General features: G+C 39.5%; 1 long non-coding RNA gene and 5 other non-coding genes across 11 annotated transcripts; 1 reads left to right on the top strand and 5 right to left on the bottom strand.

Annotated features, from left to right (window-relative positions):
• Positions 1 to 1,345: 1,345 nt before the first annotated feature.
• Positions 1,346 to 1,454, bottom strand: trnal-caa. Its single transcript has 2 exons — positions 1,417 to 1,454; positions 1,346 to 1,391 (listed from the first exon to the last, which is right to left on the bottom strand). It is a non-coding gene; the product is annotated as a tRNA-Leu (tRNA).
• Positions 1,455 to 1,783: 329 nt separating this feature from the next.
• trnal-caa lies at positions 1,784 to 1,892 on the bottom strand. Its single transcript has 2 exons — positions 1,855 to 1,892; positions 1,784 to 1,829 (listed from the first exon to the last, which is right to left on the bottom strand). It is a non-coding gene; the product is annotated as a tRNA-Leu (tRNA).
• A 368-nt stretch (positions 1,893 to 2,260) lies between these two features.
• trnal-caa lies at positions 2,261 to 2,369 on the bottom strand. The gene is made up of 2 exons: positions 2,332 to 2,369; positions 2,261 to 2,306 (listed from the first exon to the last, which is right to left on the bottom strand). It is a non-coding gene; the product is annotated as a tRNA-Leu (tRNA).
• A 209-nt stretch (positions 2,370 to 2,578) lies between these two features.
• On the bottom strand, positions 2,579 to 2,687 carry trnal-caa. The gene is made up of 2 exons: positions 2,650 to 2,687; positions 2,579 to 2,624 (listed from the first exon to the last, which is right to left on the bottom strand). It is a non-coding gene; the product is annotated as a tRNA-Leu (tRNA).
• A 444-nt stretch (positions 2,688 to 3,131) lies between these two features.
• trnal-caa lies at positions 3,132 to 3,240 on the bottom strand. The gene is made up of 2 exons: positions 3,203 to 3,240; positions 3,132 to 3,177 (listed from the first exon to the last, which is right to left on the bottom strand). It is a non-coding gene; the product is annotated as a tRNA-Leu (tRNA).
• A 36,161-nt stretch (positions 3,241 to 39,401) lies between these two features.
• Positions 39,402 to 67,608, top strand: LOC122990799. Of its 6 annotated transcripts, none has more exons than XR_006405485.1 (7): positions 39,402 to 39,775; positions 41,782 to 41,904; positions 42,081 to 43,805; positions 45,342 to 45,397; positions 50,171 to 50,768; positions 65,849 to 65,943; positions 66,199 to 67,608. It is a non-coding gene; the product is annotated as an uncharacterized LOC122990799 (long non-coding RNA). The 6 variants fall into 6 exon arrangements; XR_006405484.1 differs by lacking the exon at positions 39,402 to 39,775 and adding an exon at positions 40,762 to 41,218; XR_006405486.1 differs by lacking the exon at positions 39,402 to 39,775 and having other exon boundaries at positions 40,762 to 41,904; positions 42,081 to 42,162; positions 42,247 to 43,805.
• Positions 67,609 to 72,089: the final 4,481 nt, after the last annotated feature.

The raw sequence follows: 72,089 nt of genomic DNA, 5'->3' as shown, positions 1-72,089 counted from the left end.
ATAATGACTGGTTGAATCAGTATTGCTAGAGAGAATTTGACACTTTTTGAATGGGAGTCAACTGGAGCCAGCATCTGGCATACGTTGATGGCATTGCACTTTAAGGTACTTCCGCACTACCTTCAGCTTTAGGCCATGGTAGTTGCCGTTTGGTTTGAAATGATGATGAGGGTTATGATTGAACTGGGAGGAAAAATATTATGTTTGTAATAGAATATTCAATAAACACCAAATTTGCAGTGACTTTGTCTCTAAAATGAATCAATAATCATGAATCCTAAGCTATTTTACCCACAGGACATTAATATTTCATGCACTAAATTTCATCCATCACATCATGAGTGACCTATGTAACATCGCAAACATCATTTTTGTGATGAAGCAAAATACCCTATAACCATACAGTGTTGAGCCTCTGCACTGAGTTGTGAGTGTGCTGGTGTCACAAATGTGATTCAGTTGAGTGTCCTTCAATTCAAGTACAAAACATTAAAAATGACCATAACTGGGAGTTAGGTTGTCATGCACCGTCAACTATGAAACACCCCACTGGCTCTATTTATTCTGGCATACTCTCTATCCTTCGGCCAGCATTTTTCAAGTCTCCATGAGTAGAATTGCAGACCTTGGATCAGCAGGCACGCCTCCCTGACTGTCTTATTCTCAGCAACCTGGGAAATAAAAGCTGTCTGCAGAACAACTCTCCTCGTGTAGGGTGCTGCTGTAAAAGTCAGCCTAAAAACTACATGATTCTCACAACCTTGTTGCTTGATTTCCATTGAGAGTAACCAAAAGTGTTTTCTGTGAAAACTAGGACACATGAGTGCATTCCTCCTCCTCTAGATCTAAACAGGAGAGAGAGAGAGTTGTCTGTCAGCAAGATCAGTCTGCATGATAATACTATACTATATCTTATGCAGAAAGAATAAAAATGCATGCAAAAATAACATTATATTTATCTGGGGAAGACTTTCATTCAAAACATTTTATAGTTCTCTAATTAATCTTGTTCTCTAATTAATATTCTAATATTGCTAAATTTTCCCTTTTCTTGTGTTTGCTCATTAAGCCTGAAATCTTCTGCCTGACTGTAAAAACACTTGACATCACCTATTCATCAGCTAACTTTTAATTTTTCTTGACTGTGATACACTATCTCTTCTTGCCACTAAAAACAGGAAGTATGATAGGATGTGTCAGGGAAGTGATTTGAACTAATCACCTTTAATGTGACCAACTATTAAAGAAGGATTTACCTTGAGTCTGGTGCCTTAGAGCAATCAACCATACTGATAGATCTAGCTCTTGCACTGAAATACCAACTGTATAATAAGTTCATCTTAACTGACAGGAGTGGGATTTGAACACACGCCTCCATTAGGAGACCAGAATTCTCTTTATTCAGGAAGGACAAACCTTGAGTCTGGCGCCTTAGACCACTCGGCCATCCTGACAGCTTTGCTTTCAGAGTCCAGTCTACCAGCCTTCTTTCTCTTTCAAAGACTGTGGACACATTATCACATCTCCCCTCTCTTTAAAATGGTGGGCTTTTCACTCCTCCTTCAAGTTGGGCCATTCAGAACAACTATAAACACATTTGTTTTCTGACGAGGTCGGACAAGAGGTCATGCAAACTTCTTTTTGGGCTTAACCTGAGCATTAGACCACTTGGCCATTCTTACTTCTCCAGTTGACATCGCCCAGACTACATAGTATTTGTATTTAGTAAACGATGAAAATTGCGTTAAATGGTACCTCTTCTTTTCACTAAAAGACATTGAACTGTCAGGAGTGGGATTTGAACCCACGCCTCCATCCGGAGACCAGAATTCCCGTTGTTCAGGAAGGATGAACCTTGAGTCTGGCGCCTTAGACCACTCGGCCATCCTGACAGCTTTGCTTTTAGAGCTTAGTCTACCAACCTTCTTTCTCTTTCTGATGTGGACAAGAGATAGTATGCAGCGTTTTCTCTTTGGTAAAATTACTAATTATTTCTGATGTGTGAGCAGCAGAAGTTGAACCTACACTTCTGTTTGGAAACAAGAAGTACCATTCGTCAGGAAAGACTAACCTTGAGTCTGACTGACCTATATAGCCGTTCAGAACAACTATAAACACATTTGATTCCTGAATGGATGAGGTCGGAGAGGAGTACGGAATACGTATTACTTAATATTGAGCATAACCTAGTATTTGTATTTAGTAAACAATGAAAATTGGGTTAAATGGTACCTCTTCTTTTCACTAAAAGACTTTGAACTGTCAGGAGTGGGATTTGAACCCACGCCTCCATTAGGAGACCAGAAGTCCCATCGTTTAGGAAGGATTAACCTTGAGTCTGGCGCCTTAGACCGCTCGGCCATCCTGACTATTTACTTTTTTCTGTTTAGTCTATCAAAAATGTTTCTCTTTAAAGAACAGAGTATACATCAAAAATATAATCAGGCATTCATGACATAAGAGTGGGATTTGAACCATTGCCTTCACCAGGAGACTAGTGTATATTGTAATTGTATTCAGTACATGGTGAAGACAGCATTGAAGGGTACATCTTCCTTTCAAGGAAAAGCATTTGACATGTCAGGAGTGGGATTTGAACCCACGCCTCCATTAGGAGACCAGAAGTCCCATTGTTTAGGAAGGATTAACCTTGAGTCTGGCGCCTTAGACCACTCGGCCATCCTGACCAGTCATGCTTGGTTGGTCTTGTCTACCAAATTTGTATTTGTATTAAGTACAGTATGAGCAAAGAAATCTCCCAAATATGTATCTTTATTTATTCACTACACTGTAAGGATTGTATTCACTAAAACCTCTCTGAAGGGGATATGAACACTCAACACCATTGGGAGACCAAAAAGTCTGATTGTTTGGGAAAGACTAATCCTAAAACTGGTAACTTAAACCCTTAGGCCATCCTGACCGCTTATCTTTTCTCTGTTTAGTCTACCCAAAATGTTTCTCTTTCAAGAACAGAGTGTACATCAGCAATATAATCAGGCATTTCTGACATAAGAGTGGGATTTGAACAATTGCCTTCACCAGGAGACAAGTGTATATTGTAATTGTATTCAGCACCTGGTGAAGACGGCATTGAAGAGTACATCTACTTTTCAATAAGACATTTAATGTGTCAGGAGTGGGATTTGAACCCACGCCTCCATTAGGAGACCAGAAGCCCCATTGTTTAGGAAGGATTAACCTTGAGTCTGGCGCCTTAGACCACTCGGCCATCCTGACAAGTCATGCTTAGCTGGTCTTGTCTACCAAAGAAATCTACCAAACATGTATCTTTATTCAGTACACTGTAAGGATTGTCTTCACTAAAAGACTAAAAATATGAACACTCAACTCCATTGGGAGAACAAAAATTCAATTATTTGGAAAAGACTAATCCTAAACTGGTAACTTAGACCATTAGGCCATCAGGGACTGCTTGTTCTTTTCCTGCGTAGTCTATCAGCATGTTTCTCACATCAGCAACATAATCAGGCATTTCTGACATGGGAGTGGGATTTGAGCCCATGTCTTCATCAGGTTCATCATTCAAGTTGTGTGATCTATATTGTATTTGTATTCAGTACATGGTGAAGATAGTATCACTGACGATTACATCTTCATTTTCACACCAAAAAAATTGACATCAGGACTTCTGGAAGGTCTGAGTCTGGCGCCTTAGGCCATCCTGACTGTCAGACAACCTTGCATCTGTGCCAGGTTTCACAATATTGTTTAATAGTGAGCATAAAATACTTCCACTGACTGTGTTAAATGTGTGGTAGAAGCCAGATGATAGACTAAACCCAAACACGTCACAAACATCCTCAGAGACAAAGAATTTTTCCAGTGTAGCAGCACTGACATAGCAGCCATTGGCGGAGACACAGATGTCCAGGGTATGTCTAGGTTGATAAATAGCAAATGATGCATAAATAACAGATGTGCAAAATACAGCTAAATGTAAAAATATCCTGAAGACTGTATATTAGGCTCCCTGCACAGATTAACAAAAGTGATTCTTTTAAGTCTTTTAAGTCTGGACACATAGAGAGCTGGTTGCAAATTATTTCTTGTTGACCATAATTGCTTCATGTGTCCAAAACTTAAAGTCCCTCTCCAGTCATTAAAATTTATTTTCCTTCTTGCTCCTTCTTTTGGATGTTTGACCTTCATGCGTAGATTGATGTATGTGTCTGACACTAGAATGCTGCTTTCACAGTCATATGCTGAAGGGTGGAAGTTTCCCTGAGTTCACCTTAAATCTGAGTTTAAGGTATGTACCTATGAGCATGATTAGTGAGATCACATGTAGTTTGGAGCCAATTGTGGACCAGTATGCAGTTTACATAAGTGTGATGTGGAAACTTGAAACCTTCAGTACCAATACACTGAGAATGGACTAGATTAGATGGTCTATCTTTCAATGAGGGACAAGGAGGGGAATTTTTAACCTGTTAATCAAACTTTTTTGTATAAAGACTATCCGAAACCAAGGCCATACTCAAGTCACTTGGTGGTAGAGGTGGCTCCTTATGTGCCAAATTTGGGGAAATGGTGTGTCCATTATGATCTGTTTATGATATACAGAAATTCACTGTAGGTAAATTAGTTTAGGGATCAGAAAAGCTCCTCAAAGTTAAGCAAGGGGACCCAAGGTTGTCATAAAAGCAGCCACTGCAGTCAAATTTGTAACTGGGTCAAGAGAAGCAGCTGTCAGGAATGGTCTTTGAACCCACGCCTCTATTTGGAGACCAGATTCCTCAGCATCAGTTAAAGGAAGGATATCCCTTGAGTGAAAAAACACAGACCCATTATTTTATCATGTGCAGAAACCTTCATGCATTTTGTACTGTATCACTTGTCGCTGTTTTATTTCATTGTTTACATTTTTTAAAGTCTTGTGATTTCACACAGTAACCTTGGTGAACATTGGCTTATTCGCTAGTTGGATACAATGGAAGATCCAACTCCAGGTAGGAGTGTTGATTAATCAGTTTATGATTTGATTATTCTGTTACATGTACATACAATATGTTCCCCGGTATCTTTGCTTTCTCTGTATATTTATATCTACCTGTTTACTTCAGGAGAAACATGTGAGATTTATGACTGAGAAATATGAAGATATAAATAAATAAGCGAATAAATAAACATGTCAGCGGCAAGATTCTAACCCACAGCTCCATTTGAAGACCAGAAGCCCTGTTTAATGCAAATGGATTAACACTGAGCCTGGCGCTGTAAATCAGCAGCTTTCTACACTGATGTCAACATGGCATCTTCGCTGCTACACTTTTCAGACCCTGCAGTTGGTGCTGATCATTCTCTACATTCGCACCTTCTCCTCCTCCTCCTTTATTTTTGAGGTTTGATTAATGGTAGAAGTTGTTCAGATGAAGGCAGAGATGATGAATAGCTGTTATCTAATTCTAAGGTTTTATTTTTTTGCTCCAGTTACAAATCTGTCCTAAAATATGGTTTTGACTATTTGATGCCTTCATTTCGGCCAGATCTCTCTTTCTCAAGAGATTTCCTTGTTGAATAAAGAATACAAACAAATACAAAATTAAAAAAAGTATTCATTATACTACAAGTGTTTCTGGGGGTTCAATCTTTACTTAAAATGTGCATGACAGCTGGACATTTGGTATGTGGCCAGTGGGCTAAAAAACACAGCACGCGCTTAACTCATCATCTCTGTTGAAGATTATGGCGTTTCCCTCTGCCAGGCCGCGTAATGTTTACATTCAACATAATGATTAGACTGCACGGTCACATCTGTCAACCGACTAACACTCAAACACACACATATACACACACACACACACACATTACCACTCCATTCACAGCTTTCCTCTTCCTGCTCTCCACATGTTATGTCATGTTCGCTCATCATGTAGTAAATCAATCGTATGTGTGCATCGATCAACCCAGATTGGTCAACAATGGCCGAAACAATCCAGACATACACATTTGCACACACACAAATATTAATACGTGTAGACATACATGTTCACACGGACATTTTCAGGTGTATGTATGGATGAAACACACACACACAAACTCAGAGGAACAAATGCACTAAAGAATACAGATGTAAACATGGACACACAATGCATATTTTCATTCAAACACAGACTTTTATGTGCTCAGACAAAATTAAGGCCTCTCAGATCATCCGTGAAAAATACCTGCATTTGTTTCGCTATGTCTCTCGCCCGCTCTCTCTCTCCTTCCATCTGCCACACACCGAGGCAGAGGCTTAGCATCCATTGTATTTAACCCAGTCATCCTGGTGTGTACGAGTGTGTGTGAGCTTTTCATCCACTACAAAACACACGCCAGGAGAAGAGACAGATGGAAACGGAGAGAGAGAGAAATATCAGTCCAGATTTAGAGAGAGTCAGTTATAATGAAAAGAGAGATGGAAAATGAAAGGAAGTGAATGAAGACAACAATTCCTTGGCAACAACCCTACAGTGCAATATACACAAGGTGCAATAGATGTATATAATATCCATTTATTGTCAAACCTGAGTTTAAAGGGGCTGTATCATGCACATTTCCAGGACTATATCTTTATTCTGGGCCTCTACTGGAATATCTTTTCATCATTTACATTTCAAAACCTCCTTGTCTTATACTGGTCCTTCATGCAGCCCCTCAGTTCAGCCTCTGTCTGAAACAGGCCATTTCAGCTCCTGTCTCTTTAAGGCTAATGAGCCCACTGTGTTCTGATTGGCCAACTTTCAGAAACTGCCTAAGTAGACTCCTAGCAGCTGCCTACGCTACGTGAACAAACGGTTGTAGTCGGCTTTCACTTCTTTTTCTCGTCCTTTACTCAAAATGGAAACCTCTCAAATACATCCACACACGTTTGATCTGAAATGAACAACGTGAGCAACCTATGGAACAACCTTAGAAACTAAGGCTTTTTGTGGGCATACACGAACGATTGATTTGATGGGGGAGGAGAAGTAATTTCAGAGCAGCCTGAAACCTACACGGGTGATTTCAATGATTTTGTCTGATTAGGCCTCTTCTCATGACTGTGTGGGCGTGTGCAGACCGTGTTTGATTCATTTCCCTGATTCTCGTGTTACTGTAGCTTTATTGCACCTGTTAGAGCAGGACAAATTACACCTTTCTCATTATTATTAGCACATAGCAACTCATGCAGTTCACAACACAGCCTGAGCACTAGTCTAATTAACAATAACTGAAAAACACCTGTGTGGATTTGCAGAGTCTTTAACCTGCCCAGAACAGTGGGATTTACAAACTCATGCTGTGCAATCAAACATCATTCCAACTCAAGTGGAGATCTCAAAGTTAAGAAAATATATCTGGCTGATGTTTAAGGAAATGTGCATAAAACGATGCATCAAGAATATCATATAGCCCTGGAACGAGCTGATACACTCTATATATACATATGTGTATGTATATATATATATATATATATATATATATATATATATGTGTGTGTGTGTGTGTGTGTGTGTGTGTGTAGATATGTCAGTCAGAATAAGATTATTTTTCAAACCTTAAAGCTGCTTAAAGGGGAAATGAGAAGGAAAGTGGACGTTCAACGGTTAAACATTTTGACACTCGGCCAATAAACTTGATTCAGATTCTGATTGTGACATTCAGAAGGAGAGAGATGGATGAGAGAGAGAGAGAGAGAGAGAGAGAGTGTTGGCAGGTCATACAGTCAGCTGAGAGAGCGACAGAGTCACACAGAGAAGGAGAGAGAGAGCGAGGTAGAGACAGATAGGCAGTGTGGTGTAGCGACGCTGCGTTCTGATTGGCTGAGAGGACCTCTTGTATCTGAGTGGAAGGAATGAGAGCAAGAGAGAGCGAGAGAGAGAGAGAGAGAGAGAGAGAGAGTTGACACTGCCAGCCAACACGTGCTGCTCCGTCACATGACTCGACACTCTCTCTCTTTTCTCCAGCCCTTTCTCTCTGTCTTTCGATATTCACTCGCTCGCTCTGCTTTTTCTCTCCCTCTGCTGAAGCTCTGGTCTTTCCCCTCTCTCTCTCTCTCTCTCTCTCTCTCTCTCTCACTCTCCTCTCTGCTCTCTTTCTGCTCTTTGCTGTCTCTTTTTCCTCCTCATTTTGCTCTCTTCCTTCTTTCTTCCCTCTCTCTTGCATGCTCCCCCCTACTCAATCCCTTTCTCTCCCCTCCTCTTTTCACCCTTCTCTCTCTCTCACTTCCTCTGTCCTCTCTTCTCAAGTGTCTGCTGCTCTCCCTGCTTTCATTCTCTGTTTTTTTATGCATTGTGTGTAATCTAATTAACTTCATTTGCATTGTTTTTTAAAGCCCGAGCGACAAAGTGCACGAAACAGCCAGTATAAATCACAGAAACACATTTTCTATGTAACCATGTTGCAAATTTCTTATGTAAATACATCCTTGCATTTCCTATCTGTCTCTCTCTTTTTCTCAAATTAAAATATGAGCTTTACTGGCATGATCATAATCAAGTACAGGGTTGCCAAAAGTAGCTTGTACAACATTTACAATCTCTGTCTTTGCTCTTCATTTCTCTCAGTGTCATCCCTTGCTTCCTCTCTTCCCTGTCCTCACTCTCCACCTCTTTTTTTTCTTTCCATTCATCTCTCTCTCTGTTCCTCACTCAGTCCTTTAAGTGTCACTCATTTAAATTCAGCTCCTCAATACGGTTGATAGTGTAGTCAGATGGTTTGTGTCTCTTCATGCTCCATGTTCCCCTTCAGTCGCAACAAACACGCTCTACTCCCACCTAATACAAACACAGATCTACAGCATACACAGGCGAGCATGTGTGCACGGGCACACACAAATCATATTGCAGAGGAAGAAAGAGGACAGGATACTTTTTTTTTTCCTTTAATGCAATTCTTATTATTATAGAAAGATTTTCCAGCCGTGGCAGTATAAGAACAAACCTCCTACAGTGCATAAAACATAAAAAAAAAAACATACACAGGGACATTTCTTGAGCTCTCTTTTATATTCATACTAACCAGTATTTTGCATTTATTAAAGCCCTGACTGTGGGAAAACCAACTGGCAATTAACACAGCTTGAGATGGAAGCCAGTGCAGGAGTACCTTACAGTACAATACCACCAGCGGCTGCTGGATACTGGTTACAACTGACTCCCATTCAAAAAGCATCAAATTCTCTAAATACTAAAGGACTCGCACTGAGTTGGACTATTGTTGCAATATTTCAGTAAGTTTAATGTTACTTGATTAGGATACCTGCCCTATAAGCATTATTTAGCTAAAGTAGCTGATGTTAGCCCAAGTGTGCACCACTCGGTGCTTCCAGTAAGCTAGTGTTAGCTTTGTCTGAGGTAGCGAGGTGTATTTGCAGAGCGTGAAAGGTCCTGGCTCTGGGCTTCAAACCGGCTCCAACACAGCAAACCAATGGGTGATGTCACACCTTGCTACATTCATCTTTAAATACAGTCTATGGGGAAAACTCATTTTGGTGAAAGGATGCAGACCCAGTACCAAGAAAGAAAAATTCTTAGAAAATATTTCCTTAATCAAGATTCCTTATCAAGATACAAATCCAGTTCTTCAAAGTCAAAACCCTTTAACCACCTCATTATCCTCACTTTTCTTTGCACAGTATGAACATGACACTACTTCCTGCATTGAAAGTGAATGCTATTAAACATAAAACATGTCCTGCAGAATCATCTAATGGTATGAATATAGTTAAATGGGAAAGTATGAGCTGAATCAACTTAAATCTTGGATACCCAAAAATAAGTGCTTCTATATAAGGTATAGAGTATGACAGGGGTATGCAGGGTGGAGGTCTTGGTTAGAGGTCAGAATTCTATTTATAACATGACCAAAAGTCCCACTGCTACACATTGACCTAATGTCCCAGGGCAGTGTTCCTTCCTAACCTCCTGGAAAAAAAAAAAGACGGCAACATTATGCCGTCGGGAGGATCATAAAAAAGGAAGTTCAAGGTGGGAACTGCAGAGGAGGGAGAAAAAGAAGGAGCGGTGGGATGATGAGACACTGGGAGGGAGTGAAAAATAGAAGCAATGAGCTAAAAAACAAACATTCAGAAAGGCAGAAAATGGATTCAAACTCCAGCAGAGACAGAGAAGTCTGGTAATTTAGATTTTTACTTAACTGTAGTTGAAGAAGAGAGTCCAGATAGTCCAGATCCAAGACCATCATACCAAGCATCCAGACCATCATGGATCTCATTTCAATCACTCAGCGGCGCTTAAATTTGTTATGGGAAGGATGTTGACAGAACAAACTTTTAAGATTGGGAAAAAATGATGTGTAAAATAGTTAAACGCTAAATGTTTAATTCATCCTCTATCAGATTCAGTGCAAACCATGTAAAATCAAAGATGGTGCAGGATTTCTTCCTCACTCACTGATTAGAATACTTTTCAGCAGCAGTGTGCTCAGTGCTGCCACCAGTGGCCAGAAGGTGTATAAATGTTTTAATCATTGGTACTGCTGGAATATAGCGATATTATCTCTTGTTAGTGACACTCAAACTGGTGCAGACCAGTTAATAGACTGATATTCTTCCCTGAACCATCATACATTACATGTCTGTCCTGAATCACATCCAACAATACAAACACAGATTTATTTTTAAGTACTCACACATCTACATAAGTCTCGGTAAGTAAGAGTGCTTCTACGTGTGTATAGGTGACTGTAATGCTCTTCAAATCAGTTATTTTTAGGAATTGCCGTGTAGCTTACATAACCTGAAAAAGTATGTCTCTAAAATCCAAATGTCTTATTTACTTAGTTTATGAACCTTGTGATGACTGTGTTTTCTCTCTGCGATAATGGATATTTTCAACCTCTATGATTTTTCCACTCTTTAATCAAGTGAAAAAGCCTGTTAGCGTGTTTATGACTGCAACAGGGGGTCAGAAGCTTAATTTTTTGGGTCACAAGCTAGAAAAGCTGTAAATCAGAGGATTAATAGTTGCTGTGCCAGCTCATATAATAAACAGGGAGCTAGGTAGCCTTGTGTCTTGCAGTCCCTTTGGGTTTATATTTATGCATGAGGAAAATCTCCAAGACGACCCACACCTTCGGTAAAATCAATCCACGACTCCGCGAGGGCATCCTTTGCATGGATTATAGGGCCTTTGTTGCTGTTGTGTGTGTCACACTCAAAATAAGAGTAAAGAAGAGTTTCTCAGATATTAGCTTTTTAGTCAACAGAGCACGCCCTGCAGCAGGTGGACAGCAGCGGTACTGATCCATATGCTGCTGTTTGCTTTGTCACGGCTGTCAGAGGGGAGGAACGTGAGACGAATTGCGCTGCTTGTGCTGAGCCTACAAGGAATATTGATCGGAGCATAAACACATGCATACTTGCACAAACACACACACACACACACACACATATGCATTCACATACACACTGGCACAAAAGGCAGATTTGCACACACATGTGCAAGTGTTGACAGATCTATAAGTGATAGATGGACAGAAAAAAGGCCATGTGGGAACAAGTTTATATTTACAATGAATTATTCTTGGCTCTAATGCAGGGCTACTCTAACACAAGCCATACAGATCCACTTACCAAATTATCCACCACATCACAGGTCCAGTAATGCTGCTGTTGTCACAGTAAGTTACAGAAACTTCAGAAATTTGTACATGAACAGCATTTCTGTATTAACGGGAGATTTGACACCTTCGTTGCGCAACCAAGTCCGAGAACGTGGGCACAAAAAGTGTGATGGCCAGGCGACACTAGTGTAAATGTTCATTAATGAGCCTGCTGCCGTGTGAGTTCTTCACTGTATTAATTGTTGAAAATGTCATTGATTTCACAATTATTCAGCTGAAGGCTTCAACTGCTGCAGTTTTGTGGTTCTTCCCTCCGTGTTTTGTGGATACACTGTTTCATTACAAAGGCAGCACAAAGATATCACATTTCTCATTTCTTGCCACTCATCTTTAAATACAGTTTTCACTAACCTTTCTTTTTGATATTGGCAAAAAAAGCCATTTTACCTTTTCAACTGGAGCTCCAACATCCAACAACAACTTTGCTAAGTCATGATGACATGTGACGTGATGTGATAGGGAAATTTTATTTGCCTACTGAGTGTGTACAGTGTGCTCTAAAAGCTTCAGAATAGTAAATCCTGTACATCAAGGTGACCTTTAGGCAGGAAAAAAAATAATACAGAGTCCAACTGTGTTTCACCTCACTGATTCAGTGACTCACTGCCACTAATCACCTGCAACTCACAAGACGGTAGCGTCTGCAGGAGATTCAAAATCATTTTGAGGTGAATCTCCTGCATGAATCTCCTCCTCTATCAATATTCTTCATCTCTTGCGGTGCAGACAGTTCTTTATTGAGTGTAATTAAAGTGAAGTAGTGAAGTGAAGTATGTTTTTTTTTTTAAGTCGGACCTCTAGTTTTGATAAAAGAACATTGTGTTATCTGTGGAGTTTTTAAAGAGGCTACAGCTGACTTCTTTTTAAATTACTTATAACACTTTTTACTTAAAAAAACATTTTATTACTCGTCCAGGGGTTGGACTAAGAATCCAAAGTGCTGTCCTGTAAAAAGACTCAGTTGTCTGTTTAAACCAACTGTCATTAGCTGTTACCAAGAGTTTTCCAAACCTATTAAGTTCAAGACCCAATTTTTAGTAAATCTAGTGCTGCCCTGAGAATTAAAACTGGGGCTATGCTCATTAAACCAGCCTCATTAAACATCTTATTACTCTTATTACTTTCATTATGTAAAGATGTAGTAGCAATCCTCCGGTGAGGCGAGACGGTGATCCTGTGAGGCTCGACGAGCAAAGCATCAACGCTGGCGGAACTGAAGATTCAATTCCACATGGAGCTGAAAAGTTTTGACCGTTGTGATCACACACTCAAGCTAAATATTTTGTGCTACGTACTGTAAGTGTTACAGTTTACTTAATCTTCATGCAAACTACCTCATTTACCTATAAGACTGATTCCTGATGAAACTGGTGACTTCTTGCTGCTCTATTTGCACTGTTGAGTCTGTGGTAAATACTGTACTGCCAAACAGGTCATTTTACTCATTATCATTTGGAGCTAAAGCTTCAATGTAAATCTGTGTGATTTGTTTGAATTGTTCTGATTTCTTTATGTATATAACTCTACAAAAGTGTCCACAGCTCTGAAAGCAAAAGTCAAAGAGATATCAAATGTGTCTGACAGGATTCAAGGACTAAATTGTGCAATGCTAACTTACATGTATGCACATAGGTATTTAGGATTTACTGGAAAATACTGGAAAAATAACCACAATTATTAATTTAAAAGAAACAAAAAACTCCTGTATTGTGACATGAGACTAGTTGCAGATGTGCAGTTTTGCTTTTTCCAATGCAATCACGATTTAGCTTTTTGAATTGTTTCCAAATTAACACATTTTGAACGTAGATACAGAAAAGTTTCATACATACGGTTTATGTATTAAACAACATGAACCAGAAAAAAAACAAAGTGTATGGCTAAATCCAAAACTATCAGCCAGTTTCACAATCAAAACCCAGTTTGACACACGTTGCTGTTGCTGGACAAACATGTTATGAAGCCAGAATATCAGCATTAACGAGCCTGCATGCATTCAGTTTAACTTACCACTTTTGAAATGGTTTCTTACTGAACCCATAACTGAGCAAGAGACACTTCACACTTCAAGTGAAAATGTGAAAACTGTGACACGCTTTTTATGTGAAAGTGAAGTCATGTTGAAATCACATCAGTTCAGGGAAATCTGTAAAACATGATTCACAATTTCAGATAAAAAGGAAGAACACATTCAACATGTGACTGTAATTCATGAAAAATTTTAACCAGTAAACCTGTCACTTTGAAACTTTTAAATGACATTTCAAGACCTACTTGAACACTTAAAAGTTTTCTATCTATAATAATTGCAATAATAGTAATAATACATTTTATTCATACCGTGCTATTAAAGTCACTCAAAGACAAAAAGTCGCACAGCAACAACAACAACAGAGCAGTAGGAAAGACACAGTGTTAAAAGTAGAAATATACAGTAAAAAGTCATTTAAAATTACCAAACTAAAAGCTGAACATCGGTTATCTACGTTGAAAAGGTGAGTTTTGAGCGTTTTTATAAAATTGCTGAGTGTCACGGGGCGTTTAACTTTTGCTAAAATAAATCAAATTATTCAATTGAGGCGTTTGCTTGTTTCTGGTTGACCTCTGTGTGGGAGTGTGCAGCCGGCAGACTGAGTGTGTGTGTGTGTGGGGGAGTGCATGGGTGTGACCCGGGTGTTACTGTGTTGACTAAGAGTTCATGTGAAGAAAGTGTAATGAGAACTGTAAGTCGTGTGTGTGTGTGTATGTGTGTGTGTGTGTGTGTGTGTGTGTCTACAGTATGAAAGTACTTTGTTTTCTGTGAGATTTTATGTCTTTGTTTGTATGTGAGAGAAAAAGAGAGCAAACATTGACTCATCTGAGGAACAGAGGAATCAGCCACAATGTGGGCTGTTTATATGTGTGTGTGTGTGTGTGTGTGTGTGCAGGTATATGTGTGTCCATGTGTGTGTGTGTGTGTGTGTGTGTGTGTGTGTCCAGTCGGCTGTGAGTGTGTGAGGCTGACTCAAAGCAGCGTGTGTGTACTCTGCGTTGGATGTGTCGCATTCTTGTCATTGATGTTTCAATGGGCCGGTGTCTGTTCACGGTAACTTCTGCTCTTCAGCCTCTAAAGAGGATAACAGGCTTCAAACGCCTCAGAAAACTTATTTAAGAGAGGCAAGTTTTTCCAGTGATAACATTAGTTTTTCCTCAAGTAAACATTCAGATATTCTTTTATTTACTATCTGTCACCGTTAAATTGTAGCATAAAGAAATATTTTAACAGGCTATTAAATATGCTCATATGATGTTTTTTTTACAGGACCTCTGTGCTGCTGTAGGGAACGCTTTAAAAATGGATGAAATATAAAATATTTGGTGTACATAAAATATGAAATATGCAGTATATCAGCAGGTCAAATCAGAGGTTTGGTGTATTTTCTGACCTTGTGTTGAACTTTGGTTAATCCCAACCAGCGCAAATGTAGTTTTGAAACCAGACAATCTGTCATACATCTCACTGTTGTGTCTGGTTTAGCAGTTTCTTTTTCAGAGAACAGATGTGAAATTTCAGATCTCGTATGTAGTTTTGAGAACCTCTTGCTTAAAAGTCACAGATTCATTTCCACTTTGGATACAGTTTGTAGAGTAAAAGAGACGGACACAGAAGTGCTGGTATAAAAACAAACAGGATATTTAGGATCACAGAAGTATTAAGTTGCAGTAATTTGTGGGTGCAACAGTGTGATCCTCTGTTGCAATAAATATTGTGGATGTGCATTTTTCTTGTTAAAAAATATGGATGGAGATTTTACTATAGTTTTGTTATTGTCAAAGAATCTCATGTGCAGAACCAAACCAACAATGAACTCATCCTACTTACAAGTATTGTGTGTGTATCTAAACTCTGATATATCTTATTCCTCTGTGCCGTAGACCTCTGCTGTTGTCCAAAAACTATTAAAAACATGTCAGTGAGTCACACCGCTGCACTGAGTGACATGTTCTTTCTTCCCTGAAGGCGGTTTTTACTGTAGCTTGTTTGGAAACGAGTAAAAAAGAGAATAAAAATAGCAGTAAGATAGTAACCGGCCACTCCTAAGAGCCGTTTCTAACCATCATTTTCATGGATGAAGGAACGTGTCACCCAGTGCAGCGATGTGGCTCATTGACATGTTTTTAATATTTTTTGGACAACAACAGAGGTCTACGGCACAGAGGAGTAAGATATATCAGAGTTTAGATAAACACAGAATACATGTAAGCAGGATCAGTTCAACGTTAGTTTGGTTCTGCACATGAGATTTGAAAAATATAGAAAATCGCCACATCCTTTCATTCATAATTTTTTTATTAGTTCCAGAAATATTACACCGTTTTAAATCTTATATGGAAACAAATAAATATCTTATACATGTATTCTAAAATGAAATTGTTGAATTCATTATAAATACAGCTCTCACAAACCATCAACCACAATCCCAAACGCTGTATTTGCATAATTTGGCAAATATTATTACTGTATATTTGTCTTTCAAGATGTTTCGTGTGAGTTTGAAGACAGATCACTTTCACTATTTCTGACATAAATTCTTGATTAATGTTGTAAACACGACTTCCTCTCAAGGAAATCTGGAAACAGGCTCATCAGCTTTGTGACAAAACTGATGTATGTCTGAAGGTTATAACCATCCATTAGCTGAATATTCTGTATGTTTTGCAAAAGGGGAAAGTTAAACATAGATCCCATGAAAGTAGCGCTTGACTGCAAGAAAGTTTTATTTCCTTAAAGACGGAGGCCTCAACATTTCTCAAAAAACTATATAGACTCAGTGAGAGTTCTTGTAAGGCACTCCTGAGTCAGGAACAAAGCAAAGAACAGAACAGATGATTCAACAAAGACTGAACTGAACAACAGGACTTAAATACAGAATGAACTAACGAGGGAAAAGGGAACATGTGACTAGACGGGAGGACAGGCAAGGTGAGCCGATTGGCTGGGGGCTGGGGGGGGGGACACTGGGAGCAAGGCAGGGCTGACCTGGCTGATGCAGGGCAGCTGTGGAGGGAAAAGCAGACTGGAGAGGAGCACAGGAGGCTTAGAGACTACAAGGAAATAACACAATAAAGACAGGAATGACAGGACAGTGACAGTGTCAAGATGTCTAGACCACCTTTATATCCAAAATGTGAAAGAACAGCCTTTCTGAGTTTGTGTAAAATGAGTAAAATCAGCTTTTTGAAAAGACTTTTTGATGTCTTTAAGTTTGGAGCCAAGTTCACTTCCTTTCTGGCTGCTGAGTCTATTTTTTTTTATCTGATGTGGTGCGTTTCCTTACAGACATTCGGAGGTGTTCAAACTGAATTCTTTTCATCTCAACTGTTGTTAGTTCACACCTACTTTCACACCGCCTAACAGCCCGCGGACTAGACTGTTGTTTCAACCTGACGGAGTTGGCTGGTTGTCAGCTGCCTTTCTCAATCGCTGTATATAATCACTGCATGTGTTTTTTTTTCTTCTACAAAGTCGTCTGCATGTATAAGGAGCAGCCAGTCAGGATTATTGTAGTCATTGTAGTCAATGCAAATAAACTGTAACCAGGAAGAAGATTACAGACAACTGACAGGAGCCTGGCAAAAACATTCAAGGCTTAACCAGTCAAACCAATTGATTTCCTTAAAGTAACTGAATTTAAATGATAACAATAAAAATCCTTCAAACTGCAAGACTTGAGTGTTCGCCCAGTGAATCTTCTTCTTGTCAGACTGGAGAGTCTAAAGACTAAAACTGCACTGAAACCATTCTGGGACACTAAAAAACTCCAGACTAAGAATAATCTTTATTGATCCGCAGCTTTACAAGAAGAAATGCGTCTGGTTTCACTGCAGGTTTAAATGACTGAAACTGAGGCTGATGCAACACATAATAGATCATTGTTACTTAATATAACATATGAGAGGACTTGTGGCTGCTTGTTGGATATTAGTGTTTGTCATAAATTGTTTTGACAGTTGAACTTTTTGTGGCCTTTTTTTAATTTCTACAAATGTGTCACTTATACAACCTGGCAACAGAATAAAATAAATGTGACTTACGGTTAGAATAAAGATCATTTTCCATGTAATCCAAACTGTAAATCATTACATGGACTCTAATTCCTTGGAAGTGATCCCGACTGATTTGAGAACACACCTTCAGATACCTGCCTGAATCAACAGCGCTGTCCTCACTTAAACCCACCTTCAGCACACACACGGATGGAGCAGAGACAGAGGAGCTAATGGAGGAACAGCAGAAGAAGAAGAGACGTACAGTAGAGTGAGGGGTAGGTAGATGTTGGCATGATGAAGGGAACATAAAAGCTTAAATTAACTAAAATCAACGACCTTGTTGCTCGATGAATAAATAAATCACATTGTGGACTGCTAAAAGAAGGAATGTAAGAATGCATGTATGAATGAATGATTAATGAACATGTCTTATTAGATCAATGAAAAGAAAGTGTGAGCAATATGAGGGAAAATTTTAAGAAAGCGAGACAAGAAAACTACGGAAGCTTATTGCTGCCACACGTTATAACGTGAAAAGTTTATTGTTATAACAAGATATTTTCACGTTATTGTGACATGCAAACTTGTTATAACAAAACTTTTCTTGTTATAACAATATACTATTTATCTTGTTATAATGTGAAATGTTTTGTTATTACATGATAACTTATATTATTATAAATGCTAACGAGACAAGAAAACTACGGAAGCTTATTGATGCCACGCTAGAAAACGAAAAAACAGATCAGTATCATGTTATAACATGAAAAGTTTATTGTCCTAACAAGATGTTTTCATGTTATAACAAGATATTTTCTCATTATTACAACATGCAAACTTATCATGTTACATCAAAAAACCTTTCTTGTTATAACAATATACTATTTATCTTGTTATAATGTGAAATATTTTATATTATTACATGATAAGTTGTGCATATTATTATAAATGCTGTGTATATATGGCTCATTTACATGAATGGTTCTACTTCATGCTTGTGTTATTCAGCACGGTGGATGATATTGTGATAAGTATGCGTTCACTCAGAAGGATTTTTAAATGCAAGGCGCCGTACAGAAGGTTGAAAGGAAGTAGTCATTTCTCATTGATCAGCCGGAGGAGCATTACTATTCAGCTGACGTCGGAGGAGTCCACCAGAGTCCACAAGCATTAACACACACACACCAAGGAGAGCGTGACAGGTCGCCGTCCTCTGACTCATTTTAAAGAAGCGCTTAACCAGGTGGAAGCGTGAAGATAGATCTCTCTCCACAGCCTTCATGGCAGGATGAAATGGCCGCAGCATGTTTTAAACGTAGATAGAGCCACACTTTTATCTACTAACAGCTGGAGGAAAATTAACACATGAGATAGAGGGCACGATAGATATACTCCTCTTCACACACCAGCATTGGGAAGTGGACCATTTCATGCGTAGTAGATGGAGAAAGTGGAGGATTGAGTGTCTTGCAGTTGTAGTTGTCTTGGAGTTTCATTGCAAAAGGCCAAGTGCCAGTTCAACCTCGTTATAACAAGTTTATATGTTGTAATAACGTGAAACTATCTTGTTATAATGTGAAAAACGTCTTGTTAAAACAATAAACTTTTCACTTTATACCATGATACTGATCCTCTTTTCTTTTGTCTGGTCTGGCAGCAATAAGCTTCCATAGAAAACCAGAGAAGACCTGATACTGGAATTAAAGTCATCTTCATTAAAGGGACCAGTGCGTAAGATTTAATGGCATGAACATGAACATGGGACATGAACATCAAATTCATGGTATTATATGCTGTATAATCTAGTTGTAACAGTTTTATGCAACACATTTTACAAGAGTGAATATGGATTTTATCTCACATTTACAGGCTGCAATAAATGTGTTATGTAAAGGTTTCATAATCAGCCAATCAATCAAACTTTATTTATTATATGGCACATTTCAAATCAAATCAATTCAAAGTGCTTTACAAGTGATTGATAAAATGAATAAGACAACAATAAAAGTTAGGGAGTTAAGATAAAAGATACACAAGTAATAAAAATAACAATAAAACACAAAATAAATAGATTATAATAAAACAGTAAAATGTTAATAAAATGAAACAGAATAAAATAAATAATAATTGTGTTAATAAATAAAAGAAGTATATCAAAATAAAGCCATACAATTATAAAACCACTACATAAAAGCCAGACTAAATAGATGGTTTTTAGTTTATATTTAACATTACTATTATTTTCAGCTCCTCTCAGATCCTCTGAAGGTTGTTCCAGCAGCTCGGAGCGTAACGGCTGAAAGCAGCATCGCTAAATGTTTTTGTTCTGCTTTGTGGATCAGTTAAAAGAGAAGAACCAGAGGAACTGAGGGAGCCTTCCTGGTTCATGGTTCATTCATTCAATAAAAGCATTTCTGAGAAGTGCAAGGCCGCGTAGCGCCTTATAAACTAATAAAAAATAATCTAAAATCAATACGAAAACTAACAGTTAACAAGTGTAAAGACTTTAAAATAGGATTGTTCTGGATTATTTGCAGCTGATTAATTGTATTCTTTGGTAAACCAGAAAGGAGCATTACAACAGTCCAACCTGCTGCTGATAAAAGCATCAGTGTCTCTGTGTTGCTCAGAGACAGAAATGTCCTCACATGAGATGTTCTTCAAATGATGAAATGCTGTTTTTTTGTGACAACCTGCACATGAGCCTTGAAATTGGACTTGAAAGAGGTTGTTTAAGGCTATAATATGTAAATATTCTGCATTAAAATATCTAAAAACAACTACACCTATGTTATATATTTTGTTGAGTTGTATACTTACATTATTTCAAACCGAGAGGAATCAGTAATTTGAATCAAGGTAACTGTTTCATTTGGTCGCCTGTCAATGGCGTCATACCCCCACTACCAAAGAGTAAACACACATACAAGATAATACATCAGTTTTAAGCCACATTTTTATGATAAACTTTTTAGATCTTGGTTGTCTTTTAATCAGATGAAGGATTTTAGTCGTCTGGATCTTAAGTTATCAGAGAAACAAGCTGAGCAAACGTTCGGCTAACAGCTCCTCCCGGACGTCCTCTTTCTGCCCAACAGCGTGGGAGAAACACCGATTTTTAACATAAATCTTCTTTACTCACTGTTTTTACAATTTTATTCCCTGTGTATGTTTGTTTTGGAGAGGAGGAGAGCTCTGCGGATAATTTGGCTGCCGGTAAAAAAAACCTGCCGAGCGTCTGGATCTTAAGTTATCAGAGAAACAAGCTGAGCAAACGTTGGCAGCAGCTCGGCTCGCAGTCCCTACCGGACGTCCTGTGACTGCAGAACAGCGTCAGAGAAACACTGTTTTTACCGGTTTTCATCACCAGGTCTGTTTGTTTTGGAGAGGAGGAGACCTCTGCGGATAATTCAGCTCCCGGTAAAAACATCCTGAACGATGAACATTGATGTAATCCTAACCTGGGGAAGCTGGTTGTTTAACAACGAAGACAACAACTCCCATGATCCCACGCTGCTTTACAACATCATCACACTCCGTCTTTTGTTATTGTTTTGATTGAGAGACGCTTAGCAGCAGAAATTACATATTGTGCGTTTAAATATGTTTCAGTTACTGAAACCAGGTTGACTCAATTTAGATGACGATGCTGAAATCTGCAATAGATACCAAAAAAACATGTTTTAATTCAGAAAATTCTCTATTAAAAGAGGTCACACCAAGCAACTGACACATTTAAATGAAATATAAAGCTGGAAAGTTACACTTTAATATAAGTTTTATTATTTTTTTATATAAATAGTCTGATATACATTGTTTTCATTTTAAAAAAGAGTTTAGTGCGAGCTGCATTCAGTAAAGAATTAAACAAGAATGACTCATAGTATGAATGTGTGTTTGTGTGTGTGTGTTTGTTTGTGTGTGTGTGTGTGTTTGTGTGTGTGTGTGTGTGTGTGTGTGTGTGTGTGTGTGTGTGTGTGTGTGTTTGTGTGTGTGTTTGTGCATGATCAACATTTTGGCAGGTTGCCTGTCATCCAACCTCTGCTACTCTGAAAATACGCACGCACACGCACACAGCCACCAGATGTAGCCTAGGCCAGATTAAAGAAACAGATTTCCAAAATGAGATGATGCACATGGAAACGACCTTCCTTGTGTGTGTGTGTGTCTGCGTGTGTGTATGTGTATGTGTGTGTGTGTGTGTTTGTGCTACATCTACACTGCATTGTGAGGACACACCTAGCAACAAACGTTTGTGTCTCACAAAGTTAATCTTTTACTTTCGGGTTAAGACTTGGTTTGGGGATTAGGTTTATCATCAGGGTTAGAGATGAGGGTTACGCGTGTCATGCTTTGGTTTACCCACATTATATTCAGGGAATTAATTTAAGTCAATTTGTCCTCACAAGTATAGTTTACGTGTTTGTATGTGTGAGATAGATTTCCCTCGACGTGTCCTGATGCTACCTCTATCCTCTGACTTCTTTTTTTTTTTTAATCTCACATCTGCCTTTTCACTCCAACCTCTTTCTCTCTCAGCCTCGACCTCACACTGCCGTCTCTCCATCTCTGTCTGCTGCTCTCTGTCTGTGGAAGAAACAGCACTTTAAATTCAGTTAGCTATTTTATAACCAGATAATAAAAAATAAGCTACTAAACTTTTGTTACATATTATTCATCCATCCAGTAAATCTACCTTTACCATGTAATCCAGTCAGTAACAGATATAGAGTCTGTGTCTGACGCTTGTTTATTTTGTTTATCGGATCTATTTATTTCTGAAAAATGATCCACGTCTTTCAGTAGTTAACCTTTTGTAATCAGATTTACACTCATTGTCTTTAACCCGTAAGAACCCACAGTGACACAGGTGAAATCTTTATCCTTGATTTTTAACTCATGAAGTCCCTAAAGTGACATCTACTGAACATCCTGATGCAGTCATGTGACAGTGTGCGAATCGGTGTACCCATGACATCAATTCCAAAATGGCGGTGTGCCCGGTCAGCAAATGTGACAGAACTAGCTAATTTTAAAAAGCTTGTTTTTTGTTACTAAAGGTAAGTTTCAACCCATTTAACAATTCTGATGCTTTAATAAGACGTCCTCTATTACATTTAACCTGTTCTGACCACATTTCTTGAACAAATTGATATAAAACAAGTTAAATATCGTTAGGACATATATATTACATTACAGATCTTTGACACTGAAGGTTCATTGTGGTCCATATGGTCTGTTTTATATTCCCCATAATGTTCCTTTAAGGAGAAATGGGTTCTTATAGGTTAATATAACTATGTTTACTGCAGTAGAAGAAAACAGTTAAATTACTTTTTTTGCAGCCGAGTTAAAATCTAAGTATTTATGATACACTTAAGATTAAACCACTTCAACTACACATATAATTCATCAATGACCCGATGTTGTTGACATCTGATATATAAAACATGTAACTCATTCATCCCCTATATTAAAGTTGTGTTTAATACAACCCAACACTTCCAGCACAGGAAATACGTAAAATCACAGCAGCTGTCGACCAATCAGATTCCTTGTCGGAAGCTGCAGGTTGTGTAAGGACTATAGTGTGTTTTCTACATGAAAGTAAGTGTTCAACACACCAACGCACGGCCATGAGATACAGGAATAGAACATGACTCATGTAAGAGAGTCTTGTCCTGCACATAGACACACATGCACGCACAAGATGCTAAAATATTCACTCGCACACAAACAAACACATACGTACAGTACACAAGGAAACACAAAACGCATGTTTGTGTGTGAGAGAATAACAGACCTATTGCTCAAGAGAAAGCAGAGACTCACAGAGAAAGAAACACACACTTAATGACTTATCAGCAAAATTACATATCCTTGTAGTCTTTAAGACTTTTGCTCCATTCATGTCCAAATTCATAATCACTACACAACTTGTGTTCTTCTCCCTCCCCTGAAAAAACACACACATCAGCTGATTTAGACCAAACATCCTCTTATAGTTTTGGGCTTTAAGCCCCGTTTGAGCCATTATGTTGCACGCAGCTTCAGCTTCTGGTTATTTCTGGTGATAAACTGAACATTTTTTGGCGTTATGACTTTATTAGAACGACTTAAACACACCATTACTTTTCGTGTCAGTGAGGTTAGACTTTGTCATCTGGAGAGCTAAGCTAAGGTATTCAAAGGGCACACACCCGTTGAATGAACCGAGCCCTGAAGTGGGACGCAGCTTTTGTATAAAATTCTAAAGAACTTCATTAATCCCTGCGGAGAACATTAGTCACTGTTGTACCAAAGTATTGTAAGTAAAAAAGAGGCGGCCCAAAAAAAAAAGATGTCCATGCATATTGAGTGAAGGTGAAAAAATCTTACCATAAAACATAAATAATATATACAAGAATATATTGTGAACATATGGAATAAATTGAAAAATACAATAATAAAAATGCTTCATCGTTACCATTCAGTCACAAGTCTTTCTAAAAATTATCTCCAAAAGTTTTAATTGATTAAACACATCAGTAAACACAGTTGTTGGTTTGGGGAATTTAATCTGTGATGAAATTATTTGCAAGAATTGATTTTCTGTCAGATTTTATTCAATGAAGTCTTAAAAATTAAACCAGGGACACAAAATGAGAGAACATCACTACACACACACACACACACGCAGTCGTGTTTCCATCACTTCAGAGGACATTACATTGACTTACATTCATTTCCTGGAGACTAACACTATGATTTACAATATGGGGAGTTACTTTTTGTCCCCAAAAGGGCAGCAAGTCCTGTATAACTGTATGAACATATTAACTCCCCCTAAACATGAGTAATACTGGTACACACACACACACACACACACACACACACACACACACACACACACAGGTTCACAGCCATGAAAACCATGAGCATCTACATGTGTGCATTTACACTGTACACATAAAAAAAACCCACATATACTATGCACGGACACACACACTTCCTCCTGAGTGTGTGTGTGAGACTGATGTGCTGCAGTGTGACTGACTGCAGGGATCTTGCTGTACAGCGTAACGCCGTGTGTTGCATGTCGTGATGCTGCTGCTGTACCAAAAAAAAAAAAATGTATCACACAAGCTGCTGTTTCTGAAAGCTTAAAACCTGCAGAGCTTCGTTTCACTGCGCTGTGATGTCATACAGCTTTTACATTTGATCACAAGCAGCCTGCACTGAAATTAAATGACAAAGGTTTTCAGTATAAAATCACTGAATGAGTCACCAGAATATTGTCAGCGGTCTTGTTTTTGATCAAACAGCTGATTTAATGACTTCCTGTATGTTTATATTAAGAAGTAGTATGATGCTCTTATACTGCTTCTCATGGATAAGACTGAAGTTGATGGATGGTCGCAAAAAGTGTCCGACTTTATCACCAGAGACCAGACTGAAACCTTCAATACTCTCATTAAAACAGACTTTAACCACAAAGGCGGCAGAAGAGAAAATGTTTATATGGATCGATTGTTTATCTTTTTTCAGCAGGAGGACTTAGTGACGTGCAGGAATTTGTCGAGGAGGTCGAGGATAAGCAGTGAGCAGTGAGTGAGGGCTGTTTTTGATATTCTACCTGTGGCTAAAAATAGTTTGAGTTTGGTTCCTGGTGTACAGTACGTACAGATTTATGAAAAAAAAAAAGAAAATATCTGCAAGTGCACAGACAGAAACAGTCATCAGTCACAGCTAACGTGATCACTAAGATGCTTCAAAATGTGTTTTAATGAAATGAAAGTCAAAACATAGCGAGGCTGAAGTGTTCAGATAACATCATGTGTGACCAGTTTCTTATCACTGCATCGATTAATTTGATTGGCCAAAAGTGTTTCCCAATGCTGCAGCTTAACCGTGAGGCTTACGAATACTTCTAAGATTTCAAGATTTTAAAAAAATTTCATTTTCGCCTTCCTCGGTTTATTTTTTATGCCTCTCTTCTATTCTATCTCGTACTCTCTCTCGCCCTCTCTCTTCCAGCACTTTCTCCCCGAGGTTTCCTTCTCTGGAACATCAGCTCTCTCTCTCTCTCTGTTCATCTGCCTCTCTCGCCCTCTTTCTCCTGTTTCCTTACCTCTCTCTCTTTTTTTCTGATGCTCTCTCTCTCTCTCTCTCACTCTCTCTCGCAGCTTTATTTTGGTTGAGAGAGATAATCCCTGAGTCACGTGGAGAGAGAGGGAGCAAGAGTATTTCTGAAATGTATCGCTGGATGCATGAGTTGTACACGCACATGCACGCACGCACACACACACACATGCACAAAATGCATAGAGAAAACAGGAAGAGATATTGTGTGTGTGTGTGTGTTTTGCAGAGGTTATAAAGAAATAATGAAGCCCATTTGAACTGAAGTGAGAGGTAAAAAAAAAACAAGTGTGTGAGAGAGAGTTGGATGGTAAATAACAACACACACACACACACACACACACACACAAATGCACCAAATCTCTGCCAGCCAATAGAAACAGCTGTTGTTGGATGGTCACCAAAACATCAGATTAATCTACAAGAAGGGGGAGGAAAGAGGGATGCAGAGAGAGAAGGAGGGGAAGAAAGGAAGAGGGAGAGGGAGGAAGGATGAGAGGGGGCTCGTAGAGATAAAGGGGGGGGGGGAGCGAGGATGGGGACAGGGGAGAGGAGGAAGAGTGGGAGTGATGGGAACGAGAGAGAGAGAGAGAAGGATGAGTCATGTTTCAGGAGGAACGTGGAGATAAGAAGGAGAGAGAGTGTGATGGGAAAAGAGAGAGGAAAGACAATGCATCATAAATTTAACATCCGGTTTTAGCTTGAACACACATTTCACATATTTTTTTTTTTTTTTAAATGATTAAAACTCAGCAGTCCTCCTGCACCCCTGTGCAGTTAATATCATCGCTTTACACTGGACACACTTCAGCAGCGTTTTTCAGTCTTTCGCAGTCCAAATACAAATTGTGCAGCTCTGCACGATAAAATAAGCTGACTGGTTGATCCAATGCCCTGTCAGGAGGTGGGCTGGAAATGGAAAAGAAAAAAAAAAAAAATCCATTCACTTTCAAACAGCTATAAATGTGTGTTCAGACAGGAAGTGAATTTTTTGACGCAATGCAATTACATACAAAGTCAAAAAATGCAAATATCTGAGGATTCGGCAGCGCGAATGGACATGAAAACATGTCTGCACAAGTTGAAAATGTTTTAACTTGAGTGAGAATTTTACATGTATCCCAGGGCTTTATGAACCTGCTCTATAAACGTGTACAAAGGAAGAGAGGAGGAGGAGAGTCTGGAGGGAAATAACAGAAAGTTAGAAGCTGTACTGAACAAAAAAAAAACACATTCTGCATCTGTTGCATTACAGTCGGTACATTCGGTGTTTGGGGCAAACGGTCCAGCAGTCAAATTTCACACAAATTTGCTTCTCGTTTTGTCTGAAAACACTGTGACAGAAACGTCTCCAAGCAACAAACATGTACATTCACTTTCAAGCAGCCTGGAGAAGAACGACAGCATAACTCTTCTTCTTTTTTTACCCAACACGAGAGGCAGTATAATGCTGCAAGTGACCAGATATAGTCAACCAAAAAGCCAAGACATTGATCCAGAGCCTGTTTCAATCACTTTTGTTGCAAAAGACGTGGAAATGGGATGTGTTAGGATTTACCCGAAACATTTAAAAATTAAAACTCCAAACTTTCCACACCACCAAGAGTAGAATTCTGTTTTTTTTGTTAGTTTTGTTTTCCTTGGTAGCGGGGCATTGCCTCGATCAGGGCAAAATAACATTGATTTGTACTTTGGGGTCATTGAGTACAAGGCGACTTTTCATATTTCTCATATTTTACTTTCTCTGTCTACACAGCAGCACTACTCAATTGATTAAAGTGTGTTTACAAACTCAAATAAGTAGATTTAGTGTTCTGTTGTTCAGCTGGAGGTTTGTTTTTTTTGTGAATGCTGATGCACTCTCTGAGCATTTAGATCATATGCATGTGTGCACAAATATGTGTGTGTGTGTGTGTGTGTGTGTGTGTGTGTGGCATTTGCAGGCAACCCAAATGAAGTGACATGATCTAATGACCTGAACACTGCCATAATGAGGGGAGAGTGTGAGACAAGAGACAGAGAAAGGGGAGATGGGCACAGAGAGAGGGGGGGGGGGCAAAAAAGTGAGAGGAGAGAGAGAGCAATAGGGAGAGAAGAAGAGAAGAAGAGAGAGAGTGTGTTCCTCCAGCACCTGCCCCGTTCTCACTCCAGTGAGGGAGAAATCTCCCATAATTACCTCAGAGCCCACAGGACCACACACACACACACACACACACACACACAGGAGGAGAGAGAGAGAGGGGAAATCCTCATATAACCTCAGTAAATCCATCCAAAATGCTGCAAGCCGACAGCTCAGGCACTCTCTCGCTCGCTCGCTCGCTCACTCACTCAAACAAACACACACATACGCACAAATATACGCACGTGGGAGCGACCGCAAGATGCTGAGAGGGAGGAAAAAAAAAAACTGGGTTAGAGAGAGAGAGAGAGAGAGAGAATGAGAAAGAGGTGAAAAGCATAATCAGAAGAGAAATTGAAAAGACAGCATAAAAGAGAGAGAGAGAGAGAGAGAGAGAGAGAGAGAGCTGACATTGAGATTGCACAACAACAAAAAATAAAATATGAAAGGAAATCGAGAGAAAAGATGAAGGTTTTTTCCTCCCATGCAGATCTGGACACATTAAATAGAAACCGGTCCACACATTGTAACTAATGTGTTTTGTGTCAGAACAGGAAGTCACCAAACCTTCAAAATCACAAAATAAAACCAACAAATAGAGCGTTTTATAGATTTAATAACAAAAAATTCTCATTTTTAAACACAATATTTCTAATTTTATGTCAATTTATATTAACTGGTGTGAATATTTAACTTCTGGTTTTGATTTTATTTTATTCTGTCATGTTGAAGCCATGAATATTCTGGTGCATGGAAAGCACTTATTCACTCTCCTCTCAACTGCCATATGTCTTCTGTGAAAAGCAAGGCACTAACACTGTCAGCGGCGTGAGTTCGATTCCCACCGGGGCCACTGTGCTAAAAGGCACTCTGGATGAAGAGCGCCCAAAAATGTCAGTAATGCTTCACACAGTCTCTGCCGGGGGGTCAAGTTCAGTTTGCTTTGTGCGGTCGCTGTTTTCTGTTCTTTTTATTAAACCGGCAGCAAATGGAAAACAGAACGCGTTGCTAGGCGATAGGTCTTGTTACTTTACTAGCTTTTAGTCTTGTGTCACAATTTGTGACCTTATGACCGTGTAATCGCTACTTTTACTGTTTCCTCACAGCTTTCCCTCCACAAAGAAGCACTTAACCACATCAAGCTCTCAACACATGTTTGCAGAGTTGTCATTTCTTCCTTTTTCAACATGGCGGCAGAAAACATCACAATGATGAGAGATACAACGAGGCTACAGCAGTCGTCTTGAACACCAAAGCTACAGAAAATACTTGTTTGTATTTGTCTGGCAGGTGTCGATAATTGAATTTGCGTAACACGACACCACAAAAATAGTTACAGTTAACAGTTTGACCAATGTAACCATGAAAAGGTAAAAAACGAATCTATGTGGATGGTTTAATAATTCTTGCTTCCGAATTGGTTTAAAACAAATCTAAAGCACTAAAGATTCTACAAAATTGTATAGAGCTAAGTGAAAGTGGTTAAACCTAACATACATACAAGGTATTTTATGATTTTGGAGTGGTCTCTGTGTGCATCTTTGCCAACTTAAGCCACACAAATAGTGGCTTTTACGCTCTCTGTTATGTTTACGGAAACATCTCGGAGGTGAAATGTATAAAAACAAGCTTGAAGTTCAGATGTTCTGTGTACAGAGGAATCCTTGTTAACCTACAGCTGCTATATATTTTTCATAAATCAGTGGCTTTGTGGTTTCCTCTTAATTAAAGATTTGTTTGCATGACGTGTGAGAGAGAGGGACAGATCCTGAGAGCGAGTGTCTCAAGCTAAGAATGATATTAAATCAAAATGAGTAACTCTTGAGCACAAATGATCAAATCCAGAGCAAGAATTAACTCATTCATGTGCACTAATTATTCATTTTTTCCTCCATGACACCTCCAGGGCTCCGTATTAATGTGTTAAGTCAGTGCACAAAGACTATTAACCTGCAGGTAACCCTAGCAACAGTAGACCTACGTGCTACAGTTGCTAGCTGCTAACAGTTAAGCTAACTGGTGGTTAAACTGACCACAAGTAACTTTTCAAACTGTCTTTTTGTCCGTGTTTAGTGGCAATGGTACAAGTGTGATAATACACTCTGAGGCGTCCTGACATATGAGATAAATGGATGAGGACAAATGATGCCACAGCGCTGGCAGGTATCTATTTAATTAATGTAACACGACAACTCAAACATAGCCTGACTCGAGACCGGTCACGTCTTTCACTTTTTTCAGTGATTAAAATAGCTTTGTTGTTGTGCTCATCTAAAGGCTGATTTGTGGTTGGTCGCTCCACACTTTTGATAAGAGTTGCACAATGTTTTCAATTTATGTTTCGGCGAAAAGTTTCAGTCGTCTCCGTGGTAACCAGACACTATCCTCCAGCTGGCTTGTTTAGTTATATTATATCATCCCGACCAGGACTAATTAAACAAGGATGTTACAAGTTATATAAAGTTACAGACCAAAACATTAATAAGGAAGTTCAGTGAAAACTACAATGTCCATGCAAATATATGACAGTGTCCGTGACTTAACAAAATTCTCCAGGTGCGTGACATGAAAGGAAAGTGTCAAGCGAAAATACGTCATTTCTGTCAAGCGACACTTATCAAAAGTGTCGAGTGACCTACGATCAATCAGCCTTTAGCCTCCCATTGCCTTATAACATTTTCAAGTGTGGTTGAAATGTGTTTATTCTCCGGGCAACTGAGCCTATCAGAGCTATGTAGGTCAGGTTATGAATGTGAATATTTTCTTCTGTGCCAAAACAAAGTAAACAGTGACAGAAAAATGGCAACAAGTGTGGTTGAAATCAATGTAACTGTAACAGCTTGTTTGTTGTAAGTCCATTTACAGCTCTTAGATAAGCATATTTCTTAGCAGCCGCTACCCCAGCGGCTGTTTGGAGATATGCTGGAAAGGACGTTGACAGGACAGATAAGATATGTCACTTTCTACTGATTAATTAGAGCAAAAAAAACAAAAAAAAAACAAAAAACATCTCAAACAGAAACAGCAAACATGAACAAAATGCCAGAGTGAATAAAAAGAAAACAGTTAAATTAGTCAGAAGTTTAACCGTCCTTCTAAATCTGTTGTAACCATGGCAACAGCGCTTCTGCTTCACTCACACTGGGGAAACAAACCTAACTATCAGTTAAACTGACTTCAAAGAAACTTTTAAACACAGTATCTCTTTTTGCCTGTGCTAAGTCAGCATAGTATAAGGGTGATAATCCACTCAGATATTGAAAATAAATACTCGGCGAAGGAAACACTCAAAACGTACAAGTGTGTGTCACCTACTTAGACTGAAAAAAATTAAAAAATCCTAGATATCTCCCTTCATCATGTTTATCATAGAGGTACTAATGAAAATCATATGCAGCCACATATAAATCAGATACTTAAATACCCTTCTTTCTTTCTTTTATTCGTAAAATCCTAAATACCACCATTTAAAAACCCTTTAACACCTCCTCTGTGTTTTTTTATAGACCTCTAGTGTCTCTATCTGTAGTTTATTGCTTTATTGATTAAATCTGTTTCAGTTTTCAGGTTATCTGAAACCAAGCATGGTCTTATCAAGCAAATTGCTGACCTGGTACTACTAGTGTGTCGCTATCAGAGCGGGAAGTTATAAATGACTCAGACTTTGTATTGGAGCAACTGAAGATTTACTTTGAAGTTGTAATTACTAAAATTAAATTTAAGATATTGTATGTTATTTGTCCCTGCGGTCAAAACTCGCTCATATCTACATTTTTGGCACAATTGCTCTTATCAACAATGGCTTCAACTAAATGTACCACCGAGGCTGCAGGATAGGAGGCACACATTCAACTTAAAAACATATATGTAGATGAACAGAATATCCATCATCATAATCCACTTATCTAAAACACCAGTATGGCAATAAAGGTATTAATTGCACCGTTGACCTGTTTGCTCGTTCAACTTTGACCCCTTGTGCTCACTGTAAACATACACAGGGCTCTGACAATAAGGATATGGGAGTCTTAAACTTTATAGGCAGTCTGGATGTAAAACAGTCTGATTATGAAACCACTTGGCTTTCTTCCTGCCTCTGATTTATTCAGAAACTTATTGTGGCAGATAGTTTAGCATAAATCTGACATCTCTTTAACACTCACCATTTTTTTCCCCCTGATTGAATATTTTGTAGTCAAAGACCAATGACAGCCAAGCGAGTGATGCATTCATCCAGTGAGGTACAGGAAGGGTTCACGCTGATATTCAAATGAAGGAAATGTCAAATATCATCTGCTGTGACACGTCATTGTCTAGTCGCAGCATCACATTACTTTCTGAACAGCCAATTTAAATTACATATTATCTCAAGCTCATTCATCCAAGGCCTTGCCAGACAAATATAACCAATTTCCAAACCATCTTAAAAAACAAATTGAATGTTTATCAGAGCATTTTGATGATTATTTTTGTTAAAGTTACCCACATACCACTATAAACAAAAACACTTTTTTGGTATATACATTTCAATAAACTCAACCACTAGGCATCATAATACAATTATAACACACATTTCAGGTTATAATCATTGTAAAACCATAACAATTTACATTTAATAAAACACATTTTGCAACAGAATCTTTCTAGGTGAAAAATGCAATGCAGTTCACATCAAAACATTTCTTTATTTTCTTTCTTCTTACTACTTATTTAACTTCATATGAGACTTTGCAAGGCAGGAAGTTTGATTTTTACATTGATATAACATATGAACACAACACTAGACTTTAGAGCATGAGATGTTGAAGTATCCATCAACCTGCTCATGAACACTCAACTAGATCAATAACATCATAAAAAAAACAAGAGTGAGGAGGTCAAAGGTCGAAACCACAGCGTCCCAACAGTACCACGACACTGACATTAGGTGGAGGGCAGAATGTGTAATCTCCCTGTAGTTCTGACCTTTGACCTCATTACCGTTGGCTGGTCGCAAGCAGGTAGCAGAAGTGCCTTAAACCTGCATTGTTTCTAATAGCCAGCAGGGGGCGACTCCACTGGTTGCAAAAAGAATTCTGATTGTTTGGAAGTCTTTGAGAAATTGACCCTATTTCTCACTTGATTTATAGTTTCAAGTCTTCTTCAATACAGCATGATGTTTTGTAAATTATGTTCCCATTTAGAGTAAAATAGATGATAAAACAGCATATGCTTTAGGGCGCTAATACCTTGTGATTGACAAGTTGCTAACACAACGACAATGTTGATCATGTTACATAAAGATGGTGTAACCACATATTCACAGAGTAGAGGCATAGCTAACAGTATTTCAGTGTGTTTTCAGTTCATGAAAGTTAATTGTAACATTCGTCTAAAAAGTCTTCAGCATTTGGTTTTACCAAAAGACCCTCCAAGGAGTCAGCTGTTCAGTTTTTCCAGTAAGTACATTTTGTTTTAATGGTTTAAAGCCTGTTTTTTGCTAGCAAAAATTTGCATCAGCGTTAGCTTTATCACAGTTAACCATAGACTGCAAATGCATCATGATAACCAAGCTAGCAGCTAGCGCTATAGTCAGCTCAACCCCCTTGTCCAAATATGGTCACTTTTGGCTCCAAAAATCAAAGATGGAGATGGTTAAATTGCTAAACTCAAGGCTTCAAAACAGCAGTCCACAAACCAATGGGTGACGTCACAGTCTATGTTTGGTAGCGATACAAATAGGCTACTGAATCTCTCACTGCATGCAATCAAATGACACTGTCAGCTTTGACTGTCTGTCTAAAAACATGACATCCAGCCCAGTTCCTTGCAGGTAATAAAAGTGCAGCATAGTTGACAGATTCAAACTTGAACCCCTGAGATTTATCGTCACCTCCATTCATGTACCTGAGGGAGTTTGAAAACAAGGCTCAGTGAGTACACAGGAGAGAGAGGAATGGTAATGTATATCTATTAAAAGCCGAGAGATAAGAATTCTAATAAAATTCAAACATGCTGCACCGTCTCAGCTCTTTTAAGGTTTAAAACTAATTGGTGTAATTTATTCTCCGTTTCCCTGTCATCAGTTTTAGAAAGTGAGATCAGCAACATCAGATCGTTTCCTGGTATTCACTGTGATCTTTTTCATTCCAGAAAAATAAACGCAAGATTTCAGTGTTCATGTCAAAATTTTCTTCTCATCACACAGAAAAAAAAAAGCCAGTGAAGCAGCATTTAGTCCTCCAGAACCCAGAATGATGAAATACTTCTAGGTGGTTGGTGGCTCCTTGCAGCATGATGAGGCAGGTTTCATCACAGGTTTTTACAGAATGACTCCCCTGAAGCTGTGGAATAAAAACCTTCCCACAGCAGATTTCTCTCGTTAGCTGAGAGATCAGAGAGGAAAAAGTCCATCCTATTGGTAGCAAACAATATGAACAAGCTGATGACACATTTGTTTAATAAGGTTTATTAAGTAATCTATTGCTTTTATTAACATAACACAAGGAATTGTGGGATCAACAGGCTTAAAATGGCCTGTGATTGACATAAATAATGAAGTGATATTTTCCTAACGACAAGTAGAGAATATAATTACAGCAGAGATCCAAAAGAAACATCTAATGAGGTTATATATCACCATGCTTCCTTCCTGGAATAATGAAACTGCTTTGAGATTTATTTTTAATCTGTGTGGAGGTGATACAACTTGGGGTGTTGCGAGACAGAAAGCGAATTTTGAGATCCGGAAATGTCAACAGCCGCCAAAATAAACATTGCAGAGTAGTTGATGTAAGTGTTTCTGCACTTATGTTGCTGCTGGCTGAACACAATTGCCAGTAAAAAAGCCATTCCTGGTCAGTGTATGAGGGCTACCGTTAAAAAACATAGTGTTACCTGTTTTATGCAGGTCTAATGCAATTGTCCTCCCGGAAACTGTTTGGTGCTACTATGAGCTACATCATTCATCATTTGAGTGTCTTATCTGACTCTTGTTTTTCTTTCTACATTTTTGCTATTCTGTACTGGCTAATTGTGATAATGTCTTGCTATCAATAGCCTCTTGGCAAGATCGAGGATAGAGAGCTCAGGTACGAGCCAACTGGCACCTGCAGTCCCGTTGGGCTCTGCTTTGGTTATTCTTCCCTTGATTTCTTTCATTTTATCCCTTCAAACGGTATTTTCGGGGAGTTTTTCCTTGCCAACATGAGGACCAGCATCTGAAAGCCCCGCTCCTAACCCTTAATCCCCTTTACAACATCAAAGTCGGAGGTTCTGCATCCGACAATTTTTGTGACGTTTTGAAACAGATATCACACCAGGTCAGTGGAGGTGAGAAAAGTATGTAAGGTTTGGACTTCACTCTCAAGCTCTCTCTTTTTTTTTCATCCTTCACATAACTACATCCATCACTTTTCACATATACAGTAAATGCTTTTAAGGAGAGACAACATTGCGTGCTGTTATTCCCCATTTGTACGGTTCATTGTGTCTTGTCCCTCTTTATGATGGCAGGCTTTTTGCCTCACCTTAAAGTATAAACCTGGTATAAATACTTTTGCTTTTAGTTGTGGTGACACTTCCAACAAACCAGTTGTCCAGCAAAAAGTTGACCGTGATCAACTTTTCTTACAGTAGACAATGTTAACTGGTATCTTAGTGCATTGGCCAATATAATACATACAATAACTTATAGCATGTAGCTTCTAGCATTGTGCTAGTTTTATTGTTTGCAAGAAAGAAGAAAATTATTGCATCTGTGAGTTGTAAAACCCTGCCTCTCAAATAAACTGCTGTATTCGCCTCTGATAAGCCTTAAAGCTGAACTCCCTGTTTGCATTTCATCTTCTAATCAATAACCTGTAGCAATACGCCTACACCAACAAGCTCATTTAGGTTTGTTTTTTTTCTTTAGCGGGCCATTATCAGTCAGATTGTGCCATTACGTGTGATTGCCGAACGATTTGAGACTGTTGCTGTGTAAAAATTAGGTTGAGTTAACTTGAGGTGAGCATGAATAGTCACAACCCTTTTCTACAATACAGATTTGTGCAATCAGACAGTTCTTATTGCATATTTAAGGGCTAAGATCAGTCTAACTTCAGCCCAATACTTTTCACGCTCCGTGTTAAAGCTCAGGTGATTTTTCCAGTAGAAAACCTGACAGGAACACAATTACTTTACCTCAATCCCGCCTCCTAATTACTGATGACATTTAGACCTGTTAGCCCTTGAAAAGGCCACATTGTCGCCTCACAAATGTTAAGGCAAAGTTAGTTTTTGTCATCATATCCCTTGATTACATATCAGGAGTTTAGAGCACCTTCAGATGTAAGACTGATGTAAAACCTTGGCCTCTGATAAGCTATCAGCCTCTCCTCTCATTGCAAGGTGAACTAGAACAGGCTCTGGAGCACCCTTGAGCAAGGCATTTGAGGTAAGAAGTCCTGGTGACGCTGCCAGCTCCCATTGGCTGAAGATGTAGGGCCATGTGTGGGCTATAAAAGGTAAAAAAAAAAAAAAAAGCAGTGAATGAGTCCATGCTGGATTAGTGTGTGTTTACTCTACTTTAATTTCCTTATCTTGATCTGAAGCTGAATGACCTAATAGGGCAAACACACCTTATAACTGTTGGGTGGATTCTGATTTGAACATCACGTCTGACTGGGTCAAGTTGGAATGTTAAAGTCCGTGCCAGTTGGCGTTAACAGGAGACAAATAATACAGTTTATGCTGTTCGGGGATTAGGCATTTTTTCATTTTCAATTTTGTGCAGACACGTCTTCGCTTCAGTTCACACCTCTTAGAATTAATGTCTGTGTGTGTCTGCTCGCATCTTTTACTTTTCAGTCAGTCTAAACACACCTAAAGAAATTGTGTTCTTGCAGTATTTGGGTGAACGCCTAGTGACGGGAGCCTAATCATAGTCTATACTTCACATTCAGTCACTCTCAAAAGAGGTCACACACACACACACACACACACACACACACACACACACACAGAAAACCTGGCTGTATTTGAAATGATGTGTAAAGCCATAAAATTGTGTTGTTATTTATGTCTATTATCAATATACTGCTGCAGACCAAAGGTCCCTGAATGCTACAAGTAAATTACAGCCACTAACACACAGATAGCGTGTGTGTGTGTGTGTGTGGTAGAGGTAGAGAGAGAGAGAGAGAGAGAGAGAGAGAGAGAGAGAGAGAGCCATGTTGTTGTATTGATTTGTGAGCCTCTTGTGAATTTACATGAAGCTAATTAAGCACTATAAAAACACTGTTAACTAAAACTGAAAGTACACAAGGTTTAGAGCTCATAAATCAACATGAGGCAACACACACACTAACACACACACACACACACACATTAAATGTTGTGCAGTTTAACTAAATCTGCTTGATTCAATTTGGTTTCACTATGTTCATCTGAAGAGCAGAGTGTGTGAGGAAGAAAAGGAGGAGAAACTGGTGGAGTAAAGAGCAGAAGCACAGTTGTGGCAGCAAAATATGAGACAGAGAGGAAGAGAAGGTAGAATAAAGAGAATGTGGAGGATGAAGAGGCATGTTGGGGAAATTACCATAGGACAGCAAGGGGGGAGGAGGAGGAGGAGGAGGAGGAGGACAGGTGAGAAGGAAGGTGAAGGGGATGAAGAAGATAGAGGAGAAGGAGAGCAAAGAGTAAAGGAAGATTAGGGGTGCTGAGGTAGAGAAGCAGATGGAGAAAGACATGTTCAAGGAAAAGGGGGGCGAAGACGGGGTGAAAGGAGGTAAAATGGAGATAAATAATAGTGGAGGAAGGGTGATGTAGAGGTGAGGGGAGGGGGAAGGTCTCTCTCTCTCTCTCTCTCTCTCTCTCTCTCTCTCTCTCTCTCTCTCTATCTTTTCCATCCCTCCATCAGGCTTTAATCTCTCTGGGTTGAGAGGATCAGAGGTCAACCAGAGGACTCTTAGTGAACAGTGGGAAAAGGATCTGTCAGCACACACACACACACACACACACACACACACACACACACACACACACATATACAGTACACACAAACCATACACCTCCAATTACCCAGGTATATGCATGTATATACTCTTTTACCTATTGCTCTTTTTTCCTACTTTATATTTATTTATTATCATTATGATTATTAGATGCTGGTGTAATACTAGTGGAATTTGATTGTGTAGTTCACTGCTATGTTATTCTGTCTATATGACAATAAAAACCTTGGACATTTGTTGTTTTAAAATGTATGGTATCAGTGATGCTTATGCTGAAAATTGTGCATTTTCCCATAGATGTTTTATCATTATTTTCAGTTTTATTCTAAATCTTTATGACGTTATTGGTATTTATTTTAGTATATGAAAATGAATAAAACAATGTAAACTATCAGTTGAAATTGACATTGACATTTCCGTTTGCAGTGGAAACATTTGGCAGTGTCACCATATATATTTTTAGCGCAGCTCTGCCGCTTACTATAAACTACAGTAAAAAAGTGTCCTATTTAAGAGGAAACTGACAAATAATTGATGTGTGCGAACATGAGATACGGGTGAAATCCTGTTGGATCTAGGAAAAAGATTAATTTATTCATTACTCTTTTGCTAAAAACTGAAAATGATGAGCATATAGTAGCATATATCATGCTACATAAAGCATACAATATGTGTATATATGAACACAAATTAAGTACAAGCCTATAAGCTATGACTATGCTATGACTGTAGATGCAAAAACACATTTTTGCAGCAGGCAAATGCAGTGAAGTTATGCATTCATGCATGCACGCTCTGTCATTCTCTCTATCTCCCACACACATACACACACACACACACATTGCAGTGTGTCCCCCCTCTCATGTGACTCAAGGACAAGTATCAGTGGCCGAAGGTCAGCTGGTTCTACATGAGCGGTCGGCATTCCAGTGGTGTCACACTCAGAGTGTGTGAGCGTGTGTGTATGTGCGTACGTGCGTGCATGCATGTGTGTGTGTGTTTGTGTGTCAAGGTTGGTTGACCTCTAGGTAACATTTGCATTTTAACACAGCAGGAGCATTACTGTGACTTTGAAGGGGACTCTCTCTCTCGCCTTAGTTACAATGCAACCGAAAGTGTGTGTGTGTGGAAGTACATGTGCTTGTGTAGAACCGTGTGTGTGTGTGTCAAGTTCATTTTATTTATATAGCGCCAAATCACAACAAAAGTTATCTTCTGACACTTCTTTTCATATAGAGCAGGTCTAGACTGTACTCCTTAATTTACAGAGACCCAACACTTTCACGTGAGCAGCACTTGGTGACGGCGGCAAGGAAAAACTCTCCTCGAACAGAACCGGGCTCTAGATGGGCGGCCATCTGCCTCGGATGGTTGGGTTGAGAGAGAGAGAGAGAGAGAGAGAGAGAGAGAGAGAGAGAAAAAGAGAGAGAGAGATGCACAGCAACAACAATAACAATAACAACTATGATAATAATAGACATATGACTAATAATAATAATAATAGTAGGCATGGATGTCAATCAGGACCACGGCAGCAGGCGGTCCATAACCGTCATCCACAGAGACCTGCAAGACAAGAAAGCACAAAAACTCCAGGCAGGAAGCCAAGTTAGTAACATGCATTAATGGGAGAAGAGGGAGAAGAGCAGACAGTGTCATGAGAAGTCCCTCAGCAGTCCAGGCCTATAGTAGTATAACTAGGGGCTGGTCCAGGGCAAGCCTGAGCCGAGCCTAACTACAGTATAAGCTTTATCAAAAAGGAAAGTTTTACTCTTAAACATAGAGAGGGTGTCTGCCTCCCGGACCGAAACTGGAAGATGGTTCCACAGGAGAGGGGCCTGATAGTGGAAGACTTTGCTTCCTATTCTACTTTTGGAGACTGAAGGAACCACCAGTAAGCCTGCATTCGGGGAGTGCAGTTTTCTAGTGGGGTAATAGGTTACTATGAGCTCTTTAAGATATGCTGGTGCCTGACCATTAAGGGCTTTATAGGTGAGGAGAAGGATTTTACTGGGAGCCAATATAGAGAAGCTAAAACGGGAGAAATATGAGCTCTTTCCCTACTTCTTGTCAGTACACGTGCAGCTGCATTCTGGACCAGCAGGAGAGTCTTTAGAGACTTGTTAGGGCAGCCTGATAATAAGGAATTACAATAATCCAGCCTAGAAGTAACAAATGCATGGACTAGTTTTTTCTGCATCTTTTTGAGACAGGATGTGCCTGATTTTTGCAATGTTTTGTAGGTGAAAAAAAGGCCGTCCTTGAAACTTGTTTTATGTGGGAGTTGAAGGACATATCTTGATCAAAGATAACTCCCAGATTCCTTACGATTGCAGAGCTTGAGTTGAAAATGGCTGCGACTTCACCTCCTCGGCCTGTGTCTTGAGGAATGTGATTATTAATATGACTGGAGGGAGTGGATTCATTTAGGCTGATGTATTCTTCATGACACAGCCAGGTTTCAGTGAGACAAAATAAATCAATATGATAATCTGAGATTAGTTTATTATTACAGTTTTAGGTGACAGAGATCTAATGTTTAAGAGTCCATATTTCATTCTCCTATTTTGTTGTACTATTACAGAGGTGGTGGTTTATTTTTATCAGATTTTTATGTATAACTCCTCTTTTTGTTTACTTTAGATTTACAGGGACTGGGAGGCAGACGTGGTTTCTAGGTGGTTTTGGTGGGAAACTGCCCTAATGGAAGCGCAGAGAAGCGTGCAGGACTGCAGCTCTGCCTCCTGGTCTCAACTCTGGGTTGTCATGGTTTTGGTCTGCTAATAAACTCAGCTGTATTTCTAGATATGAGAGGAGCTCCATCCAAACTGGGATGTATGCCGTCTCTTCTAATCACACCAGGTCTTCCCCAGAAAGTCCACCAGTTACCTCCATGTCATTTGTGTGTGTGTGTGTGTGTGTGTGTGTGTGTGTGTGTGTGTGTTTGTGCGTGTTGGCTTGGGTCCTGGTTGTCGCAAGTTCCCATTACAGCTGCTATTGATCAGTGGTTGGTATTACACGTGACTGTGTGTGTGTGTGTGTGTGCGTGTGTGTAGATGTAGATGTAGCTGATTGAGGGCCTGCTTAGATTTCATTGTCCATTGGTATGCACATTAGATGGGCCCTGTGTGTGTGTGTGTGTGTGTGTGTGTGTGTGTGTGTGTGTGTGTGTGAGTGAAAGGTGATGATAATAAGCCTCCATCTAATTCTGCTGGCACCAAGGCCATCTCAAGGCTACATCACCTTCCTCTGGAGTGTTTTCTTCTGGATCGATGCTCTCACACAGAGAGGAGGCGAGGAGGAAGAGCTGTGGTCGCCGTGACAGAGGAGAGCTGAGGTTAGCTTAGCTCGGTTTAATGGAGTCCACTGATGTTTATCTTCAAAGAACCGAGATCTGCTCTTCGATTTTTGAAAAAAATCTGCTCTTGTATGTTGTTTCTAAATCCACTATGCTGACGGAACAAATACCTGGATGCAAAAACCTAAATAATATTTATCCTTTAAGATCTTATTCCAGGCTCTTGCTGCACCAATACAGGAAAACGTTACTCATGTTTCACTGCAGTCTGATATTAAACACAAGTGACAGCTGTTGGTCTTGATATCTCTAGCATCGCTGAAACTGGTAATTATCAATTAAATTTGGTAAAAGTTTGGCTTTGCCATGTGTGTTTTAATTAGAAATCATTAAAACTAGTAGTTGGTGGATCCAGGATTTATCTATTAATTAATTTTTAAACAATCTCTTAGTGTTGCAACATGCTGTAGATCATCATTTGTGTATTTTGATGCAGAAACAGATCCATTACGAAATTTCTACACAATTTAATGAATTCAAATCATTGCACAGCCTTGGTGTAAGTATCCACTCTAAGTCCTGATCTATATTTCTGCTTTAAGAGACTGTGCTGCACCCACGATGTGCTGTGTGCACACAGGCTCCGAAGCTACGCCCCAGGTTACACCGTAGCTGACCTTGTCAAGAATGTAACTACACGTCACAGCTGCGTGATATACTACGTGGTGAGTGTAAGAACCGTGATTAGTCAGCTCAGGCTGTTTGTGTTTTCTGCTGATGGTGAAGCAAGTTGAAAAAGGCTCAGTTATCTTCTCCTTTTAAGTAACACACACACACACACTTACCAAGCAATGCCGTTTCCACTGCATACCTTCTACTCACCACTCTCTCTCTCACACAGTGAATGAAACAACATAATCACAGTGACTGCAGGGAACAGACTGAAACAAGTTAGATCTTCCCACTGTTGCTCATATCTCAAAGTAAATGAAGCAATGTAAAGAAATGTAAATAAAGTTACTGAGAGGAATATAATTAAAGCATGACATGATATCCCTATTTTTTAGTATTGCAGGGGTGAAATCAAAACCTACGCTGGAGTCATGTATGGCTGGACTGACGCTTTCTAGTTTAATGTAGTCTGGTTTAGTTTAGCTTAATTTAGTTTGAGTTTAGGTTTACTAGTAAAAGTACAGGGCTCTGTAGATGGTGATGTAAGTCAGTCTAGTTAAGTGTTGTCCTGTGGAGCTGGACCCCAAGAAGCTGACCCACAAATTCAAGGAGTTCCAGATTAAACATGCAGGCGGAGATCCAGCTGCTAAAGAGGAAGCTGGCTCACGCGAGCAGGATAAGTTGCATTGGCGAACGGAGTGTGCTCAGTTGGAGCGAAACATCCGGGACAGTAAAGAGTAGGATGGAGAAACTGGAGGGATACTGGATGGACGAACAATCCCTGTGTAAGACTGTGGATGAACACCTAAAGGAAACCCAGGCTCAGTACAGCAAACCCAAGAGACTGATTAAAGAACACCAGCATGAGGAGACTGAGTACCTAAAGAAGTATAACGAGTAATAAAGAGACTATTAGTGCCGTTTTTAATTTAGTTTAGCTTGTTCAGTTCTTTCTTTTGCAGTTATATGAAACCTGTAAGGCATAACAATCATTTTTATTTGCAGTGACAATATATAATTAATACAAATGATTATGAACGTAGCGTAGGAATAATATTCACATTGCTTAAGCATGAAGTTGATATTGCTGCTTCTCTGTTTTGCCCTCCAACAAGATGGCCTGACTCATGTAACATGTGACCTCGCCTCAAACAGTAGGAACATTTCTGTTGACCTCCCGTTGACCTTTCACTCCTTACAGTACAGTAATACCACATGTAATTTCATAAGAACTGATGCGGGGCGGGGGTCTTGTTTTTACCACATCGTGCCTAACGAGGGTCAGCAGGAGGTTGCCACCGCCTCCGAGGCTTCCTCTGATGAGTTAATATGCATACCCACAGCCGGGGGGGCATTTAACGATGGGAAAAATAATGATGAAGATATTGCACGTGTCATATCGGAGGGCAGGATAGAGAATCCAGGTCCTATTTCCCCGTCATTCGTGTTAAATTTCGCTGCATGCAGTGGTCCATACCGTCCAATAAAACTTGGGACTCTTATCTCCAGAGAGGTGATTTAAAGAGCATGAAGATGACTGCAAATTAACAACCAGACCTCCTTTTTTTTTTATCATGTTCCTGATCTTGAAATTCGCTTTTCTCATTTGTGTGGTAGTTTGATTACTTCAATTACAATACGACAGTTAACGATGTGAGATAACAGCTCAAAAATGATTTATTTCTATCGGCGTTGCACAAATTAACTGTTAAAAACCTGCAATTACGCTGCAGGCTCGTGGTGCTGCGTGTTCACGACGTGCTTCATCCAGAAAAGTCTTCTGGAGGAGAAGTTTCTGCTTTTGTTGAACTGTTCTTGTCATGATTCGCTGTGATTGGCTCAGCCGTTTCAGAGCTGCGGGACTAGTGATGTATGTATCTATTAATCAGCACACACTCCGATCTATATTCCACTTCATAGGGACCTTTTGCACCGAACGCTGCTGCACATACATGTAAGTGAGAAAAGGCTCCAGGATGTTTATATAGTAGTTAATCAACTTTTGTGTAAACAGTGTCATCGCTCTTGTCAATCAGATTTATGTCTTTTTAATATCTGGTGCAGCTTTTCTTTCCTGGAAGCGTCTGCGTTACTTTAGATAATCTACAGACCTCAGAGGAGACAATTCTCATAGAAACCACCTTTATGCAAAGAAATTGTCTCTATGAAAAGTGATAACAGCATTCTGTTTGGATTAACACTGACTGCAAAGAGACTATTGAATTTTTTAAAATGAAACTTTTTTAATACTGCCAGCACCGAAACATAATTCAATTTACCTGCTTTGTACCGAGATGAAGGCAGAAGTCTCAGAGACGGATATCACTGCAGACAAAATGAGACAAAAAAAGTCTCTATTTTTAACTGATCCTTTTATAACTAAGAAGTTTATTTGAATATGTCCTGGATTATAATTGTGTTACGGCTAAAACTTGATCTGTATTAAACAAATTGCGTCGTTACAATGATACTCGGTGATTAAATCTGCAGCCGAGACGCCGTGTGTGTGTGTCAGCTTAAACATAAATCATTTCCAAATTCACCGACGAGAGGAAGTTGTCATGTCGGCCTGGTAGTTTTCCTCTTCTCCTCCTGCTCCTCCTCTTCTCTCTGACTCAGTGTATTGCTCCCATACAACTATTATGACAGTTGGCTTGGAGGAATTCAAAACAAGAACACCCCCACTCTTCCCCATGGGCAGACAACGTCCATAACACCCACACACACACACACACACACACACACACACACACACACTCAGACCTATGCCTGCACAGGGTCCTATACAGACAGACAGACACAGAGACACTCAGATAATGGTCACACACACACACACACCGCAGCCCCCACCTCTTGTGTTTTCATAACGCGGTGTAAAGGTTAAGTCTGGCTCTGCTTGTTTAACGTGAACACACACACTCTCACTCACACACACACACACACACTCACACTCACACTCACACTCACCGCCACTGAAGTGGAGAAAAACAAAAAGTCCTAACGCATCCTTTAACCCCTGGCAGGTGTAGGGGAGGGGTCGTGGGTGGATGTATGGATGTAGGGGCCGATAGGCTGCGCGGGAGGCTCGAGCCCTCGGGCGAAGAGCAAAAAGTAAGAGAGGAGGGTATATTTTCTTCTATCTCTAGTTATATATATATATATATATAGTCACGCAGATAGTTTTGGTTTCATTGCAGAAGTTTTGGAAGTTTCGAGATTTCCGCTGCAATGCAATGAAAATGAATGGAGTTTTGTTTTGTGGTGGTCAAAGCGTTTAACAATTACATCAGCAATGTGTCTTTCCAAAAAAAAAAAAAAAAAAAAAAAAATGTCCCCAGTCGCTCGAGGCAATCCACAAACCTCAAACTGTGCAGAGATTTCAATATTTCCGAACTATAAACAGAAAATATTTCCAAATGAGAACATGTTGACAGTGAGTTCAACGTGTTTTGTCCCTTTTGCCTTCTTTTCATGTTTCTGCCTCTCACAGCAGGTGTTGACGACAGCTGGAGCCGCTTCAGAGAACAGCCTGAAGCCAGCTCCCAGGTAACACCGCACACACACACATTCACACATGCACACACACACATGCACAGGTATAGTGGCTGCAGTCATGATGGAGCCTGGAGGCAGTCATGAGTGATTGGGTTATATACAGTTTTACTGTACTGTAATGCTGTCTTGCATGCAAAAAAAAAAGTTATATAACATGTATGAACATATACTCACATAGTTTAGCACTTTATCTACATAACTACAGTCAGTTAACCTTGTTTATAATGTTGTCATGTGACCAACATTGATTTTATTTTAACATAAAATGATTATGTGTTAATTTGTTGGAATTTTTGAGAGACTGCGTCGCCTCACAAAAGAAACAGAACACAATAAAATACAGTAAATAAAAAATAAAACGTAATAGAATAGAGTAGGAGTAGTGGGTCTCATAGGAGATGGGGCCGTTATGTATGCTGTTGGCATTTGTTTATGGTATAAACAGCGCCGTGTGTGTGTGTGTGTGTGTGTGTGTGTTCTGAATGCTTCTCTAGACATGATGTGTCTTCTGTGTGTTTGTGTGTGTTGCTAGTGTAGCATGTAGTGTGTATTTGTCTGCATGAGTGTGAGCAAATTTCTATGTGTATGTGAGTGTGTGTGTGTGTGTGTGTGTGTGTTACCAAATGTGAATTGTGTGCACTCGCATGTGTGTGAAGGTCACCATGTGTATGTAAGTATGTGTGTGTGTGTGTGTGCATGTGTGTGTGTCATTGTGCTCATGTGATACACTCTGCAAATAGCAGCGGGCCACAAAAGAGAGCAGACACCTGCCACTGCTCCCCGTGGTATGATAGAAATACAACACACACACACACACACACACACACACACACACACACAGAGTTATTCCCTGGCTGAGAGTGATAATGCTACTGCCAGACAAAGGGAGGAGACAGGCGAGTGATGATAGTGGTTCAGGGAAAAAAGTGAAAGAACAAAAAAAAAAAAAAAAAGAGGAAAAAAAAACATAGAAGAGAAAGAGAAGGGAAAAATGGGGAGAAAGATAATGAAAGTGAGGACTGTTGTGTTCTCCTGGCTGGAACAAGGTTGAAGATCAGAATAGATCCAGCTCTTTGAATCATTTATGAGCCGTGCTAATGCTAACCGCTAACTCTGCCCAACATGGGAAACCTGCACAAAACACTGTCAACGGACGTTTTACCCTGTCAGCAGCAAAATGAAACACTGTGTTTATGTCCTGATTAATATTCTACATACAAACTTTATTTTAATGTAAGGCCAAAGTCTGGTTTTTTGCATGTAACCATAAATAATGAGATTCCCATCAACACCTGTATGCTTGAACCTTTGTTAGACTTTAAGAAAACTCTTTTTTATTAACATGCAGAACGTGTAGTTCACTTCTTTTTGTTTTTAATGTAATCTGCTAATAAAAAGTGTCAATCTTAGTATCCTGGTGTGAGCTGGAATATTGATTTTTTTTTTTTTTTGGTTTATCCTGCATCAGCTGTCACCCAGGAGAGAAGCACTGCTGTGCACAGGGTACCTTCAGTTTTATGCCAGAATACACCTCATCAGCATATCTCTTGACTCAGAAAATTCAGGATCTGGACTTTGCATTATTATGGATTTAGTGTCTATGTGTCAACTCATGAGAAAAACTTTTTTAAAAATCCTGAATATAAACAATTAATTCATCATTATTACAGTTTTTCTCGATCACTCACACACTATAACTGAGCTTTTTAACTAAAAATCCCCAAACCGTGACGCCGTCTACCAAAAGACTCAAAACTATAAACACTGTTCTCCTGTTTTCACTCATGCTCGTTTAGGAAGCGCTGGCATTCAATATCATTAACTCAAGTCATCACAGCTGGAACCCAATTAACACACAATTCTCCGGGTGGAAACACTAAGAGTCAAAATTGTTCACCAGTCTGAACCTCGGGATAGATAAATAACAGGGCCGTGGATCAGTTCCCTTGTTTTAGAACAATGGATCCACAAAGACCTGAGGCAGAATAAACATGATTTATTTCTTTATGTACAAACTGTTTTTTTCATTGGTTTATATTAATACATGGAAATTATTTTACTGTATTCTACGTTCTGTATCAGTTGCATATTTTTACAATACACATAATTTTTCACTCAATTCACTAACTTAGACCGCGCCATTTGTGTATAGTTCAAATAGTTTATTTGATCAGCAAGATGGTTCAGGAAGGAATAAGATGAGGGGCGATGGATGTTAGGGTCGAGGGGAGGCGATGGACGCCGGATGTGGGTCACCGTCATGAAGGAGGCTGGAGCGTCTAGGAACCCGGGGATGGAGACTCAGGGTGGGGGCACGTCTCAATTTTGCTTCATCATCCCCTGGTGGCTCCTATGATGAAAGAGAGTAGGATTACTGGGATGGAAGTATAGGCCCTTTATGGTGGGAGGAAACCGGAGTTCGTAACCCAGGACCTTCTTGCTGTGAGGCTACAGTGCTAACCACTGAGCCACCGTGTCACCCGCTGAGAGGAGAGAGGAGAATGGGGTTTTGGGGGCGGGTGGGGTTTGAGAGAACCGAGACGAACAGGAGAGGTGGAGGCTAGGCGTGCTTATGCTTATATATGCGCGCAGGTATGTGGCCGGGAGGAACAGGTGATTTGGGTTAACGAGGCGCAGTTGTTGTGAATTGGTGAGAAGGAGCAGGGCGTGGTCTTGTTCCTGAACTTAGTTATTATAATAACTTCATTTTCAGTTTATTTTACTACAGTACATTGAGGAATTAAAAAAAAAATGTATACATGTGTTGTGTCTTTATATTGTGTTCAATGTGTAAAGAGGTTGTTCTGGGGGGAAAACCATAAGCGCCATTATTCATTGCAGTAACAGGTTTTTATTGGTAGTGTTTTGAATGGATCTCACCAGTGTGTGATGGCTGGTTTGTGTATTTGAAGGCTTTTGTGTGATGTCTGAAGGCAAAGTTTGGTTTAGATGTAAGATTGCACAATGTGCGTTTTGTGAGAAACACTGAATGTGGACGTAATTCCTGTTTGTTCAGGAGAAAACTCCACAGGCCACCTTTAAAGTTAGGGAAAGATTGATGTCATGTTTTTCATACTGAAAAAGTCAACAGTTACACAAGCTTTTACTTTTTCAGTATTTAATCCAAACCACACAATCCATAACTACACAAAGGATGCAAGATGGAAACCTCAGTCTCTGGTAATAAAGTGCTGCATTCTTGAACCCATCAGCCTGAACCCGACTGACTCGGAGACTCTTGACGGACAACAACAACCTGCAAGGAGAGGATCACATTATGTTCTTATAGACACACTGGCAATGAGTTTACCAGTGTTGATTTATGGGTTTTTAATTAAAAGAGTTATGATGGACACATTTTAGTAAGAATTTTTAACATTATTAAAAATTATTGCTAATTTTTTTTTTTATTTAATTGACAATGAGCTGTGTCCCTGTTATTATCTGATATTTCTCTGCATGTTCTGATCAGAGTTGGTGGGCGACAGATCCACATATTAAGGAATCTGCAGGAAAATTCTGTCAATAGAACAATGATACAGAAACTGGAAAGTAACGAATACTGAAGGATCTTTAAATGTGGTTTTCATGCATATGTTGGGAGGTTTGTTTGTTACTCATCATTTAAACATTTGCAAACGTTTTGCATTGTTCCAAACACAATGTGTCCATAGTTAACATATGTGAAAGAAATACAGCAGGTTGACTAACAAACTTTACTATGTTTGCCTTTTTACAGTAGAGATATATTCATTTTCCAGGGACAGTTTTATTCTGCTCCTCTTCACTGTTTCCTTTATGTTACAATACCAGCTAGCAAGGCTATCAAAAACTAGCCTACTAACTCCTCCGACTGTCTTTGTCCATCACACGATGTTCCCCTTGCAGGTTTTATTATCCACCAGCTTCCCTCCAGCTTCTACAGTATGAGAATGCTTCTTGGGCTGGAAAAAAACATTTCCAGGCAGCAATTGTGTTTTCCTTTCCAGACATATTAGGCAAAAACCATTTAGCGGAATATAAATGTAATTTCTGGGAGTCGGGGTTAATTCTATTCTGACAGTTTGGGCAAATGTGTTGAATATCTAATTGGAGTCTTTTTGTTGGGATTTTCCTGTGTTGATGTTAATTTTGGACAGAAAGAGAAACAAGTTGTTCTCATTGAGACGCACAGATGAACCAACACGTCTTTTTTTAGGATCGTACCTCCTGTCCTGCATGTTAATGGAGGTCTCAGTTTTTAAGAGCTTTGGCTGTGTTTCACCGAGAGGTTAAATGACTGTCAGCCTGGACTGTAGGAAGTTTCGCGTTCACCGTGGGAAGTGTGTGTGTGTGTGTGTGTGTGTGTGTGTGTGTGTCATAAGAGATGAGACAGCACAAGTGTTAGTATATGATGAGAGACGTGCACAGAAAGAGAGAAACTCAGAGGGGAAAGAATGATAATAATAATAATTACTGAATAATATTTTATAGTCATGTTGTTTGACAATCACATAGAAATGATAAAGTCCTCTCTTACTGTATATTTGCACTTTGTTTGACATTTAGACACTTTTCCAACTACCTGATTCAATTCCTCGAATGCGAGTTTGTATTTTTATTGCAACTTAATTATGCAGATTTACTGTTGAACAGATTGTCCCGGATGTAAACATGCCGCAATGTCGAACAAACAGACATTTTACATTATTATTTCACTGTAATATTTCCCATTTTTTTCCATCTCTGTGCCCATTTTTTTTCCTGTGGCCTTTTATTTTAAAGTTTTACAGTGTAGGACGTGGGCAGGCCTGGCTCCTTTCTACATTGCTGACCTTCTCGTCCATGCATTCCAGTTCACAGCCCGAGGTCTGCTGACCAGTTGTCGCTGACAGTCCACCGAGCCGGGCTGGACACAGAGAGCAGGAGGCCTCCAAAGATCTGGAATAGTCTCTCACGGCCTCTTTTGAATCTCTATTAAAGATGTTTTAAATTAGCTTTGAAGTTGTTGTTTGTGTGTGTGTGTGTGAGAGAGAGAGAGAGAGAGAGAGAGTTGGCAGGTGGATTGGTGCGAGAGGTCAGACATACCAGTGATCTTAAAATGAAACTGAAACACTTAGCATGCTTTGGTAGTTGTGACAGCACTCTTAGCACCTCGCCACACACACACACACACACACACACACACACACACACACACGTTTCCCACTCAGTGAACAAACTACAAATCCTCCTTCCCACATCACTCTCATCTGCCCATCTCACCATCTGACCTTGGCTCTGATTGGCTGCCGTTCACACACCTGTCAGTCAGAAGAGGGTGCACCACTCGTTTGGCTCCCAGGCGATGGCATCAGCCAATCAGGATGAGCCGTCCCTCTTGGTGAGTACATCAGCGGTTTTATACACATTTCCACAGATTGTATTTATATTACAGTGTTTATATGGAGATTGTTGTTGTGCTCAGGGTTTAATTATCAAGAAAACTGATTGTGATTTGCTTTACTGTTGCTCAGCTATGAATTCATGTAAATGTAAGTAAAGATTTAATTAAAGAAAGCTAAATATTAAGTTATGTTTCTAAACTGTGTGGAAAATGTCAGTTTGAAAAGGAGAAAGAGTAGTAAGTCAGTAAATTTCAGTAAACAAACATTTCTTTTAGTTTTTCTTGGTGTAATCATTCCTCGAGTCACAATTAATATTTAATGATGATGTTTCAATTCTGAAGCCAAAACAAAATTCTCAGTGCTAATGAGAAACAGTGGAGACTTGTGTTACACAGTAGTATTACTCACCAGAGTTTGCTGCAGTACTAGTGCACACACACACACACACACACACACACACACACACGTACAGCGCTGCTCTGGGTCTTCTCCACTCTCGCAGCGCCGTTGCTTCTTCAAAGGTGTGTGAGTTCATATTTCAGTTATGAAAGGCACGAAGAGAACCGACCTGAGTTGTTTGAAGAGTGACTCACACACACCTCCCGTCTCCCCGCACTCTCCCATCAACTCAAGTTTATCTTTCTTGTTTTTTTTTTCTGAGAGTTTCGGTCACTCTGTTGCTACGGCAACATAAAGCACAGTCATCACTTGAACCCTGATAATCTCAGAATTCCTCTTAAATTTCCACCCAAGTAGCTTCAAGTTTAAATGAAATACTTTCCCATGCATGTTTGAAATTTTCACAAATATGATTCATCAGCTTGCTCCCGTGCTTTATCTACAATAGAAACTCATATTCAAGATCATAGATAAAATATCAACCAAACATACTAAAACATACCAAAGATAAAGATTTGTTGGTTACAGCTTCTCAAATGTGAAGATTTACTCTGTTTTATTTGATTGTAAAATTTTTGACTGTTGGACAAAACAAGTGGAAGCAATCTGAGGATACTTGGGAGAGACTTGTTTTCTATCAACATTGATTTCGTTTAAACCATGACCTTGATCTTTCTTTAACCAAGGACATTGTGAAAGTCATTCTTGGCCTTGGAAATAGCAGTTTGACAAATAATCTTAATGGAGAGAGAGTCATACACTGATGAAGACTGCAGGATGTGATTGAAAGGACAGAAAAAACTAGCAAGTGCCTTTTAATTGGGCAATCAAATAGTCTCCAAAACTGTCAATCTCACGGTGGCACTAGAGGAAAAGTCAAGAGATGTCCAGAGTTGGTAGGATTCATCCTCTGGGGACGATGGATATCTGTACAAAATTTTATGTTCAACCATCCAACAGTTGTTGAGATATTTTGATCTGGACCACAGTCGTTGTTCGGCGTACTGACAGACCCACATTACTGACAGGAAGTGCATAGTTTCTCACCTTTACACATGTAGCCAATCACATGTGGGCGTTAATGTTGGAATGCCGGTTTTGGAAAGTTAATACTGACGTCAACCACAGGGATACCAGATTAGAAAACACTGATATGGGTCATTATAGTTGGAGGACTTGTTATTGGCATGCCAGACGAGAAAAATGTGATAAAGCACATCATCTTCTCTCACTCTGTCACCTCGTATGTCTCTATCCTCCTCTTTGTGAGTTCCTTCCATTATACAGTAGCTGAACATTATTACACTAAATATTTCATCTGTCTCTTTATCTGTCTCTCACTTACTGTGGAGTTTCAGCTGTAGAGACTCTCAGCACCGTTTAGATGCTGCTGCTGCTCATCTATCCGTCTCTCCAGTCGAGCAGTGACTCGCACAGTAAAGCAGAACTTCACTCTAAATCTCAGATGACTAATACATACATAGCGGCCCTGCTTTTCCTTGTTCCTCTTCACCTCCTCCTCCTCCTCCTCCTCCTCCTCTTTTTCCTCACCTCAGTTCCCCGTCACCTGCTTTTACCTTCTGCTCCTCCTACGCTCAATTCAGACTGACAGCAACAAACAGTAGCACGAAATTCAATTCATTTCCTGTGTAAAGAAGTGCTGAGAGGTCTTTTCTTCGACAAAGTTGACTTTGTGGGTTTCAGAGAATATTTTATATTGTGCAAGTAAGTGAGTATCTCAAGTTGCAAAGGGGATTTTTAAAACTGCTTGCCTTTCCCATGCCGAATTGTCCCGTAATATAAATCAGTTGCATGATGGACTGCAATAAATTAAAGATGCCCAGTGGAGTTTTCCTATAATAAACATGTTGAGTGCATTTCCTCTAAAATATTTGCAAAGCCAGTTTTGTGAAAAGTTTGAAACCTGCATTGCTAATTGTATTTCTTCCCTGTCTTTGCAAGCATATTTCTTACCTCAAACCTTTCAATCAGTGGAGTAGTGTGATATTATTGGCTGAAATGTGTAATTAAGTAACATTAAACACACAGGAGGACACAGAACAAACAAAACAGGGGCCAACTTGTAAAAGCTTCAAAGCGTCCTTCAAAGGATGCCAGTGGCTTTCAGACATTTACCGGGAATCCACACAGAGAGCAAGACATGAGCGCTACTGAAACGTTTTATCCGTTCAATCCGCACCGATAACATCTCTGTCCACAGAACCAGCTGTCTGTCAGCAGCATCTGGTTCAGCCAAACTGTCTTCACCAGGCTGCTGACTGCAGAAACTGGCAGAAACGTACTGAACCAAAATAGTCTCCACGTAGACTCCAGGGGGAAGAAATTAACATTGTTTCTATTTATCGATTCATTGACTTTATTTCCTCACCCGCTGTAAGCAGGTGAGGAGAATCTGTCTGTAATGAAACCAACAAACCTTCACCAATCAATATAGATACCGTTAATAAACTCAGAACATATAAACAGAGGGAGATTTATATGGTTTAAACAGCTGTCTGTGGAGATTATGCTTCACTACACACAACAAGGGAGAAATAAAGAGTGTTTAACAAACCCGGGTTGATGCTCGGAGTCAGAGCGGATTCATATATTTGATAAAATAGATAATGACAGACATCCAAAACGCTTCTAAAACACTTTCGATGTGGATTGGCGGTACACAACTCTTGCCTTTTAAACAAGTTACCTAAATCCACATTCTTTACCTTTTAACAGTAACCATTTAATGGTAAAATTGGCCCACATTAAGCAGGTATGTGCCTGAATATATACTTATATTTAAGCTGACACTTTCCAAATACACTTTCCCATCCATCCATCCATTTTCTGCCACTTTACTCTTTCAGTAGCTACTTCCTTCAACTCCTCCTGTAGGATTCTGATATCATTCAGGATATAAAGTTTATTCCCTCTAGCGTGTTTTATGTGAGCCCTGGGGTTCCCTTCTGGTTTGAAGCCCCTAAAATACAGTACCTGCATGAAGAGGCATCTTCATCAGATAGAAATATACATTTATACCTGAAGAATATTTGAACTCCTAAAGCTAAATCCTAGAGATTTCGAGTTCAGGTGTTTCCTATAATCAGTCAATCATGCTTTCAAACTGTGTGTTTATAATTTACCTGCCAAACTGTCATTATGAAGCCTCCAGGACATGTTGTTGCGTCGCCAAGGAAACACAGTCAGGGAGAAACATTCATCCATCAATGTGTAGGCAAATAGTCACTCCGCCATGATGAAGAGTTCAAAGGTCAATAAAACTCCTACGGCTCATAAACTCACAAACTTATGTTTCCAAGACAGCAGGTGAAAGCAGAATAAGATCTTTACAGTATTTTCACCGAGGATATCTACCACCTGTGAGGGTTTATCTTAATCACACTGCAGATTTAATGTCTGAGGAAAGTTGAATAACTTAGTGTTTACTAAAGATGTTCGCCGTGCAACTCAAAGGTCTCATCAGTTCTGTCTGTTGAGAAGATACGACTTTACAGGACTGAACTCTATAGCGTAGAGCAATGTAAAGGCCAAAACACATGAGATCAGCAAGTCCATGTCAACAATCACATTCTCATACAACTGCAAGCTGACCCACCCTACTGGTGGATGTGGACAAATCATGGGGATAAATACCAATACTTCCCACAAAAATGACAAATTAAACAGCCAAATGCCTTCAATCATAACTTTAGACCAGTAATCTGGGTTCAACTTTCTCCACACATGTATTAAAGATGCATAATTCACCAATATAAGACTGTGAAAAGACATTCTGGAAAGCACTGAGTTGGATCGGTTGGCTGGTTTGGCCATTTTTTAAATCCAAATCATAAAGCACGATTAAAACAGGGTGTTATTTACCCCTCGTCCTCTTCCCTCCTCCTCCTCCGTCTCTTCTTGCAGTCAGACCCAAATCCGCCTGGTGAAGTTTACTTCCATGGTGCGGCCAAAAAGAGGGGGAGAGGAGGGGGTGCAGGAAATGGTGTAGTGTGGTAATTATAAACTGTGGGAGTTAGGATGGTTAGCGTACTAACAACTGTCAACAAAGCTGTAAATTATACAGCACTTTTACTGCCTTTACTACATTTTACTATCATTATCCTCTGGCACCGTCCTCACACTCACTACAGTCAACCAGCATCTCTTCTTCTCTGCTTCTTGTATTACTTCACTGCACAGTTATAAAAGAAGAATATATACAAACAATATTTCCTGAATGAGAGATCAATCCCTCGCCTATCTTAAACCCGGCTGGACATTGAAGAGCGTTGCAATATCATGAGTTAAAATTCAATCTGATAGAAGGAGGCAGGTCAATTCATATCCAGAAGCGAATGTGTCCCCTGTTCCACATAGACACGAACGGGAAGTCAGTTTTTGGTCCGACTGCACTTTAACCCTCCCTCATTCACCTGACCTCCTCTGCCTCCATCCTCGTTGTCAGATCTTCATTGCCTCCCCACGCGTCTCCCTGCCTCTTTAACTTCTTTTCACCTCCTTTCAAAGGAAAAATATGCAGCACCTGCCCCGAACTCCCTCCGCACTCCCTCATTCACGCCGCAGATGCAGATGCGAAAATATAATATAAGACAGGCAGACGCACAAACACACACACACACATTCAAAGTCATTTTCACAAACACATCTCATATACACTCATAAATGCGCTTATAAAGAGCTATATATGTCATTTTCTTTCACTCTCACACATACTGCTGATACACACACACACACACAGTTTTCCCCATAAGAGCAGTCCAATCTATTATTGAGTAGACCGCCATCATTTCAGGGCCTGAAGGTCACTGGCATCAATAACTCTGCTGGTAGCCACTAGACGACCCCGCTATCCACACACGCACACATAGCCGGTCACATGACGGAAACTCTCAGTGCCAGCAAAACCTAATTCAACGAAAACTCAATGTAGCAGCAGGGACCAAGGCTTCAACGTAAATCAAGGTGATGTTATTTTGGAAGACGGTGACAGTGTGTAGATTAAAATACTTGTACAGTTTCCACATGCTTTTGTGTAATTCTTTCATAATTTGGGCTAACCCTCTTAGTACAAACAGTTTGTGTTTGGCTCTTTCTGGTTTCAATACGACTCATGCTCACATGCACAAAACCACGTCCATAAAGAAATGTTTTGTCTGTTTGGTTTGGAAGAACTTAACCGCATCCAACATCTTTGGGATGAAGCAAACAGCAACTACCGAAGCTTCAGGCTGGAGCCAAAGCAGAAATACCTCAAAGTGCCACCAATGGCCGCTTGAAGCTCCAACTGACTCGTATTCAAAAAGCGTCAATTTCTCTCTAGAAATACTAAGTCAATTATTTTTTTCAACAAGTCATTATGGTCTCAATTGCTACATTCGGGCCCTACAATAAGTGTGCTGGTGGTCATTTTGGGAAATATTGCTCTGTTAATAAGATTTGAAGACTTATAGTAGCTTGGTGTCTGCCACATGGGCGTTGATTGACAGCTGTGATTGACACTTGCTGCTCTCTCTGGCTCCGACACTCACACTGAGTCTGTTATAAATACCTGCCCTGTTAGCACAAGTTAGCTTAAGTAGCTAACGTTAGCACCAGTGTGAACCACTTGGTGTTCCCAGTAAGCTAGCGTTCGCTTCGGTTTAAGGTAGCAGGGCGTGTTTTCAGAGCATGAAAGGCAAGACCCCGCACTCCTTATTTGGAAGGTCCTAGCTGCCGATCATAAGCAGCAACTCTGGACTTCAAACCGGCTCCAGTGCAAACCAGTGGATGATGTCACACCTCGCTATATCCATCTTTGCATACAGTCAATGGGATGAACTTGAACGCCGACTGTGAGCCAGACCTTATTGCCCAACAAAATCTGGTATAAAAACTTCCCAGGAGAGTGGAGGCTGTTACAGAAGCTCATGATTCATGTATATAATAAATCAAATGTGTGATGCAGGAAAAATGATCTAACAAAGTCTTGTGAGTGGTGAGAAATTGAGCCTCCTTGGGCTGTTTCTGTGCGACTTTGATCCTTGTTTAAAGGCGACTCAGGTTGATCGCAGCTCCTTATCGCCAACCACTTGATGTTTTGACAAAGTTGTGTTTGTTTGTGTGTGTCTGTGTGTGTGTGTGTGTTTGTTTGTGTGTGTGTGTGTGTGTGTGTCTGTATTGGGGGTTTAATGAGGTGTAGCTCGGTTATCGGGTATACTCTGTGTCATGCTGCTGTGTTGCTGTTAATGGTTTGCCTTTGAGGAAACAAAGTGCTGCAGTAAGCATATCAGCAGCAGGATGGGTGAGCGACACGCAGCAGCAAAAGCATGAAGGACGAGCAGGAGACCGAGAGTCACAGAGGTCAATGGTGTGTGTGTGTGTGTGTGTGTGTGTGTGTGTGTGAGAGAGAGAGAGAGAGAGAGAGAGAGAGAGACCTGTGGTTTACTCATTAACCCCTCCCTCCATGTAATGCAGGTACACACACACACACACACACACACACACACTGTACAATACCTCTATATATCCTTATTGACCTACATGTTCTCAAAAATGAGAATCACATGCTTTAAAAGTAAATAATCCATAAAAATACTAAACCCCCATTTGTAACACCTTTCATACATAATATGCAGCTCAAACTGTTTTACATAGATTTGCATTGAAAAAACATTTTAACACTTAAAAGATGGAAACACTCACAAAATTAAATTAAATACCAAACTACTGGTTAAAAGCATGAGTCTTAAGATATATCTTTGAGGAAAGCAAAGCATTTATTATTATGAAAGTTATAGATTATATCTTATTGTCCTGTATTTGTTCTTGTTTTCTGTAAATTTTTTTAATGGAGATTATGCTTTATTGTAAGTTACAGTACACTGTGTATTTATTTTACATCATTTGGTGAACAGTTTGGCCACTGAAGTGAGAGAGAGAGAGAGAAACAGAGTATCTCCATCTAAATCTCTTAACAATGAATATAATGACTCCATGTCAAAGGCTATCTGGATTCATGAGATGAATTATGGCCGATGTGTTTGTGCGTGTGTTCAGATTTCACATGTGGGATTAGAGCATCATCATCTGGCTAAAAAGGGCGGAAAGTTCAACATCTGACCACTGCAGGAACTCTGCAGATTAACAGACTGACAGACTGTTTGCTTTTCTTCCATTCAATACTATTATTACTGTTATCTAATACTATTATTATTGTTACTACTACTACTATTAGTACTAGAGCTGCTTTACTGTAACCTTCACTGATACAACTGTTATAATTACTACCAGTATTGCAACTACTGCTTCTGCCACAAACTGTAATACCGCTGCTACAAGTATGATGCTAATGCCATTACTGCTACAAGTTATATAATAACAAGGGATAAAATGACGGTGTGTAATGTGAGAGGCGTCACTCGTGGCAATGAACCTACAGAGAATTATCAGCGACTCTGCAGCTCCTCTCGGCTTCACGCAGCTTTATATAGCGAGTTTCAGCTCATTGTTTAGCCGTCCAGCTGCAACTTCACTGTTTCGTTTCACTCTCAGCGGCTGCAGCAGGCAGCTGTTTCCAGAGAAAAAGCTCTTAAAACCCACTGTACACTACCTGCTCAGCACCAAAGGGCAAATAGACAAAGTTAGCGACTAGCTGGTGAACACAGTGGAGCATTTAGCAGCTAAAGAGCCAGCTATTTCCCTCAGGAGTTGGTTGACAGCAAAAACTGGATGTGGACAGACTGCTGGATGTGGAAATAAGCAACTGTTTGCCAACAAGTTCAACAGATCAACTTAAAATGTTAAAAATACAACAAGCATTACAACTTACTGTTACTATCATTACTACCTCTGTTGCTGTTAGGCCTACAGTGCATGATTAATGAAGTTTAGTTCGAGCAGGAAGACAATTAACATTTTATTTCATCATCACTGTGTAGCTCCACCTATCGGTCACTATTCAATAATCTCTCCTGAAACTGTTCGCGGGCTTTTCGAACATCCAATGATCATCTTAGCTGAGGGATATTTGAATCACCATACTTGCTCTGTCTTTCTGCTGTAATTGCAGTCTACGCTGCTTCTCTGCATCACCCCTCCACCACTTCACCACCACCACTGTCAAAGCCCATCTATAATACTACTACTACTTTTACTGTCACTATTATCATTAATTTCCATTATATAACTACTCAAACAACCAGTAGGCCAACTACTTACATGACTATTGCTGTCACTTCTATTGCTATTACTGTGCTACTTCTGCTTCTCCTAATTGTCTTACTGATACTATTATTACTGCTACGACAAATACTGTTAGTAATAACCCCACCATGTTTCCTGGTACCACTACTACTGTCACTTGTTCCACCATTACCACTACAAGCACTGGTACTTCTGTTACTATGATTACATCTGCTAATGTGCACTGATTCATTTTAATATACAACCAAATAGGCAGTTACTCAAGAACATTAAGGGCCGCATTATAACTAGAAAAGACACACTCGATGGCGAGGTGAACAGCCTGTCGTCGCAGAGGGGAAGGAGAAATTGTTTAAAAACGGGGATGACAGCGCACATTTTAAGACAGCCTCTCCTGGAGGGCATTAACAGTGTTGTTCTCCACTGTACAAACAAAAACAGTCAGAAAGAGTTCAGTCAGGATACTCACGTCAAGATTTAACCATTTACTGTAACAACATGCATTTTAGTTTGCTGGCGTGTCTCTACTGGAACAAATGTAAGGAAGCCTGAGCTCATAAAACCCCCCGTGGCAGAGGCTGAGACATTTGATGAAAACATTAAAAAGAAACATTAAAAAAATCACAAACAAATTAATGTTAATACAGGAGTAGGCCGGTGTTGCAGTGACGGGCAGAACTCAGCATTGTTGTACCGCCTGTTGAGAGAAATAGGTCATGAACATATATGATTTCAAGGAGGTTGTATGACACATGTGACTATAAACTGACTTCCATGCCTGCCTGAACTACTACAAGTCTCCATAAAAAAAAAGAGCTAGAGTGTGAATGGTAAATGGACTGTACTTGTATAGCGCCTTTCTAGTCTTCCGACCACTCAAAGCGCTTTTTACACTACGAATCACATTCACCCATTCACACGCTGAATGGGTACCATGCAAGGTCCCAACCTACCCATCAGAGGAAGCTAACCATTCACACACATTCATACACTGATGGCACAGCCATCAGGGGCAATTTGGGGTTAAGTGTCTTGCCCAAGGACACATCAGCATGTGGACTAGAGGAGCCGGGAATCGAACCACCAATCTTCCAATTAGTGGACGACCCGCTCTACCTCCTGAGCCACAGCCGCCCCAAGTGCACTCTGAAGTGTGCAGAGTGTACGCATCGGTGATTTCGGAAAGTTACAGAAATTGTTGGACACAGCCGAGTTTCCAAAGCTGTTCTCCCGTCCAACTAGCAGTTCTGATGGAGTATAATGGTGCCTTTAGCTGCTCACTCATCCTCTTTGTCATCATCATCATCATCATCATCATTTATGATTCTGTAATTTATTCTTTATTTTCATTGTAAATTATTATATGTGTTTTTATGTCTGTCTTGGCCAGGACGCTCTTGTAAAAGAGATTTTTAATCTCAGTGAGACTTTTCCCGGTTAAATAAAGGTTAAATAAATAAAAATCATCATCATCATCATCATCCTCACACCGGCAGAACTGGTCAATACGGCAGACTGACACCTCCCAGTTTCAATCCTTGATCCTGACATCCAGCCGCTCGCCTACCGGTCGTCTCTCCGCCTGTCTGTCACCGCTGTCAGGCCGGAAGCTGTGCACATGTCTGGCCTGAGCTGTCAGTCACCGTGACCTTTGACCCCGAATGTGTCATCTATCATCAGCACCGCAGTCTTCTTGTCAACAAGAAACACAACAAGACAGGAGCTTTCACACTCGCTGCTTTCGTTTCCTCTCTTCTGTCATTCCACAACTTTTTTTTCAGCATCACATGAACACTTTCCTCTCGTCTGTTGTCAGCGCGCTGAAACTCTGAAAATCCTTCAGGGTGCTTTGTTTAACCTGGACTTTCACCTGAATAATGGTTTGTGAATTGCTCAGTTATCCTTATTTACCTTTTCAGTTATTTATTTATGCATTTCCTCTGAAATTCTGTCTTCATTCAACTCTTTTCCTACATAGTCATTGATCAATCTGTTGATAATCTGACTCATCCAGTTAGTGGACAAGTTTAATTTTGCATATTTTACTCATTTTCTCCCCATCTGGATTATCCTCACCCTGAGCACTGTGAACTCTGCTGTTGACCCGTGAAGGGCTGCAGAAAAACACGGTGTCACCTGCTGTACCTACACACGAGGAATTCACAGGAAATGATGCGTGAATGTCATCCACTCAAAAAGTTACTGTTTATAAATGTATCTTATTGATGCTGTAATAATTGAGGAATTATTCAAAAAAACTCTTCTTCAGGATGCAAAAATGTATTTTGGAGTAAAACACTACAGAGTACAAGAACTTTTTTTTTTCATCTAAGTTAAGACAAAATAGAAAAATTTAAAAATTAAAAGCATTCAATTGGTGAAACACGATGAAACACTCAAAGGAAATGTTGCTATATTTCTCACAAAGTAGCTTCTCAAGGACTGTTTGCTGCAGTGTTAAACCACACTTTCTGTTACCAAAGTAACCGAATCAATCAGACATGAACTCTTGAGGATTATAACTTTGAAAAATTGCATCAACTCGGCAAAACTGAGATTCTCAGGCAGGCGAGAGCGTCGGCTCAATGGATGAGATATAACAGCGTAATTACTTTTCTATAAGTGAAGAGATTAATTTAATTACAATGTGTTCCAGTTGTACAGTTAATTTTCAACTCGCTGCACTGATAAGCTCTCAGCGTCGGTTAGTGTTTCAGCTCAGAGTTTAACCTGATAAGACAAACAAAAAGTAAAACCAGTTCACATATTCAACACTGTAACAACAACAACACACACACATGCACGCACACACACACACACACACACACGCTCATGACCCCACATAAACATACGGATTTAAAAAGTCCATAGTGACATGCATTCACACACATATACACACACAACATCCATAAACACAAAAGCACAAATGTACACTTTCACCTAATCATAAACACCTATAAACACACACAACTCCATGCACGCACACACACACACACTCTTACACTAGATAAAGACACGGGCATTTATTAAACTGTAGAGATTATAGCTATGATGATTAGTCGATTAATTGATTTTTAATTGATTTCGACCTGAAATTAAACTATTTTGATGATTATTTAACAATTTTGTCATTTTTCCAATCAAAAAAGCCAAATATTTGCTGGTTTAAGCTTCTCAAATGTGAAGATATTTTGCTTTTCTTTGTCATATCTAACAGTAAATTGAATATATTTTGGTTTTGGACTGTTAATCAGACAAAACAAGCAAAATGAAGACATCACTGTGGGCTCTGAGAAATAATGAATGGAATTTTTTCACAATGTTTCAACATTTTATAGACTAAACAATCGATTATTAATCATCTTAATAATTGTCAGATTCATTGATAATGAAAATAATTGTTAGTTGCAGCCTAATAGAGGTTCATATTTGCTAAAACACCTGAACACACAAGCACAATGCTCACACTTTAACACCTACATGTATAATATGTATGTACACATGCATATTGAACCAGAGGTCAACACTCCATTTCACCATGTAAGTGGAATGTGAAAGCCCTCAAGACTAATTTATAAAACAGTATTGATCTATTTGGAAATAGGGCAGCACACACACACACACACACACACACACACACACACACACACTCACACATAGCCCCACATTCACACACTCATCTGTTCTTTTACACTCTGATATATGTGATGTCACTGGGAAACGTGTGGATGTTTATGTTGATGTGTTTTCCTTTATGTGACTGCGTGTGCGTCCCTTTCATAGTACATATAGTATAGAAGCCACGCCCCCCTCGCCGTCCGTCCACCCATTCATCATCAGCCTGTTTACAACCAAACAACGAGGTCAAACGGAGCATGAGAACTGTTGTGAGTGATCATAGTTCATGCAGACACTTAAGTATAATGGTATACATTTTATGATATACAGTAAATCATTGTATATATACAAAATGTAACCGTACCATCTGGAAGATATTTTGGTCATAAGGTCATATTTGCATGACTTTGTCTAATGAAACAAACAGGATGTGAACATGCAGAGATCCAACTAACTCCAGCATAGCTCCACCCACCTTCAACCTGAGTCTAATCAGCAAGAAAAACTGAAAACACCTGTGTGAGTGTGCAAGGCCTTTAAGTATTAGCTTATTTTTTAGGAGCAATAACCAAAAAAAACAACTTTAATTTGAAGTTATTTAAAGGACGTTCTTGGTTTACTGGAACTTTCTCATTTTGACAGTTTGGGCCATCATTTCGGTTAAAATAAAAAATCCATTTCAAGAATTTGTATTGATTTTTTTAATTTCTTGATTGCGTTGAACTTCTTGTAATTTGTAATTGCGCTGCATATTTTTGGTTTTATTTCTGTGAAGCACTTTTTTCAAAACTTGTTTTTGAAAAGTGCTATAGAAATAAAGGATATATGATAAAACAGTACTCACTAAGTTACAGGAATATGGTGACATTACATGAGCGGTCAGATGGTTGTAAACAAGCCAGCAGTTCAGCTAGAAAATCTAAGCCACTTTTTTTGAGTTACATAACAACTCACTTAGATTTTTAGGAAGTTAGGAAGCAAGCCAGGAGATGAGAAGACAGCGAGGTGATGAGTCAGTCAATAAAAAGCAGGAGAAATGAAGCAAAGAGGAGAGGAAACCATAGACTGCTTATAAAGATGGACGTAGCGAGGACTCAAATGTAACCCATTGGTTTGCATTTGAGTCAGTTTGAAGCCCAGAGTTGCAGCTTACAGTTGGCGCCATCTTTTCTGTTTGGGGCCAGGACCTCTCAAATAAGGAGTGCAGGATGTTGCCTCTCACTCTCTGGAAACACGCCCTACCTCGGACCGAAGCTAACGCTAGCTTACTGGGAATACCGAGCGCTGCACACCTGGGCTAATGTTAGCTACTTTAGCTAAATTGTGCTAACAGGGCAGGTATCATAATCAGGTAACAATAAACTAAGTGTAATATTTCAACAATTAAAGTCCAACTCAGTGTGAGTCCCGACTGTCAATCACAGCTGTCAATCAACACCCACACGGCCGACATCAGAGCTACTATAAGTCTTCAAATCTTACTAATGGAGTAATAATTTCCAGAATGACCACCAGCACACTTATTAGAGGGCCAAATTTTAGCGATTGAGACCATAATGACTTGTTGAAAGAAAATAACTAATTTCTAGAACCAGTTTGAGCATCTAGCGGCCTTCGGTGGCACTTTAAGGTACTTCTGCAATGTTTTCAGCTTCAATCTGTGGTATTTGCCATTTGGAGGAGACACACACCCCTAAAACGGCAAATTAATTAGAGGTGCTGGTAGACAGATTACCTTTGGAAAGAGCCAAGCTAGCTGTTTCTGCCTTGTTTTTGTGCTAAGCTAAGCTAACCGGCTTCTGGCTGTAGCCTTATACTTAACTGACAGATATCTAAATTAGTATCAATCTCCTCCAGAGAGTGAATAAGCATATTTCCCAAAATGTCAAACTATTTTTTTTTAGGTAATTTGATTGTGTCGGTAGCTCATTCCTTCTTATCAGAGAGGCGACAAAACTCTCTTTCCTACAGAAGACGCAGCCGGACAGAAGAAAGAGTGAAACTTTACTTGACTTTTTTAAGGAAAATTGGTTCATGTTATGTGTTCTTACTGTTTTGATAAAAAAGCGCCCCAAAAATAAATTTTCACTTCTTTGAACTCCGAATCACCTCATCACCAAACACAGTGTGGCTGCAGCTGGCAGCAGCTTGCCATCCAGATACTGACGCTCATATTTAATAGACGACCAGAGGGGAGCAGCATGAATTCAGTCTGAGGGACGAGAGAGCTGTTAGCGTGCACACACACACACACACACACACACACACACACACACACACACACAGACATATACACACAGGAAGAAGAAAATGCATTTTGGGATTGATGTGTATTGACTTTGGTATAAATCTTGGCATATCACAGGCTGTCCACATGTGCAGACATAATATATAGGTGGACATGCACACAGATACACATCAACACACACACACGGACACGCACATTCATATACTCACATACCCAAACATATGATAGATGGGATGCATATTGTTTATCAGGGACAAACTTCTTTGGCACTGAAGAAATATACAAAACAAGCAAGAATTTGTGTGTACACAGCAAAAAGAGATGAGGCGATAAGACAAGACAAGGAGAAAGGATATAGCAGGAGAAAGTTAAAAAAGAAATATAAAAATTATTATATATAATAAAAGAGGTGAAAAATGCTTAAAGAAAATGTGTAGGAAAAAATTCTAGAGGAATTTGTGAAAACTTAATGTGTTTATGGGATCTCAGATGACCATAGTTAGTGAATTAAATGTAATTCATGCCACCAATATGCCGATACGGATGACATCTTCAACTGGAAATTAAATTAATTGTATATTTTTGTTTTCTGTTTTGGTTGGTTGGCAGGGAGACTGAGCGAGACAGACAGGTTACCAGTGTATCCAGTCTAGACCAGTCCACACATGACGTCATCCAATCTGGACTGAGCTTCTTAATGAGAGGTTTATCTTATGGACTCACTGTACCTATCTCTGCCAAAGCCTTTTGTGTGTGTGTGTGTGTGTGTGTGTGTGTTCAGCTAAGGAAGTAATCTGGACAAATGTCCTTGAGGGACAAAAACAGTCTCTTGTCTCCTCACACACACAGACTGGTGCTTTGACTGATGAGAGTTTTAGCAGTTTTAAAATAAAGTCGCCAGTTAGGAAAGTCTTTCTTTATCCTTCATCTTCTTTCTCTTCTCTTTATTTTACATGCAGGTTTGACACTCTTCCAGCCCATCTTAGCACATACGCTGACAGCTAAAGGAAACAGTTAGCCTAGCTCACTCAAAAGTACAACAACAAGACAACAAGGGATCCGATTCAGGATTCAGGACCGCGAAGGACACATCTTTGTAGACCACGTCCTCCTTGGTCTACAGAGGATTTCTATTTGCGTCACCAGCTGTCTGTCGACTGGCAACTTTGACAGCTGTAGTTGACAATCTGGACACAGCTAGTGGAAATGGAGCCATAAAATTTAAAAAAAAAAAAAAAAATGTTTGTTTTACCATTTATTAGAGGAAATGGAGATACTTCAACACCGGCATCGTCACATGATTTGTCTCAGGATGAGAGAGGACCATGGCCAGCTAAATTAAGATTGGTTAAACTGTGCCAACAATAATGTTAACATTAGCTAGTTAACAACAGTTAGTTAGCATAGTTTATATGTCTAATGTCATTTAACTTTGGCAATATCATATAATTTCATATTTAACATAACCCTAACTTTACTTCAATATTAAAAAATGGAGCAAATTTCTAAACAGGTGTTATTTGGATGATCACATATTGGGAGTCTAAATGGTCACTTTCTCATCTGAAAATATATTAAAACTTAATAAAGAGTGTCCTGAAGGATTCACTGGATCCTCCAAATTCGGGAAAAGAGGCTGCATTTGAAGAATGGTGGAGCCAGATGTTGTACACATTCTTGGCTTAGCCCAAACCCAGGGGTGTCCGGTCTCCCCCTTGGAGATTTTTTTCCCATTTCCTGCAGCAATATGCGCTATGTTTCAAGCCATTTGAAATAACAGAATGCCTAAAAAATCTGTACATCATTTGGGGAAAAACATGATAATTGAGAAAAAAAATCATCCTGTAGAGCCTGAATCCTATTTTGTATCTAATTGTTCTCCAACTGTCTTCATCATTCTTAAACCATAACACAACAAATCACTGCAGCCACCGAAAAACAGGCAAAAACTGTTTGATTACTTACTATTTACCACTATTTTTAAGTTACATAACAAAGGTACGGTAGGACTTTGGCCCAAACAACATTACTTATCATGAAACCTATTTTTGTTATACTATGCTGGATTAGAGTTCACAGAATTAATGTTTAGCTGTCAAATCTGCTATATTTGAATCCATCCCATAATAATCCGGGCTGCTCTAAACAACAATGCCAAGTAAATGTGATCTTCAATACTCTGAATTTAATTTTAGGCCAATTATATTAGATTTCTTCAGGGAATAGCATGGTAGGATAAACAACATGGGTATATATCATCATATTATGGTACTTTATTTGATCAACTCCTGGTTACTTTGTTCCCCTTTGCTTTGCTTTTCTTCTTCTCTCACTCTCTCAGCTGCACTCATTTAATGTCCTTTACTGAAAGGAGAAAATATAAAAGAAAAAAGTATCAAGATTTCTGATCATAAACTTAATGTGCAAAAAAGATTAAATGCATATCTTATTCCCTTATATCTGCGTCTGGCACCTCTGCTCACCTTTACTCGTTCTGTTCTTCGCTCCTTTCTTCTCAACACATTTTCATTTCTCTTCCTCTTCACCTCTTCACCTGCTTTCTCCTCAAGTTTTCACATCTCATCTCCTATTCTCTCCTTCATTCTTTTCCTCACTTTCTCTTTCACTCCCTTCTTTCGTCTCCCATCCTCACTCTTCAAATCCAGACTTCCATTTCTGTCCTCTTCTCACCAACTCTCCACTCCTGCTTTTACAGGTTTTCTTCTGTCCTTTCCTCTTCGCTCTCTCACTCATTTTCTCTCCTGGCTCGTCTATAAGCTAATTAGCTAGCTAGCTAGCAAGCTTGCTCACAGAGGTGACACAACTGAATGAAACCATGGATGTATTATAAGAGCTGGATAAAGGACTAAAAATGACACCCATTCAGTTCTATAGAAATTGCTCAGCTGGCGCATACGCCAAAAAAAGTTTCTAGCTTCCGGGTTTGCTTCCGCATTGTGTGGCCCACTGAATATGCGCAGTAGTGTTTCCCCCGCTGGGCCCATAGACTTTACATTGTGATGATGTCACAGACTTTTAAATCATTTTTCTCAGCTCAGGGAAAGTTTTACAAATATAAAACCTCCATGGATCAAAAGTTCATAATAGAAAGAGTCATAACTGACATTGTTTGCAGTTCAAGGTGTCCTGTCAACAGTTTTACAGACGTCTATTTTACAATGGTGGTCTATGGTGAAAATGTGCTTTTTGCTGCAATACTACAAGTGACCACTGGGAAAAATTGGCTGCAAGGCTCTTTTTATACATCCATGAATGAAACATGACACACACAACCTACAGATGGTGATATTTCCCCAGTAATAGAACTTTTGCTCCATTGATTTGCGGGTGCAGTCAGAGAGACTGTACTTATAAGCACAGCACTGCTAATTTGAGCTAAATGCTAACATCAGCAAGCTAATATGCTCGCAAGATATGCAAGATTGCAGATATTTGGTCATGAAGAAAATTGGACAAATTAATTTTTATTAATCTTTGTCATTTGATGATATCTAAATGATAACTAATAACTCACCAAAGTTATTACAATTCATCCTGAGGGGACATGAATGTCTGAACCAAATGTCATGGAAATCCATCCAATACTGTCAAGGCATTTCACTTCAAACCACAAATATGAACCTCATGGTGGCGCAACAGGAAAAGTGAGGAGATCTCCAAAGTCATAAGGATTCATGCTCTGGGAATGAATGAATAGCAAATCTGTACAATATTGTTGAGTTATTTCAGTCTTGACCGAAGGACCAACCATCAGACCGACATTGTTGTCCTGTTAGCATGACCTTTAAACAGTTGTATTAACAAGGTGAAATATAAAACATAAAAATTAAATGGTGTGATTGCAAGAGAAGGTAAACATCTGGTCAAAAACAATAGCCAGTTTGCACAAATAGAAACCACTGTAAACAAAACTATTGATGACAATGAATGAGAAACTAGCTAGATAAAAAAATATATATAGGATGACTCATCCACTGCGTCATCTTCCAGCCCGATTCTCTGCCATGCTGGCCAGTGTGCCAACGTCTACCAGACATGTGAGCAGAGCGTCTCACTCTCAGCTCACGTGCATCTCTTTCATCCACTCCACTATCCGTATGCACAGGCTCTATTTTTGCCAGAGGACCCACATCTCTGAAGCATAAAATTAACTTGTGGATGTATTTAAATGCATATATTTACTGACAATTGACTTAACACAGTATTTGTGTGTTTATTGCATTTGTGACTGACTTTGTTTTAACACAAATACAACAAAACTAGTTTTTCTTCTTTGTTAAGTAAGTTGCAAGAGAGATGGAAAAGGACGAGACAGAAAAGAAAGGTGTGTGTGTGTGTGTGTGTGTGTGGTAGACACAAACAGCTTTCCTGCTGCTAACACACTGTTCAGGAAATATAGATACAAGACAGCTTGAGGTATCACTCTTATTAAACTGAGCCACGCACAGCAGCCACAAAGCATCTGTTACCGCATGTGTTTTCATATTGTTGGTAAAATACATAAAAATATCTGCAAAACACCTCTACGCTATATTAGAAATGCACCTGCTGAGGAACAGATGCTCGACTTCTGAAACTTCTGGTGGACTTTGGGAATGAGACGTGACAGAGTGATATACCATATCCAGTGGACGTCCAGTGGTAGGAGTTGTGGGAGGGGGGGGGTATTTTTTTATCTTATACCAGCAGGTTAGCCCTCCTTCTAGTCTTAACTAAGCTAATCATGTCCTGGACCTATGATGAATCCAATGCACAGAGATGAAATGTACATCTGTTTTTATTACCTGGCTCATGTTGACGCCGCGTAAGTCAGACTAGTCGTTTATATTTTACCATTTTGAAGCCAAAAGCTTTGTTAGAAATTGATATCACTGTCAAAACACTGTCTCCTTTTTTAGGTAACATGCACTCAGACACATGTTGACAGTACAACTCTTTATTAAATCTCAGGCCAGTAATACTAATAACATGACATGCAACAGTACTGTATAAGCATTAGTTCAGGTTCAGGTTCTCATAGACAGGACAGGTATTGATCAGTTCAACAGTAAATAAACAGTGTGATCAATCAAACTACAACTAGTGACCTACGCTGACCCACTGACAGACTCAGAACAGTCGAAACATTATACAAGTTATGAATGGTGATTGACTATCTGCTTGTGTAAATGTTAGTTTCTCTCTGCAAACACACACACACACACACACACTCACACACACACACACGCATGCACTCGGTGACCTTCATCAACACATTCATACCGCTTCAAAAGATCTTTTCACCTTTTTGAGATGAAATGTTCAAACAAGATTTTACACCTTTGCGTCACTGACGCAGTATCCCTCCTTTCCAACTAAACTGAGTGTGTGTGTGTGTGTGTGTGTGTGTGTGGGTGGAGTAATAGCCCATCACAGAATGCTAATAAGAAGTCTGTATAGGAGATTGAAACATCAAATGATGCCTCTGTGTCTCACAGCTGGGAGAGACAGACAGACAGACAGACAATTAGTACATTGTTTACTGACATTTATCAATCTGTCGAGGACAGAAATTACAGTTCCCCACAGCCCACTATTAGTGAAACTGGGCACAGTGAACAGGAGGGAAGCCTGAGGAAAAGACAGTAACACTGAGCCAAATAAAACCAGATAGATAGATAGATAGATAGATGGATAGATAGATAGATAGATAGATAGATGGATAGATAGATAGATAGATAGATAGATAGATGGATAGATAGATAGATAGATAGATATATAGACAGACAGACAGCATGTCAGACTACCAACTTACCAACTCTCCAAGTTGGTGTGGTCCTGAATAAGCTCATCTCTCTGTGTCAATGCACTGTAAACACACACACACACATTCTCATGCCCAAAGACAGAGAACAGAGGGAGCAATATCCAGCATCGTCTGTCTGTCGAAGGCTGACCAAGCAAGGAAATGTTTGTCTAGTCTGGTACCTGCTGAAGTTAAGTGGAAAAACACGAGATTGGAAGCACGAGATCCAAAATATCAACAGCATGACGTTCCCAGAGTGACTCTTTCCCTGCATATTGAATTTAGTGTTGCAGTAGATACTCAATACCACAATACCAAACAGGAAAAAAAACACACACACTACAACACTACGGATGTAACAATGAGCATTAGCCAACATGTTATTAAGTTAAATATGTGTTCTTTGTAAAAAAAAAGACACTCAAAGTCAGAGCAGGACTGATAGCTATGAGAATAAGTTAGCTAACATAGCTAGCTTGCAAACATTAGCCAGCAGGCTCAGTATAGCTGAGCTCCCTGCTTAAATCCACTAGCTAGGTGGGAAAATAAAATACTCAATGCTAGCATATCTCTTATACCACTATAAGGACAATATATAACCAATAGAAGTGTTATGATATATTGTCACATTGCTTTTTTGCCTCACATATACTCACAGACAGTGTACTATTATAAGTGGAGGCTGTAAAAAAAGAGCTCCAGTACATATAGCAAGGAGATTATGTACATGATGGAAAGGTACATTGTTTTGTACATTGTTGTAACATAAGACTTGAATAAGTGCCAATGAGTGTGGTTTCCAGTAAGTTTCCACAGTCTCACACCCAGGTTAATCCCTCCACCAGAGGAAGGTTTATTATACTTAACACAACATGTGAAACAACATGTCCAACACATAGTCTACCATCCCATAACACATCCATCACAAGCAACAATAAAACACATTCCCCCATCGGCCGGCTCAGCTCCAGCCTGTTTGTGCTGTTTGCCAGACACATAATTAGCAGGTGGAGAACATATTAAACGATGAGAATAACAGGCTAC

Source organism: Thunnus albacares, chromosome 10, assembly GCF_914725855.1.
Source record: "Thunnus albacares chromosome 10, fThuAlb1.1, whole genome shotgun sequence".
Lineage (NCBI taxonomy): Eukaryota > Metazoa > Chordata > Actinopteri > Scombriformes > Scombridae > Thunnus > Thunnus albacares.
This window is presented reverse-complemented; position numbering and strand designations above follow the sequence as displayed.